The sequence below is a fragment of the Nicotiana sylvestris genome, chromosome 2, assembly GCF_000393655.2.
Source record: "Nicotiana sylvestris chromosome 2, ASM39365v2, whole genome shotgun sequence".
NCBI classification, from domain to species: Eukaryota; Viridiplantae; Streptophyta; class Magnoliopsida; order Solanales; family Solanaceae; genus Nicotiana; species Nicotiana sylvestris.
The window spans coordinates 28,970,089-29,042,177 of NC_091058.1; the positions used below are offsets into that span (position 1 = coordinate 28,970,089).

The 72,089-nt window shown below is 37.7% G+C and overlaps 4 protein-coding genes across 4 annotated transcripts; 1 reads left to right on the forward strand and 3 right to left on the reverse strand.

Moving 5' to 3' along the window:
- Positions 1-12,301: 12,301 nt before the first annotated feature.
- Positions 12,302-19,705, reverse strand: LOC104215272 (secretory carrier-associated membrane protein 2-like). The gene is made up of 13 exons (XM_009765032.2): positions 19,423-19,705; positions 18,228-18,293; positions 17,716-17,826; positions 17,552-17,614; positions 16,295-16,328; positions 15,673-15,795; positions 14,120-14,182; positions 13,941-14,034; positions 13,606-13,651; positions 13,345-13,412; positions 13,004-13,052; positions 12,822-12,887; positions 12,302-12,726 (listed from the first exon to the last, which is right to left on the reverse strand). Exons 1-13 carry the CDS (start codon positions 19,480-19,482, stop codon positions 12,640-12,642), a joined length of 930 nt encoding a protein of 309 aa, XP_009763334.1. The 5' UTR covers positions 19,483-19,705; the 3' UTR covers positions 12,302-12,639.
- Positions 19,706-21,009: 1,304 nt separating this feature from the next.
- On the forward strand, positions 21,010-23,874 carry LOC138884091 (uncharacterized). Its single transcript, XM_070164834.1, has 6 exons — positions 21,010-21,832; positions 21,929-22,078; positions 22,435-22,461; positions 22,826-23,117; positions 23,234-23,319; positions 23,582-23,874. The coding sequence occupies exons 1-6, from the start codon at positions 21,010-21,012 to the stop codon at positions 23,872-23,874; spliced, it is 1,671 nt and encodes a 556-aa protein (XP_070020935.1).
- A 4,470-nt stretch (positions 23,875-28,344) lies between these two features.
- Positions 28,345-36,213, reverse strand: LOC104215273 (uncharacterized). The gene is made up of 16 exons (XM_009765033.2): positions 35,878-36,213; positions 34,105-34,203; positions 33,900-34,007; positions 33,631-33,666; positions 33,212-33,328; positions 32,947-33,030; positions 32,725-32,843; positions 32,216-32,317; positions 31,503-31,619; positions 31,348-31,413; positions 31,007-31,073; positions 30,263-30,316; positions 29,277-29,366; positions 29,078-29,104; positions 28,923-28,949; positions 28,345-28,749 (listed from the first exon to the last, which is right to left on the reverse strand). The coding sequence occupies exons 2-16, from the start codon at positions 34,147-34,149 to the stop codon at positions 28,594-28,596; spliced, it is 1,215 nt and encodes a 404-aa protein (XP_009763335.1). The 5' UTR covers positions 34,150-34,203; positions 35,878-36,213; the 3' UTR covers positions 28,345-28,593.
- Positions 36,214-46,406: 10,193 nt separating this feature from the next.
- Positions 46,407-47,723, reverse strand: LOC138884093 (uncharacterized). Its single transcript, XM_070164837.1, has 2 exons — positions 47,331-47,723; positions 46,407-47,027 (listed from the first exon to the last, which is right to left on the reverse strand). The coding sequence occupies exons 1-2, from the start codon at positions 47,721-47,723 to the stop codon at positions 46,407-46,409; spliced, it is 1,014 nt and encodes a 337-aa protein (XP_070020938.1).
- Positions 47,724-72,089: the final 24,366 nt, after the last annotated feature.

Genomic DNA, 72,089 nt, shown 5'->3' on the forward strand with positions numbered 1-72,089 from the left:
TGTTGTAGGCAAACTTTGCTAAAGGAAAAAACTGATCTCACGAGCCTCCAAAGTCAATGACACAAGCTCGGAGCATATCCTCCAAAATCTGAATAGTCCGCTCGACTGCCCGTCTGTTTGAGGATGAAATGTTGTACTCAACTCAACCTGGGTGCCCAACTCTCACTGAACTGCTCTCCAGAAACGTGAGGTAAACTGCGTACCTTGGTCCGAAATGATAGATACAGGCACACCAGAAAGACGAACAATCTCCCGGGTATAGATCTTAGCTAACCTCTCGGATGAATGGGAGACGCCACAGGAATGAAATGCACTGACTTGGTCAGCCTATCACAATGACCCATACTGCGTCAAACTTCCTTCGAGTCTGTGGGAGTCCAACAACGAAATACATAGTGATTTGCTCCCACTTCCACTCGAGAAGCTCAATCCTCTGAAATAAACCACCATGCCTCTGATGCTCGTACTTAAACTGCTGACAATTCAAACACTGAGCTACATATGTAACGATATCCTTCTTCATTCTCTGCCACCAATAATGCTACCGCAAATCCTGATACATCTTTGCGGCACCCGGATGAATAGAGTACCGGGAGCTATGGGCCTCAATTAAAATCAACTCTCGGAGTCCATCCATATTACGCACACAAACTCGACCCTGCAATCTCAAAACTCCATCATCATCTAAGCTAACCTGTTTGTCACCTTCGTGCTGCACCGTGTCTCTAAGGACACACAAATGGGGATCATCATACTGCCGATCACGGATACGCTCCAATAAAGAAGAATGAGCGATCGTGCAGGCCAATACACGACTAGGCTCAGAAATATCCAACCTCACAAACTGATTGGCCAAAGCCTGAACGTCCAAAGTAAGTGGTCTCTTACCGACCGGAATATAAGCAAGACTGCCCATACTGGCTGACTTTCTACTCAACGCATCAGCTACCACATTGGCCTTTCCCGGATGATACAAGATAGTGATATCATAATCTTTCAACAACTCCAACCACCTCCTCTGTCTCAAATTCAACTCCTTTTTCTTGAACAAATACTGAAGACTCTTGTGGTCCGTGAACACCTCACATGCCATGCCATACAGATAATGCCTCCAAATCTTCAATGCGTGAACAATGGCTGCCAACTCCAAGTCATGAATCGGATAGTTCTTCTCATGAATCTTTAACTGCCGCGAAGCATAGGCAATGACCTTGTCATCCTGCATCAAAACTGCACCAAGCCCAATATGAGATGCATCACAATAAACTGTATAAGGCCCTGAACCTGTGGGCAAAACCAACACCGGTGCCATAGTCAGAGCTGTCTTGAGCTTCTGAAAGCTCGCCTCACACTCGTCTGACCATCTGAATTGGGCATCCTTCTGGGTCAACCTGGTCATCGGGATTGTGATAGATGAGAACCCCTCCATGAACCGACGGTAGTAGCCTGTCAATCCCAAGAAACTCCGAAGCTCTGTAGCTGATGCTGGTCTAGGCCAGTTCTTGGCTGCCTCAATCTTCTTCAAATCAACCTGAATACACTCTGCTGATACAACATGACCCAGAAATGCAACTGAACTCAACCAGAACTCATATTTCGAGAACTTAGCATATAACTGACTATCCCTCAAGGTCTGAAGAACCACTCTAAGATGCTGCTTGTGCTCCTCCAGGCTGTGGGAATATATCAGAATATCATCAATGAAGACTATCAGGAACGAGTCCAAATAAGTCCTGAACACTCGGTTCATCAAATCCATAAAAGCTGATGGGGCATTGGTCAACCCAAATGACATGACCAGGAACTCATAATGCCCGTACCGAGTGCGGAAAGCTATCTTAGTGACATCGGATGCCCTAATCCTCAACTGATGGTAGCAGATCTCAAATCAATCTTTGAAAACACCTTGGCACCCTGAAACTGATCAAACAAATCATCGATCCTCGGCAATGGATACTAATTCTTGATTGTAACCTTGTTCAACTATTGGTAATCAATACACATTCTCATCAATCCGTCCTTCTTCTTAACAAATAACACTGGTGCACCCCAAGGCGAAATACTGGGTCTAATGAAACCCTTCTCAAGCAAGTCTTGCAACTGTTCCTTCAACTCTTTCAACTCTGGTGGGGCCATACGATACGGCGGGATAAAAATGGGCTGAGTACCCAGAGCCAAATCAATGCAAAAGTCAATATCCTTGTCGGGTGGCATACCCGGCAGGTTTGAAGGGAAAACATCATGAAACTCTCGAACAACGGGCACAGAATCAATAGAAGGGACCTTAACACTAGAATCACGAACATATGCCAAATAGGCCAAACACCCCTTCTCGACCACACGTCGAGCCTTCACATACGAGATAACACTGCAGGTAGAATGACCAGGAGTCCTTCTCTACTCTAAACGGGACAAATCCGGTAAGGCTAAGGTCACAGTCTTGGAATGACAGTCCAAGATAGTGTGGTAAGGTGATAACCAATCCATCCCCAATATAACATCGAAATCGACCATGTCTAGAAGTAACAAATCCACACGAGTCTCAAGACCCCCAATCACCACAATACAAAAATGATGGACTCGATCTACCACAATAGAATCACCCACCGGCGTAGACACATAAACAGGAATACTCAATGAATCACTAGGCATGACCAGATACGGTGCAAAATAAGATGACACATGCGAATAGGTAAACCCTAGATCAAATAACACTGAAGCATCTCTATCACAAACTAGAATAGTACTTGTAATGATTGTATCTGAAGCCTCAGCCTCGGGCCTGGCTGGAAGGGAGTAACATCGGGGTTGGGCCCCACCACCTTGAACTACATCTCTAGGACGACCTGCAGCTGGCTGGCCTCCACCTATGATGGCCTGAGCTCCACCTATAGTACCTTTAACTCCATTTCTAGCACCTCTACCCCCACCTCTAGCTGGTTGGGCGGGCTGTGGAACACCTGGTGCCTGTACCATAGCACGAGAACCCTGATGCTGAGAGCTACTCGGTGCTCGAGGGCAAAACCTGGCAATATGACCCGGATCACTACACGTGTAACAAGCCCTCGGCTGCTGAGACTACTGGCCCTAATGACCTGAATGACCACCCCGAAAACTCTAAAGCGGCGATGCACTGATAGGAGCAAGTGGTGCACTGTAGGACTGCTAATTGGGATACTGCATTTGGGGACCATGACTACCTGAAGTACCGTGAGAAACCTGGAGCGCTGACTGAAAGGGCCTAGGAGGATGGCCTCTACCATATGAATCTCGACCTCTAGATGAGGTACCACTGAATCGGCATGAATGACGGGGCCTCTTATCTGACCCATGATCGCCTTCCTATGACAGAACCATCTCAACTCTACGGGCCACATTGGTCGCCTCCTGAAAAGTAATCTCACTCCCAGCCTCTCTAGCCATCTGAAGATGAATCAGATGAATAAGACCGTCAATAAACCTCCTCACGCTCTCTATCTCTCTCTCTCGGTGGGGAGTATGATGAGAGCATAGCGAGCCAAATCGATGAACCTGGTCTTATATTGGGTAACAGTCATGGAACCCTGCTGGAGGCGCTCAAACTGCTTCCGATAGGCCTCTCTCTGAGTAACGGGGAGAAACTTCTCCAGGAATAACACTGTAAACTGCTCCCAAGTCAAGGCTGGCGATCTGGCTGGTCTCGCTAAGCAATAATCCCTCCACCAAGTCTTGGCGGATCTAGACAAGCGAAATGAAGCAAAATCGACCTCATTGGTCTCAATAATGCCCATGTTCCTGAGAACCTCGTAGAAGCTATCTAGATAATCCTGGGGATCCTCAGTAGATGCACCGCTAAAAGTAGAAGTGAAGATCTTTGTGAACCTATCTAGTCTCCACAAAGCATCGGCGGACATAGCCGCTCCATCACTGGTCCGAGATACCACGCACAGCTGTACTGCTCCAACTAGTTGAACCGCTGGTGTCTGAATCTGAGGATCTACCTACTCCGGAGTGCGAGTAGCAGAAGTCTGGGCCTCTCCTCCATCCTGAGAGACGGCTGGTGCTACAGGAAGCAAGCTTGCTTGGGTGACACTCTCCATGAGGCCCACTAGTCGGACCAAGGTGTCCTGAAGAACTGAGGTAGCAATAAACCCCTTTGGCACCTGAGTTGGGCCTACCAGAACTGCTGGAGCTGGAGCCTCCTCATCAAAATCAACCTGAGGCTCCATCACTGGGGCTGCTGCTCGGGGCAGAGATCTGCCCCTACCTCGGCCTCTAGCACAGCCTCAGCCTCGCCCTCTGCCCCTCGTGAGAGCTGCTGCTGGGGGCTCGGGCTGCTGAGCGGAGGATGAGGAAGCGCGTGTTCTCGCCATCTGCTAAAGAATAGAGTAAAAGTTCAATTAGCATTGAGAAACAAAACCGAACGACGAGAAAGAACAAACGTGAAGTTTTTTCTAACTCTGTAGCCTCTGGGGGATTAATAGAGACATCTCTGTACCGATCCCTCAGACTCTACTAAGCTTGTTTGTGAACTATGAGACCCATGCAACCTAGAGCTTTGATACTAACTTGTCACGACCCGGATTTCTCAACCTCAAGGGTCGTGATGGTGCCTACTAATGGGAGCTAGGCAAGCCAAACCTTAACTACTTGCTACGCTTCCATATTGCTTCATTTTAACAAACACAAGGCGATAACATGATAACACAGAACTTTAAATAATTAAGCGGAAGTCAACAATTAAATATCTTAAGTCTATGTCTATTACAACTTTTAAAACCTCAAATAGCCAAAACCTGGTGTCACAGTGTCACAGACTATCTAAGATTTCTACATACAAGGTCTGAAGAAATAACAGTACGTTGTTTCTGAATAAAAGAAAATGAAACAGGAAGTAGAGATAGAGGGAGACGCCAGGGCCTGCGACGCCTGCAGTCTACCTTGGGTCTCTGGGTGGACTGAAGGAAGCACTCCAACTACTGTCCAAAAGCTGCTCCAGGATCTGCACACAGTGCAGAGTGTAGTATCAGCACAACCGACCCCATTGCTGGTAAGTGTCTAGCCTAACCTCGGCGAAGTAGTGACGAGGCTAAGACCAGACTACCAAATAAACCTGTGTAGTTCAAATGTATATACAACGGAAAAGAAATACAGAAAATAACCAGTCAATGTGGGAGGGGAAACATGTTGTGGGGGAGATAACAGTTCCGAATAGAAAGCATCAAGTAAGGAAAGAAACAACATAACTCGAATATCAACAAAGAATCAAAAATCAACAATTTGCACAGCATAAACCTTCGTGCTTTTACTCTCGTCCTCTCCAAAGAGATTTTATAATAAAAGTGTGCATGGCATCACCCTTCGTGTTTTTACTTTCGTCCTCACCAAATCAATCATATAATAAAGATGTGCACGGTACCACCCTTCGTGCTTTTACTCTCTTTCCTCACCATATAATCAATGAAAATCGGTACAGAATGGTACATCGTACGGTATGGCATCACCCTTCATGCTTTACACTCTTTCCTCACAATAGCGAACAATGCACGGCATCACCCTTTGTGCTTTAACACTCTTCCTCACCCAAACAACAATCACAAGCAAAGGGGCAAGGGAATAAACAAAATAGTAATAGAGATCCCGGCAAGGGAACAACATTTAAACAATTAAATTCCGGCAAGGGAATAACATCAATAATCTCAACATCCCGGCAAGGGAGATAATCAACAAAGCAACAATATCCCGGCAAGGGGACAATTTAATAACTCTTTCTCTTTCTTTCACTTTTATTTCATAACTCACTTTACCACTTGAACCAATGCTCCAAAGGGTTCAATCATCTCATATACTTTCACATTTCATAATATAACTTGAATCAATGCTCCTCGATGTTCAAAGGTTACAATTCCTTCCACAAACTTTCCACCACAATTAGAAATCATCACCAAGGCATGAAAGATACAACGAAATCAAGATCTTCTAAATTTAAAGATTCACGATCATGCTAGACACCAACGTATAGATACTAGTCACCATGCATATACGTTGTACTCAACAATTATCACGTAGCAAATAAGACTCAACTCCTAATCCCTCAAGATAAGGTTAGACCAAACACTTACCTCGATGCCACGAACACAATGCAAGGTTCAATTATAGCTTCACCCCTTGATTCCACCGCCAATTCGCTCGTATCTAGTCACAATTTACTTAATTACATCAATAAATGCTAAATGAATCAATTTGAATGCATGAAAATGAGTTTTCCAAAGTTTTACCCAAAAAGTCAAAATCGTCCCCGGGCCCACGTGGTCAAAACTCGAGGTTCGAACCAAAACCCGATTATCCATTCCCCCACGAGCTCAAATATGTAATTTGTTTTAAAATCAGACCTCAAATCGAGGTCCAAATCCCCAATTTTTGAAAAACCTAGGTTCTACCCAAAACTCCCAATTTCCCCCATGAAAATCTTTGATTTTAAGTTGAATCCATGTTGAAAGGTATTAATGATTGAAGAAAACTAGTTAAAAATGACTTACAATTGATTTGGAGAAGAAAGGTTGTTTGAAAAATCGTCTCTTATGTTTTTGGGTTCTAAAAAAATGAAAAATAACTGAAAATCCCGTCTAAATATACTGTCGTCAGATGCCCTGTGCGGACCGCACAAAATCAATCGCGGCCGCACAGGCTTCCTGTGTTCTGCAGTGATAGGTGTTAGTATTTTGGCCATAACTTTGTCTAGATATATCCAAATTGTGTTTTCTTTACCTTTCTGGAAACTAGACACGAAAAGCTACAACGTTTGTTTTTGAATCATCTCAAAATCCCTTGTAGATCAAAAGATATAGACTTCCGAAGTCAGACCAGTGAATTGCTCTTTACCGCGGACCGCACCAAAACTAGTGCGGCCGCAGTCCATATCGTGCGGACCGCACTGCCCTGTTCAAAGGTCCTCCACCTCTCTGAGCCTGCAACAACTCAATTTTTAAGCCTAAGACACCTTGGAACCTACCCGAAACTCACCCGAGCCCTCGGAACTCCAACCCAAGCGCACACAAAACCTCAAAAATATCCTACGGACTTATTCGTGTAATCAAATCATCAAAATAACATAATGAACATCAAATTATATCTCGAGATCAATGAAATTTTCTCAGAACTTCTTTAAACATAAATTTTGCAATTTAAGTCCGAATCACGTCATATGACATCCGTTTTTCACCAAATTCCACAGAAATATCTTAAATCATATATAAGACCTGTACTGGGCACCGTAACCAAAATACGGGCCTGATACCATCATGTTCTAATCAAATTTCATTTCAAATTTCTTTAAACAATTCTAGAAAACAATTTCCTTTGAAAATTCATTCATCGGGCTTGGGACCTCGGAATTCGATTCCCAGCATACGCCTAAGTCCCATATTTTCCTACCGACCCTCCGGGACCGTCAAATCACGGGTACGGGTCTGTTTACCCAAAATGTTGACCGAAGTCAAATTAGCTCATTTTATAATCAAAACTTATCATTTTTCATAGATTATCATATTTAAGCTTTCCGGCGACGCGCCCAGACTGTACACGCAAATCGAGGTGACTTTAAATGAGGTTTTCAAGGCCTCAGAGCACGGAATTTTGTTTTAAAATAAGTGATGACATTTTGGGTCATCACACTAAATCCTCCTGAGATTGCAATCCACATTTACAAATTTTTTCTGTTACTCCTGTCTCTTTTGGATTTTTTTGAACTTCCACTCCATCAATAGATTCTACAAATATTTGCAATCACACTAAGTTTATATGTATTACACTGTTGAATATAAATTTCAATGAAAATAAATTCAAAACTTATATCTAACCTTTCCCAATATCAGTGACATTATCAGTTTCATCATCTAGATGTGCATCTCTAAAATCTCTTTCATACTGAACTTCTGCATGCACATCCATATCATCACGTTCATCGCCACCTGCATCTTTGTTAATTGTAACAGTAGGCTCTGTACCATGACAATGATCATCAACTCCATCTTTAGTAATTGGAACACTAGATTCTCTCTCTATGTTCCTTTCATTAGGTTTCACATAAATCTTCAACAAAGTATCAAGCTTTGATCCTAGACTTTCTTTAAATCCTGAGAAAGAAACTAAGTTAGAAACTTAAGGACAGGTAGTCCTAAACTTTTAATTCCAAGTTAGAAACTTAAGGACACTTGGTCCTGGACTTCAAGTTTCAAGTTCAAAAGTTCAGGACAAATGGTCCTGAACTTAGACTTACAGGTTCAAAAGTTAAGGATACTTGGTCCTAAACTTCATGTTTTAAGTTCAAAAGTTAAGGACATGCAGTCCTAAACTTATAGTTTTAAGTTCAAAGTTAAGGACAGGCAGTCCTTAACTTATAGTTTTAAGTTCAAAAGTTAAGGACAGACAGTCCTTAACTTATAGTTACAAGATCAAAATTAAAGGACAATAGGTCATTAACTTCAAGTATCAAGTTCAAAAGTTAAGGACAGGGAGTCCTTAACTTTGAATTCCAAGTTCAAAAGATAAGGATAATGGTCCTGAACTTCAAGTTTCAAATTCAAAATTTCAGGACTTAGACTTACAAGTTCAAAAGTTAAGGACAGGCAGTCCTTAACTTTGAGTTACAAGTTCAAAAGTTAAGGACACAAGGTCCAGAACTTAGACTAACTGAAATTAATGATATTACCTTGATTTCATTCTCAATCTTTTTTTCTGATACATCTATTTTCTGATTTATCCTAGTAACTTCAGGATGCAGATCCTTTCTAAAACTCTCTGATAATCTCTGAATAAAAAAACATAAAAACAAAAAAGTCTATTAAGCAAAAAATAATCAAATAAAAGACTAATGTTATTCAAAGGCAGAAAACCTACTTTAACAATTTCCTTAAGCGTGGCTTCATCAAATTGTGTGGAATAAGGCATTGAGTTTTGATCTTGAGAAATTGGCTCTTCCACACTAATAGGCTCTGTATCTTCTTCAATAGGAATAAATGGTGACATCTCGATCAACTTATACAACTATTATATAACAAAAAAAAACATAAGTTTTCAGAACTAAAACAAATAAACAAACAAAAAATAGCTAGTAATTAGATTAACTTACATTATCATTATGAAAGTATTTTTTACACAGAGAATCATACTATGGAGATTTCATGTCCAAATAACATAACATCCGAGGAAAACCGTATTCTTGGAAGTTCAGAAATTATTTTTCCTGGAAAATAGGCAATACTTCTATAATCCAAACACAAAAAGCAAAAGGAAAGCCAAGTATAGTGTAGATATCCTTGTCTTTATCTTTACCTTTCTCTTTCTCTTTCTCTTTCTCATTCTCATTGGACTTCAAACAACTCTTCAATAATTTTAATAATGTTTCATAAGAAAGAGAGCCCCAGTTGAAAGAAGAGGAAAGTTCATCATCGTCTACAATTTTCATTATCTGCTCTGACACATTCCTATTCTTCCACTTCCCCATAAAAATAGATTCAACAAAATAAATTGTTGCCAACTTCACAGCATCATCATCGTTGCCTACAAATGATGCAGTTGTACAATGTGGGTGACTAGTAATAAAATTAAACAAATCACCCAACTCAACTCTATCATTTCCGGGGAAATAGACTTTCGAAAGCATATTCTCTTTTTCATGCAAACCTTTGATGTCCAATGAAGAATAACACTTCAAACCAGTAATTATATGAAATGCATCACGTGTAAACTTAATTTCACGGTCAAAAACCTTGAATGTCATCGAATCAGGCTCATTATTTACAATTTCTAAAAGCAATACACAGTGAATAAGTTTACCACAGAACTTAACACTTTGTAATCGGAAAAAATTTCCAAAAATACCATCCCTCAACTTCTTCCACTGCATGTTTGACAAAAAAGTTTTGATTGTTTCCTTATATTGTAAATCTCCTTTCCAATAGATCATAAAATTACGCTAAACATCAAACTAGAACACACGATCTCCTTCCATTATCACACTACAAAGAAGGAAAAAGAACATAAAGATTAGGACTTATAGTTACAACTTGAAAAGTTCAAGGCACTTAGTCCTTAACTTCAAGTTTCAAGTAAAAAAGTTAAGAACAGGCAGTCCTTAACTTAAAGTTTCAAGTTGAAAAGTTAAGGACAATAGGTCATGAACTTCAAATTTCAAGTTCAAAAGTTAAGGGCACTTGGTCCTTAACTTCAAATTTCAAGTTAAAAAGTTAAGGACATGCGTCCTTAACTTATAGTTTTATGTTGAAAAGTTAAGGACACTTGGTTCTGAACTTCAAGTTTCAAGTTCAAAAGTAAAGGAGACACTTAGTCCTGAACTTTGACTTACAAGTTCAAAAGTTAAGGACACTTGACCCTTAACTTAGAGTTACAAGTTAAAAAGGTAAGAACAAGCAGTCCTTAACTTATAGTTTCAAGTTGAAAAGTTAAGGACACTTGGTCCTGAACTTCAACTTTCAAGTTCCAAAGTTAAGGACACTTGGTCCTTAACTTCAAGTTTCAAGTTAAAAAGTTAAGGACACACAGTCCTTAACTTTGAGTTCCAAGTTCAAAAGTTAATGTCGCTTGGTCCTTAACTTTTATGAACACAATTAACTAAAAATTCATAAACACAGTTAGCATATGAATTCGTACGACTGTTTTTATGAAATGTCCTTACATAATCAAATATATTGATTGAACTACAAACACATTTCAATACAATTTTTTTTTTGAATAACAACCTCACAAAAATACGCTACTTATTCGACACTGAATCAACTTATAATCATTATTTTTGAAATTTCACACATACTTGACACAGCATTGATCGCGAACACATATACAAAAACAAAAATGCACAAAAGCAAAAAAAAAATACTAGTTCGATCGTTCGTAGCAAAGAAAATGAAGAAGGAGAAAGATTAAGTGCAGCTGGTTTGCATGCGAGGACGAGGACAATATAGATGAGGAGCACGCGAAACTTGCCCTGAAATTTTCGCTCTCAAATTTTCCCTCTTCTGAATGAATAAAACAAGGGTTTAGGAATATAAGAATTGAAGAAAGGATAAAACTGTCTTTTTGCTATTAGTAGTGGCTATTTTTGCTGAGCATTATAATTAGTGGATAAAAAATAAAGACCACCTTACTTAGTGGCTACCACACGCCATTTTTACCAAAATTTTAATAGCTTATGTTTTTCCCCATTGACACGAAATGTCCCTCCGGCCCAAACATATTACATCTAATAGCCCGAAATATTTATTTAGTACGTATAGTTTTTGTATAGTGACAGTCTATTTGTAGAGTGACAATCTATTGTATATTTTTTGTACAGTGACAGTCTATTTTGTATATACATTGCATAAAATTTGTATATAGAGTATATCGTGCATCTTGCAATATATCCATAACGTATCATTAATGTATCCCGAGCGTTTTTGTGTATCTAATGTGTAATTTTGTATATATAAAGTGTATCGTGCATTTTACAATGTATCATTAATGTATCCTGAACGCTATTATCCAAAATAAAAACTCATGGCATATTTAAAACCCTACTTTCTTTATTAAATTTCGTGTTAAAATAATTAAATAAAACGCAGAGAGTATAAAGTATTTCCCCTTGTTATTCTGGTCTACAATACATGAGGCTTTGAGTCCTTAATCATCAACTCGAAAAAGACAGAAACTTCGTAGGTAGCATCAACCAAATCAATTAATTACAAGTACTTTGTGTATATAAAGCCCTCATTCAAAGTGAAGAACACATAATATTTCCAGCTCTTAAACTTGCTTCTTATTAGCTTTAGCGTGGCACAGAATTAAAAATGAAACATGATGAGGTTAGGACAAAAATTAATCATGGCCAAGTCACATATTTTCTACTGATGGATGAACGATTTAGGCATTACAATTGTTTAATGAGAACCAGCATGAGACATTTGTTAAAGAAGAAAAATAAGAAAATTAGATGGATGATGAAGTTAATCTGGATTAAACCAGCAGTAGCTTAAGGAACATGCGGCAGCTTTAATGAGAACGTAGACGAACGATTTAGGGTTTATAATAATGTATGTCGGTATGTGGAGAAGACCAATTTAGGCTAGCCATTATAATTTGTTTGGGGCTATAAATTGTATGGTTTAATTCATGGCTAGCGAATGATAATTGTTTCCACCGACCGGCTACAAATGAAATTTGCTCATCTATACATGGTCAGAGACTTGCTATAGGCCATGGTCGTGAAAGAACATTTATCGAACACTACACTCTAAATCCAACAGGGACATAAACGAACCAGAAATGCGAACGCCAAAAATAAAAATAGAATTAACACATGCAAAGATTGTGTCCAAAAATACAAGGGGTATGTATTCTATCTTTTTCCTGACAACACTTCGACCAAAGTAGTAGTAAATAAACATACATCACAAGAATGATCACTACAAACACACATGAAACAACCATGTTTGCCTAACTAAAGTACTAAAACATATTAAAACAAGCATATCAGATCAGAGGTTAACCAAAACATATGAACGAAACCAAGCATATCTGTCCAACTGAAGTCGCCAATTTCTATATCTGTTATATCCTATAGCAGAGGCACGCAAATCATTCTTCCCCAAAATCATCCCTTTATTATATTGCTGCTCTCAAGGCCCCTCTAGCAGCTTCTTGTTTCATCTGTGCAGCTTTACCACTTCCTCGGAAATACATGTATACTTGCTGCATTATGACATTACAAGTAAACCAAAAGGTTAGATTCTGTGCTCGAGTAAAAAGATACTCTGGAGCATCGAGAAATAAAAAATGAGTCTGACCTGGATAACCCAAATGCTCAGCACTGATTCGAGACAAAATAGCCCGAAACCGATGAAGTAGAAAATCTAAGAAGGGAAAGACAATGGATACATGTTAATAGGCAGAACTTTTGTAGCTTGATAAAGATGCTATGCATTATGATAGAGACACTATGGATTATGCTCAAATAGTCCTAACTCACCCCAACAAGTACATTTTTGCCAATGAGATCCACTGCAGGCAGGATGCCTCTGTTTCAACAAATAACCAAACATCAGATCATTATAAGTTTTTTTTTTTTTTTTGACAAGGATCAGATCATTACAAGTTATAACAGTTAGCTACTAATGTAGATAAAAAATCCACACAAAAGAAGGCTAATATCCATCTGGGAAGTAAGTTCAAACTGTGAAAGAATAAATTACCCAAACTCACTTATCCTCCCTTATTTTCTCCTATATGGGATTAGGAAGCTAATCAAGTAAATTTAGAGGAAGAAGTTCTACAACTTTCTTAAAGAAGAAAATGCAATATGGAACTTACGTAAGGGATTTTCCTCGGAAGACTACTGGAGGAGCAACAGCAGCAAAGATACAGAATATAATGTGAACCTGTAAACAGAGCAAAGTCTAAGATAGCTGCACAATTGAGTCGGATATCAAAGAGACCTTGGTAACAAGGACTCAGGTACACTTTTGAACTATCCTTGTGAAGTACCCATTCCCATGTCATTCACGTTTGGCGTATAACAAGGCAAAAAAATAGTCTATATAAAAGAGGAAGACAATTGTGTAAGGAACTTACCATGTAAAACAAGAAAAACCACGCAAACTTCATGGCACCCTCAGTTCTGTGACCAAGTAGTATCTCTATTAGTAGGGGAGGAAAAAAGAGCACAAACAGGGAGATAAAAGGCATAGGCAACATTTTGCCTGTGATCCGGGAAATGGACCTATACCCGACCAACCAGTAAGATCTTAAGTTAAGAAAATTTTTATGCCACATTTGACAAAATTTTAGAATATAATACTTCAGCAATAACAAAAACCAACTGATAAAAAATCACTGTTTGCATCCAAAAATGATCTGATCATTTCTGAAGTAACTCAATTCACTTCTCCGAAAGACAGGAAAATTACCTAAAGGCACGATACAGAGGACGATACCACAGGAAATAGGCTCCAGGAACTCCCGATATGAAGTAAATGATAGAAAGGAACCAGATCTTTACATCTAAAGCCAAAAACAAAAGTTAGTAATCCGGCTCCTACGGATAAGTAAAGACACGTAGAGATAGGGAACATGCTGATCAGTGTACCTCCTTCTTTAATCCATGCTGTAGTGGTAGCTACAATGTTCCACACAAGGCATGCAATAAGTCCTGCTCACAATCAGCATATATCTCATCAGCAAGAGATAAATAAGATACTCGCATACAGTATGAAATGAGTAAAAGTAAACAAAAGAATCTTTAAAAAATTATTCCATATAACGTGTAAAGAACTTTTATTAAACGACCAAAACAATTAAATACTAGCAAAAGCCTGTATGAGTTGCAATATTCATGACAAGATACAGCTAAGATGTTGATAGAGAGGGAGCTATGCCATATGGATCCCTTATTGTCTGCCAGTACAATCAATTTTGACATAGCTATCGGTAATTACAGGAAGACTTTCTAAAAAAAAACTAGAAATTAGTGAAAAATTGCCCCCAGTACTACTGGATACTTACACTGTTACTGGATATGTACACATTTCCGAGTCCATGGACAAAAGGAAGAAAAATGTGAAAAGGCTACCAAATCAATTTTTCTTTCTATGCGGACTAAAATAGAGTCTTTTTTTTCTACATTATTGTAGTACCTAATTCATTCCAGTGTTATCAAAGGTGAAAAGCGCAAGAAAGCTCTAAGGTCCGTTGGGGCTTTAAGTGCATGGCGCAAATAAAGCGTGGGCTTTAACAAAGAAAGGCGCAAATGAAGAAAATCTACAAATATGTATGTGTAGTCTAAGACTAATATCTATAAGCATGAATACCATATATATGGACAAAGAAATTGAAGAAAATTTACGATAAAGTGAAATATCAATTGTTTAGTGTTGCCTCTTTAGGATTACGCTCATTGACAATGAAAAGTATGTCGTAAAGCCTTGATGGCAACACTGAAGCGCCCGCTAAGCGAGGTGAAGCGCTCAATATGCTTTGAGCCTCGCTTCAGGGCTTAAGTGTGCTTTAAGCGCGCCTTTGATAACACTGATTCATTCAGGGTCTCTGAAAAATGCATTAGATATGGATGTGACTTTTCTTGGTCCTTATTTTTTTTGAGAAGGAAATTTTCTTGGTCCTCAATTTAACATTATTTTTATATTCGTTTGGTTGATGCAGGATATGCTTCAAGGGTGGATGAAAAACAAAAGATGAGAAAATATCAATCAAAGAGGGAAACAAATAACAAAGGCTTTAGGTCCCAAGAATACTAAACGTGCGAAAATAAAAACATTCAACATGTTGGATTGTTGAATACAATGATTAAAGTCTAAAAGAACTATTTAACCGATTGGCACTATTACTACTTCAGGAGTCGGAACTATTTTTCTGACGATTTTATCAAAACTTTTCTAAATTTCAACTACAAAAAGTTGTGATTTACGGTACTCTTATGTAGTGTTAAATATGTAATTTTAACTTGAGAAATCAAGGAATGAATGTTCAAATTATTAGATGCATTGACACTCGTACACCGAACGCCACCATATTTTGGATGAATGGAGTGCGCTACATAAGAGCAAAAACCTAAATAAATTATGCACCATACACAGTGTACTAAAGTAGAACCACCAAACACACTGTAAGCAATAATTAACATACCCAAGAATGTTGTAAATGCAACATATTGTAGCTTTTGCAGATGAATTGGTATTTCATTTCCAATATCATGATGGATAATTGGGAAGAACGGAGGCCAATTTTTCTTCTCGATAACAATGCCAGCTGCAACTCACATAGGAATTAAACTTGTAAGATACTGCACAAATCACAGGATAGAAGTTCCATCTGAAATACAATATTCTACAGAATTTGAAAATTACCCAAGGAAATCAGAGAAATTGAAAGTTGCATTTGAACAACAGATTACATCAAATGTGAAAGGATGATGGACAACACCATATGAGAAGTATAAGAAGAAAAAAGCAAAAAGAAGTAGCTTAAGATCAAAATCAGAAGGCCCAATCAGGAACATAGAGGAAGAAGTTCCCTCTATCGTTCGTTCTTTCTTCATATGCAGTTAGAAATTTTTTATGGTTTTCTCCCTTCATTTTAGTAGTTTAAATGTCTATAAAAATTTGCATAGAGAAATATCCTAGAAGATCAAAAAGAAAGATAAAGGGTAAAAGACCCCCACAAAAATAATAATAATAATAATAATAATAATAATAATAATAATAATAATAATAATAATAATAATAATAAAGCAAAAGCAAAAAAGCACCTCTTGCTGCAGCATCTTCTCTTTTTTTTAGTTCCTGCACGGCAAAGAAACCAATTAAGTGAAAAACGACTTTGATGCACCAGCAAAGAAGTGCTGAGGTGCAAATAGAGGGAAATGACATTTTCAGCTCAAATAGATCAATATTATTCAATAGTGGTGGCAAACGGGTGGGGGGGGGGGTTCAAAAATGGATAAAATATCCGACCCAACCCATATGTAATACGGATAGAAAATGGGTTAACCTACGGATAATATGGATATCTATATTATCTATGGCTTCTTGAATATTATCGCTTTTGGGAGAATTCCTAGTCTCCCAAACTTGAGAAACCTCCAATTTGAGTCTTTGCAAATGTAAAAGTTAAACTCATTGGTTATCCATTTTTTAAGTGGATAATATGGATCTTATCCATTCTTTACCCAATTTTAAAAGTTCATAATCCAACCCACTTTTTAGTGGATAATATGGATGGATAACTATTTTTTTAATCCATTTGGCCACCACTATTGTTCAGCAAGAAGAGGAGAAAAGAAGAGACATAGGCACCAAGACACATAATAGAAAGCAATTTCATTCCAAATGATAGAGAAAGCAGACGATTGTAATACTAATGACAAGTTCACAGATGAATTAACCCAAAACCTCTGGCTCAAAACAAGTAGAAAGACTGAAAGACTTCTTAATTTGATTATCAGAGTAAGGACTTTGTAAACTGGGAAGAAAGACAAGCACTCTACAGACCCCCTATCCCCCTCCTGTAAATTTCATTAAGAGGGTCGAAGCTATCTTCCACTCTTATCTTCACATATTAGAATAAACACTTCCAACCAGTCTCTCAATCATGCCACTTCAACGAGAGGAGGAAGACAGAGAAAAGCCCCTTGGCTGCAAGCATAAATATACCAAAAACAGTAAACTCAAAATTTCTATGACAGATGCTCTAGGAAAGCTCCCATCTAATTTCGAGAATATACAGCAGACAAGTTTGCACTTAGGCCATGTTCATCAGTGGTATAAGTAAGTGTAATTCTAGTAAAGAGAAATAAACCGGAATAAAGCCGCATAAGGAAATTCAGAAAATACAAAATTTGGAAGGAAAAAGAAAGAAGAGGAAAAAGCAAGATTATTGTTGGATTACCGAGGAAAACTAACAAACCTCACCACCTTATACAGGAAATATACAAATCAAGAAACATACATCACCGGGTAAAAGGGTGTGAAATATTAAACATAAGTTCAAATTTTCATGATGATACCTGTTCCCTCCGCCGTAATTCACTCTCCTTTGCCTGTAATTCTTTTTCTTTCTTTTTCAAGTCCTGTCATTCAAACTAACTTCAATTAAAAAAATACCATAGATATTGATGTCAAATAAGATGAATAAGCATGCACATTCAACAAATCAGAAAGTTCCAACTACCGCAGAACTATCAAGAGGAATATCAATTGATGCATTGCGGTCATAGAAATCAGCTGGTTCTGGAGGAAGGGGTGACAGTCTGGAATTTGTTGCTGAAGGCACACTCCCAGACTGAAATGTTGATAAAAAGAAAAAAATTAGTAATATAATGTATCAGCAGAAAGTGGCAAAACATGCTAACTCCAGAACAATTCCAAGCACTAAGCAGAAAAAATGTAAATCCAGAACAAAGTAAACTACACTTTGATTTAGAAACTAGAATTGATGATTAGAAGAAAATATGTAGTGAACACAGTCACACACGCACAAAGCCACCAAAAATACCACCAAAAGGAAGATTACAGAATATAATCCGATTTAAGCAGAGATAAATGTCTAGTTCAGATATAACAGCCATTTGTAAAAGCAGAAAAGTTGATCTCTTTACCAAAATACAGAAATCTAGTTTTATGGCATTGATGTAAACAGAGTGATATAGGCAGATATGATAGAGAAAAGTATATCCAACTTACTGTGATATTAAATGCACCTCCGCTAAATTTTGATTGCCCTGAAGATTTCCCTCTGCCTCCACCATCCTGCAGCAAATAACAGAAGATAATTGAGACAATTATATCGAAAGAACTACATTATCCGAAAAGTGAACACATAGATGTCATTTTTTGTTCCTTCACGGAGATCAATAGAAAATAATTAAAATTCATGTGACATGTTGCCTAACATGAGTTGCGTCATTATTCACTATACTTATGAAACTATGGACAAAAGATCCCATGTTAAAAACACATCACGGATTAGAGGGGTCTCATGTTCAAATATGATGGAAATGTTTTCTCCAAGACGTGTCCAGCTGTTACAATATAACCAAAAAAAAAAATCACTTGTCACTTCTACTACTCCAATTATTTTCCAATCATTATACTAAATTGCATACATCTGACAGAGCATTATGAGCATTAAGCCATGGAATGGGTCCATAATTCCTTATCCATCGCCACTAGAAACAATAAATAACAATTGCATAATGGAATACATTCAAAGATTAAAACGAAGAACCATTTTTCCTTTAGATATTCATGTCTTAAAATGTTCAGACACGATTAAGAGCCACACTACAGACAAGAGTTCGACTCAGGGAAAGTAAAGATATTTCCCTCATACTTCAGAATACCAAAACTCAACAATTTTCCAACAGTACCCAATCATATTATATAACAAGCCTATCATATATTTCAATATTTCCAAAAGAAAACGTTGACTTACACAAAAATTAATCGCACAAACCAAGATGCTGACAAATTAATCGATCCAACAAACCATAGGAAATATGAAGCTTCAAGAACACCTTTTTCAGTAATTAATAAGCTACAACGGCACTTCTACAATAAAAACGATCAACTCCAAATTATATGAAACCCGAAACACCAAATTCAACTTAAGTCAACTTCAAGCTATACACTTTTCAAGAAACCACTGAACGTACATATCTATCACCCAAAACTTGAACAAGCTACAGCATACCACAAGTTACAACAACACCCCCCCCCCCCAACCACCAAAAAAAGGAAAAAAAAGACCAGTAAAATACCTGCCCTGCAAGTTACAGAAAAATGAAATCTTTACTTGCATAGAAACAAAATAGGAAACCCCACGAAGGGAAAAGAGCAACTTTACAGAATTAAACCGCAAAAGAAAGAAGGAACTTACAGCAAAAGGATTAACTTCTTCTTCTTCATCAAAAGGGTTTCGATCATAACGGCCCGCCATTTCAACAAACTATAAATTTTGCTTCTACACAACAAATTTACAGAGGAGAAGATGAGATCCGAATAGTAGCAAAAATAAAAGAAAAGCTTAGCAGAGAAGGCAAAAAGGGGCAAGTGTCTTGAAAAGACCAAAAACTATTCGAGGAAATCAAGAAGAAGAAGAGAAAATTCTACTCCAATTCTAGAGATAGAAAGAGAAAAGTATAATTGGGGTGGTTTTGGTCAGTTTTTGATTTTAGTACGGACTTATTTGTCAGATAGAAAGAGAAAAGTATAATTGGGGTGGTTTTGGTCAGTTTTTGATTTTAGTACGGACTTATTTGTCTTCTAGTTTTTGTGCAGTCCCCCCTCTTGAAATATTCAAGGTTTTAATATTTGCGAAATTCATAAACGGTTCCTTTAAGTTGTCTCCAACGATCAGTTGATCACTTTCACTTCTCAATTGACCAACTAAACACCTCTACTTACCAGAAGTGTATCTTCTGATCCTTTGTGGCTGATGTAGCATATGTGTGTTGGATAACAAGATTTTGAGCGCGTGAAGTTATTTTTTCAACCTAATTTCCTTTTTCTTTGATTGAAAATACATCTTTTTCTCTTGGTCTCTCTCCTACATTCATAGCCGACACTCACCTCCATTATCGACCACTATCCATGGCAGCCTTAATCTAAATTGCTTAATGTTTTTCAAAATTTTAATGCTTTGTTATTGTTGGGCCACCATATTTTACACCTGAGCCACGCCCAACATTGCGTTAGAAGGACAGGCCCAATTAGGTAGGTTTAATTATTTATTTTTTACTATTTTGCCCCTAGTTATATATATAGTGGGGTTGATTGTATATAATGTAACCTTGTATCATTTTTGATAGATGAATGTAAAAGTTCTGATATTTCTCTCCTTTCCGTTCTTCTAGAACCTTTATCTTTGCTTCGATTTTTATTCGAATTCATAGAAGGAACTTGAAATTTCTCATGGTGTCAGAGCAAGGTTGAATAATGCTCTTCATCTGATGGCGTAATTTCTGTTTTTTAGATTGTTTGGGGATGAATCACGCAACCTATAGTTTTGCGATTTCTCCTATGGTTTTGCGAGTTGTTTTACTTCGTGCGGTTTTGTTTCTGGACGTTTCTACTACAACATTGTGAGATTCTGCTGGTTTCATCTGATTGATTCACATTTCGAGTCGGCTAAAGTAGATTTTTTGGATAGAGCTGGTTTTATTTGGCTGTCATTCGAAAAGGAAAACTTTTGATTTCTTTTGTTCTCTGATTTCTCACTCAGCACATGTGTGAGTTTAGTAGTTTTGTCAAATTGTTGCATGTCTATTTGATTGTCTAATTATTGCAATGGGAGATAATTCATCAATTACAGACTTACTTAATACTGCTCTAGATTCGGGGTCTACTGTGACCACTCTTATTGATCTCTCACATCCATACTATATTTTCCTCTTGTGACGTGCCGGGGATTTCTCTTGTATCCACTCATTTTGATAGTACAGGATATGTGAATTGGAGTAAGGGAATGTTGATGTCTCTTTCTACTAGGAACAAAATAGGTTTCACAGATGGATCATGCCCTAGACCTTCTGTTACTTCACCTCTTTACAAAGCTTGGGATAGATGTAACAATTTAGTTAGAACATGGATTTTGACTGCTTTAACCATGCAAATAAAGAATAGTGTTCTGCACTCTAAGTCGGCAAAAGACATGTGGGATGACTTGAGAGACAAATATGGTCAACCTAATGGGGCTCAGATCTATCAGCTCAAGAAGGATTTGGTTGGGGTGACACAAGGGAATAGTGACATAGCAATATATTACTCTAGACTTAAGAAACTATGGGATGAATTGAGTATTTTTAATTCTTTTATGACCTGCTATTATTGTGATTGTGTGTGTAAATGTGGAGCAAAAGGGCATAATGCTGGTATGATTGAGAGTGATAAAGTGTATCAGTTCCTCATGGGTCTAAATGAATCCTACACCGCATCAAGAGGTAATATTCTCATGATGACACCACTTCCTAGTTTGTCCAAGACATACTCTTTGTTAGTACATGAAGAAAAACATAGAGAAGTACAAGCAAGTGTGTTCTTCATAATTGAGGTTGCTTCTCTCATTGCTGGAAGCAACAACATGCATCAGCAACCTCAAACTCAGAATCAAGGCTTCAATCATAATCAGAATCGTAACATGAATTTCAGAAATAGCAACAATGGTGGAAAATTCAACATTGACTTTAAGGCTGGACAGAAGTATGTGGGAGATGGAAGAAAAAATACTATATTTTGCAACTACTATAAAAAGTCTGGGCACCTAATTGATAGGTGTTACAAGTTGCATGGTTACCCCAACAATAATCAACTTCAGGATAGATTCAATCATAATCAGAAGGCTAAAAGAACTGCTACTATGGTACAAACTTCTTAAAATGATGAAGGAACTGGATCAGAACCTGGACAGTCTACTGTATATGGAGGAGCAATAACCAAGGAGCAGATGAGTCAATTGATGCAGCTCCTGCAGAATGTTGTTGTTGGGTCTCAAGGTTCTTCTCTTCCTGAAGGCATTGGTTCTGCTAACTTGGCAGGTAAAGTTACTGACTTAGATTCTAACAGCTTTGCATAGTCTGTCTCATCTGCCTCATCTGATTCCTTGTCTCAAAAACCCTGGATCATAGATTCAGGGGCTACGGATCACATGACTTCTAACTTGTTTCTTCTTTCTTAAATCAATCCCCTTCATGATCCTTATTTAGTTGCCTTACCTAATGGCTATAGGGTAAATGACCGTTCAGTAAGTTCACTTCCTTTGTCTAAAACACTTTCACTTCCCAATGTGTTGCATGTTCCTTTTTTTTAGTATAACCTAGTATCAGTTCACAAACTATGCAAGCAAATTAAAGGCTTGGTTTGTTTTAGTGAATCTACTTGCTTCTTGCTGCAGGGACCTTCTCCGAAGAGGCCACTGGAAGTTGGTAGTGAAGTAGATGGGCTATATATCTTATAGTCAGAAAAGTTTCTTAGTGATGGTTTTATCCATTTAACTCTCTTTGTTCCTTTGAATAAATGTGTACCTAGTTCCAAATGTAATATTTCCAAGAACTGTGAGAATATCTTTGAGTTTAAGTATGTAAATTCCATTTAGAATGATAAGCATACTTTGTAGCATTATAGATTGGGACATTTACCTTACAATAAGTTGAAGTCTATTTCTTCTAAACTTTCCATTTCTGTACCTTCAACTCAACAATTTCCTTGTCATATTAGACAAACAAGGAACTCATTTCCTTCCAGTTCAACAACTACTACTTGTCATTTTGCTCTTATTCATGTAGACGTTTGGGAGCCTTATAATACTGCTACACATTCTGGGAATAGATATTTCTTAACTTTGGTTGATGATTATTCTAGATCTACTTGGACTTATCTTCTCAGTATAAAATCCAATGCCTTCACAGCTTTAAAATCTTTCATTCTCATAGTTGAAACTCAGTTTAATTACAGAGTTAAGATAGTGAGATCTGATAACGCTCTTGAGTTAGGATTAAGTCATAAATCTTCTTCCTTTTTTCTCTCTAATGGAACTCTTCATCAAACATCTTATGTAGAAACGTCTAGAATGGAATTGTTGAAAAGAAACATAGATACTTACTTGAAACTGCAAGAGCACTTCTTTTTCAATCCAAAGCGCCTTTGAAATATTGGGGGGAGTGTATTCTGACTGCAACCTATTTGATTAACAGATTTCCTAACTCTGTCCTACAAGGAAAAACTCCTCATGAGCTTCTCTTTGGTACACCTCCTTCTTATGATCATCTTACGGCTTTTGGTTGCCTTTGTTACATTTCAATACTCAAAAGGGGTAGGGATAAGTTTTCACCAAGGGAGTCCTTGTGTATTCTTGGGGTACCCTTTTGGGAAGAAAGGTTATAGGGTATTAAATCCTGTCACTTAACAGATTGTGATGTCCAGAGATGTGGTGTTTTATGAGGTTGTTTTCCCTTTTGCTTTATAACAAACATCTCCTTCTTCTGAGTTTCTTGCATCTCCCCTCCCCCCTCTTGATCTTTCTTCTTTTTTTCCTTCTCCAGAATCCTCCTCTTTGCCCATGCCTACAAGTTCTTTTTCCTCTTCATCTCTACCTACAGGTTCTTCTTCTCCTCCTCCTCTTTCTCCATCTTCCTCTAATGTGCCTCAACTCACTCCTACTCATGATCCTACACCTTCTATTGCATCCTCTTCTATTCTTATAGTTCTTCCATTGAGGAAGTCATTCAGAACTCACCAAAGACCTGGGTATCTTCAAGACTTTATGTGTAACTCTACTTATATTTCCTGCCCTTCCTTCTCTTCTGTTTTACTTGATCTGCTCACACCAATATGAAGCATGTTTGTATTTGCGCTTTGTCATGCCAATCTCAATCCTTTATTAACTCTCTTTACACTATGCAAGAGCCTAGATCCCATTCTCAGGTAGCTTTGCATCCAGGATGGCAGGAAGCCATATCCAAGGAATTTGAAGCCTTAGAGGCAAACAATACTTGGAGTTTGGTTCCTTTGCCTGTTGGGAAGCATGTCATTTCCAGCAAATGGATTTATAAAATTAAACATAGGGTTGATGGTTTTATCGAAAGGCTCAAAGCCAGGCTTATCATTAGAGGAGATACCCAAAAGGAGGGTATTGACTACACAGAAATGTTTTCTCCCGTAATCAAAATGACTACTATCAGGTGTCTTTTAGCTATAGCTGTCAAGAATCAGTGGCAACTTTTTCAGCTAGATGTTAATAATGTTTTTTTCATGGGGATTTGATGGAGGTGTATATGAAGGTCCCTCAAGGTATGGTTGTCACTTCTTCTGATTTGGTTTGCGAGTTGAACAAATCTTTGTATGGTCTCAAACGAGATTCCAGACAATGGTATGCAAAACTATCTGATGTCTTACATTCCAAAGGTTTTCAACATTCTAAGAATGATTATTCTCTGTTTTTCAAACACTCATCTGTTGGTTCTGTTTATTTGGGGGTCTATGTAGATGATATTGTGTTAACTGGTAATAATATATAAGGCATCCTTCATCTTAAAAATTTTTTGGATGTTCAATTCAAAATCAAGAATTTAGGTTTTTTACATAACTTTCTTGGTCTGGAGGTCATGTATGTGTCTGATGGTATTTTGGTGAACCAAAGGAAGTTTGCTCTCGAATTGGTTGAGGAATTTGGGTGTACTGATTCCAAGCCAACCTCTAGTCCTCTTCCTTTGGGTCTGAAATTGTTTTCTGATGTAGGTAGCTTGCTTTCTGATCCTTCCCTTTATATGAGGCTAATTGACAAACTCAATTTCTTAACTCATACTAGGCCTGACTTAGCTTATACGGTTCAACATCTTAGTCAATTCATGCAGACTCCCGAGCAACCCCATTTGGATGCTGCTTTACATACTGTGTGCTACATCAAAGGCTTGTCTGGTTTGAGACTTCATTTCTCTTCTCATTCTTCTTTTTCTATGGTTGCATTTTGTGATTCGGATTGGGCTTCTTGCTTTGATTCCAGGAGATCTGTTAGTGGTTTTTTTATTACGTTGGGGTCATGTCCTATCTCTTGGAAGTCGAAAAAGCAGACTATTGTTTCTTTATCATCTGCGGAGGCAGAGTACAGGTCTGTTCGGAGATTGGTGGCTGAATTAACTTGGCTATGTCAATTCTTGGAGGATATGGATGTTACTAATTTGACTCTTATTGATGTCTATTGCGATAATCAGTCTGCCATTCAAATTGCAAAGAATCCTGTCTCTCATGAGTGGACTAAACACATCGAGCTAGACTGGCATTTTGTTCGGGAGAAATTGCAAGATGGCTTGATTTTATTGCATTATATACCCTTCTAGTGCCCAACTTGCGGATATTTTCACTAAGAGCCTTCCTGGACAGGCACATTTGCAGCATTTGTCCAAGTTGGGAGTGGGTTCCTCTAGCCCCACTTCCAACTTGGGGGGGGGGGAGACCGTATCTTACACCTGAGCAAGGAGAAACACTGCGTTAGAAGAACAGGCTCAATTAGGCAGGTTTAATTATTTGCTTTTTATTATTTTGTCCCTGAGTTATATATATAGTGGGACTGATTGTAAATAATGTAACCTTGTATCATTTTTTATAGCTGAATGTAAAAGTTTCGATATTTCTCTCCTCCTCGTTCTTCTAGAACCTTCATCTCTGCTTCGATTTTTGTTCGAATTCATGGAAGGAAGTTGAAATTTCTCAGTTATCAAAATAGACCAACTTTTTGGTGATGACGGGCCATAGTTCTATTCCTAGTATCTTTTTGACCGGAGGATATTACAAAATTAAAAGAAAAACAAAAGATGATTCAGTCTTCAAAGATTGATATCCGTGTGAACTTTTGCCGAACCAAATTCTTAAAAATTAAAAAGAAAAATTAATAGCACCGTTTGGTGAGGCTGCATAATATTAGGCATCCATATGTCAGGTTTTTAAACATAGGAATAATATAAAAACTCAAAATACATTAATAAAGAAATTTTTGAAGTGGTAGGAAATGCTTTTCAAAATTTCCAGCAAAGTTAAAGACAATAAAAAGAAAAGGGCAAATCCACTGAATAATGGGGGATTGACAACAATTCAAACAAACATACTAATGTTTAAGACAAAGCCAGAATGTTATTGTCCATACTTCTTACAATTCATTTGTCTGAAAACAGATTACAAAATTATCGGAATTTTCAACGATAGACATCACTAAACCAAGGGGTACGCAGGATTTTTTATAAGTGGTGTCACTATTTCTAGTAAAAGGGCTGTAACAGTCAAAAAATATTTTGCAGAACCAAGGGAGTTCAAACCCAAGACCTCTCACATAATACTTGAAGCTAACAACCACTAGATTACTAAGATGTTTTGTTGCAAGTGGTGTCACTTTTAATAGTTTTATCTTGTATTTCTGTTTTACTTATTATATTTATATATACAAATAGTAAAAAAATTCGACGAAGCGGTGTTGCCATCATGTAAATACGCCCCTGACTAAACCCAAAGTTGGGTTTCATTTCAGTGACTCCATTCATTCTAAAACTGTCTCAAAAAGACAACGGTATAGAGTAATACTCCTGACAAATAATTAATCCATAATATAATTAGTAAGACGCGAAAATATTATCAAACCATATATAATTTCGTGAGTAAATCACGAGTCAAAAAGCAGAGTTCATTCCTATCATTTTTTGGCAATCTAGAACTTCACATTCAATAGTTGTAATTAATCGTACATCCAACGTTAGAATTACAAATCAATAAATCCTATAGTAGCAAATCCTTCGATACAACAACAATAACAACATACTCAATGTGATCCCACAAGCAAGATCTGGAAGGGTAGGATGTACACATATCTTACTTCTAACTTGTGTGAGGTAGAGAAAAAAAAAATTTGTGCGAGATAGAGAGGCTGTTTGCAATAGATCCTCGGCTCACGAAAAATATTTTCAAAACAGGTTTGAAAAATACAAGAGAAAAAACTAAGATGAAAATACTAATGAAAAGAAAAACAAAAAAATAAAGATACACAAAGTAAAAAAAACAACACTAGTAATAATTTTTCTTTTTAAAAAAGATAATAATAATAATAATAATAATAATAATAATAATAATAATAATAATAATAATAATAATAATGCTCTAAATTAGAACTATGCTCTCCCACATAAATTCAGAGAAGAGATAAATTATTTGGCTTACCTACTAACCAGTGCCGGCTGAAGCATAAGGCAAGTAAAACAAGTGCTTTAGGCTCTAAAATTTCAGGGGCCCCATTTTTCAGTAGTAGTAGGTATATGAATTAAATTTTAAAAATTTGAATATTTTGAAGTAAAAAAAAAAGTATATTTTTTAATAAACTAAGAAAATAAATCTTCAAATTTTGAACAATTAGAAACGTATGAAAATATTTTTGGTTTCCTATTTAGAAGTATAAGAATTTGATATAACTAGGTGACGAGATTTTGGAAATACATTGCCTTAACGACGAAAGATATTGATGGTTTAGACTTATTTTTTGAATTAAAAGTATGCAAGAAAGCTAAAATAAGTAAAAGATAATACTCTAATCAATATACTCAATCATATAAAAAGACTTGATTCTTTTCTAAATGGTTATATTATTTATATATAATAATGTTAACTATAAAGAAGTACAATGGATTAATTTTTTTTTTATAGAAAAAATAACTTAAGGCCACTCATCAAGGTTTGGCTTTAGGCCACCGATTTTGTTAAGCCGCCTCTGCTACTCACCTTCTACTTAATCCGCAATAAACTAGTCATATTTTCGTACAAAAAAAAGAAATAAATCGTTCGACTAGCTGGCTAATCTTCTACCTAATCTCTACTTGCATGCTCTCCTATCCAGGGAAGTAAATCCTTCAATAGTAACCAGTAACAGAAATATTCGATTTCATCGTCAATCTTAGGATGTTAGATTTGGTTTTTTCCAAGTAGGATTACCCTTATAGATGATCTTTGACTATGGCAGCTGTCGTCTCGTTTGTTTTTTCATTACTTTTTTCATTGTCTTTTTTAATTGAGATGAGGCTATTTTACCTCAACGTTGTTGGGAATATAAAATTAACTTCTAACTGCAGATATAAATCTTTTCTGCCCAAAAAAAAAAAAAAAAACTTTTATGCCCTCTCAATTATCAATTTTCAAGTGTAACTTCAATATTGTGATATTTATTTTCCTCTACGTTATCAGATTCACCCATAAGACCAAGGCTCACGATTTGAAAGAAAACTTCCCTAGTCCCTACGAGACAAGAAAATGGAAATTAAAACCAACGGCAATATGAGGTCACCAACCAAGCCTAGTTACAAAAAAATGATGTACATGTAAGAGAATCGAGAGAAAAATGTTAAAGAAGAAAATTAATAAATACATTCAGCACAAAAACTAGGAGAAACTAAACCTATTCAAATAATGAACTAATCATTGATTATGGGGACTAATTTAAGAACAAACTGCAAGGTATGATGAATCTGGTAGGAACAGTTGTGATTGAATGCCCGTTGATTGAACTTCAGATAACCTGTAAACCTCATCTACGCCTAACCTTTGATTTTCTCCTTTGTTCATACCATTGCTTACGTCTCTGCCTTGTTTTAAATGGATCTGACCACTTTTTGTCCTCCTTCACAGCTCGTGCCCACCGGTCCTTGAATATTTGCAGTTCATACGTTGATTGTCTCCGAATCTGTAAAATGGGATGATAGCGGAAAATAAGCTTAGATGGAAGGCAGATTGTAATGCAGACAACAAGAGCAATGGATGCTATAGCTATACCCATGCAAAGCTTAGAAATGTCATCAAATACAAAAGATAACTGAATGGACGAAAATACAAAATTGTACAAAGCAAGACTCTCACCTCAGATCTCACGTCAACAACGTGTCTCTGTAGGTCAAAGGAAATGAGAATGAAAATCAAGGACAAGAATTAGCAAAAACATCAGCAGCAGATATATATATATATATATATTGAGAAAATCAAACTGCCGAAGCACAGAGTAGAATGGCATATACCTTCACAGACTCTTCAGGGTTTGAATCCTGCACAAAGACAAGAGTATGGTTAACGTAGGTAGATTGAAGCAAACAACACGATTATACCGTAGCTTCTATCTGTAGTAGACTGTAAGTACAGCTTATCTGATATACTTGAGAAGATTAATGAGAATCGCAAAAAATGAGCCTTTAGCCTTCAATAATGGAGGAAAAATACCTTTTTCAAAGATTGCCCACCCAAAGTTTGAATACTCTGGTGAACTACATATTCACTATCAACTACTCCCACCTTTTTGGATCGATCTCCCTACAGTATTTAAATTAAAAAAGATATAGGGCTGTTAATGAGCTCATCACTTTAAGAGAAATAATGATGAAACTATTAATAACATCCTACCATATAACCTCAGCACAAATAAAACCCAAGTAGCTTATTGTTAAACTGCAATAATAATACACTAACCCACCTCCATGGTGCTTGAAGGTGATGAACATTAGCAACATCTACATATCAAGCATCCAATCAATCTCTGCCCTAATGGCATCTAAGTCTAGAGGAAGTGGCTATGATGAAGAACAGAAGAAGTCTAAATTTTCAGTTGATATGAGAACACAAAAAGTTTAGCTATGTTAAGCAGTCGGGCTGTTTAGCTTTACTAAAATTTACGCCCCATAAAAGGAATGGCACCGGGACATCTAGTCCCAGCTATTCATCTCAGATAGCCAGCAAACGCTAGCAATTGTTGTTTCCACACTGAAAGAGCTAACATTACAAGCTAATACATAAACATCGAAAAATGTTTTGTAACACCTTAAAAAGGCAACTACCAAATTTAACGAAGAGATAAACTGATGATGTTTTTTTGAGGAGTTTGATGAATTAGGAATGATTCAAAAAAATTAAACTTGAAACAGGTCATAAAGTAATGATATTTTTGTGAGCCAGGAGTTAGATGAATTTGGAATGATTCAAGAACATTAAACTTGAAACTGCAGTTTTAGAGAGGAAAGAGAAATGTATAGCAATTTAAATTCCAGAACTCCTACAGTACACTCTAAAGCAGACAGACATGAAAACTAGTCCACCATCAGCGGAAACAAACATAAAAGCATTCACAGGGACGGATGAGAGGTCCATATTGTAAATTCACAAGTCGAAAAGAAGTAAACCAAAATTTAGCAGCCACAAAAAAGTTAACTCACCTGTGCACAATAACCAAGTTTCATGTCCATTCCCCACCCATGAACGAGATCATTCTGACAGGACAGAGCAACGATTAGAAGCTTAATTAAACAGGATGAATCAGTACGAAACCGGAAAATGAAACTAGTTAGGAGTGTGAACAAGCAGAAGCTTAATTAAACAGGATGAATCAGTACAAGACCGGAAAATGAAACTAGTTAGGAGTATGAACAAGCAGATAGTGCGTCCTGGTGAAATATCAAAAGTGCAAGTGAAAAGTAATCCAAGTACCTAGTTGAGCTTTGCTAATTTAAGTTAAAGCACGTTAACAGTATAAGAGCATTTCAACCCAAAATGAAAATAAAAATTATCATAAGATGAGAAAATACAACAATTTAAAGAAACAGTTTAAGTTCCAATACAAACAAGACATAGTCATCTCATCTCTAAGAGAACACTTCTCCTCACCCCAATAAGTAAAATGTAACATAGAACACAGGCACACACAGTTGAATTCTAATCTTTAGTTGCCAGAATTCTTAGAAGGTACCATTCATTGGGATGATCAAATAAACAAAGTAACAAAAACTCAAGCACTCAATCCAAACAATTATAGAATACTTTGCCTGCCTCTTTCAAATCAATAAATCCAAATATCAAATTTACAGTCCTATACCTGATTATGTTATAATTAAGTGTATATGTTGCTTTAATAATGGTCTAAAAGTGGTCTGACCTCAGCTCAGAGAGAAACCAAGTTCTACCTGTATCAGATGCCAAGCACAAAGCCACGCAGATCTTGAAAAGACCGGAGCCATTCCCTCCACAAATCTATAAAAGGACAGTGGAATAAACCCATTCTGTTAATGACATGGTACAGAAAATTTCTGGAAGAACTCTCATCTACTGAAGGCACTAGAGAAGTTAAATATTCTCAAAATCTTTTTTGTAGAACAAAATTGTAGGAATAGAGAGTATATAACAAAGGGTCAACTTGCCAACCACGGGTCAACTTGATCATCAACAACTGAATGCAAAAGCTCATCCTAACCAACCAATGACCAAAGGCTAATAACAGTCTGATCAATTAATTGCTTTAGCTTACCCGCTGCATGGGGGACCTTCGCTTTCGTCTGAACACTTTGTACTACCTCTAATATCGTAGACCCTTCTGCAAAAAGGATTTGTGCATCAGTATTCACCCAAAAGAGGCGGACCAAAAGGTTGAATTTGCCCGGTTGGATCACCAGACAGACGTACCTGTGGAACCTGTTTGTTCTGCTTCGTATTGTGATTCTATGGTGGATACCAGTAGAATTCGGGTCTAAAGCAGGCTGAGAAATTTCCAGTCCTTCAGATTTCACAATTTCAAGGTACCTAGATAACAAAAGGATGCAATTGAAAGAAACTTATAATTAACAAAGAGACGTATAAAAATTGGTGTTATTATGGTAAATAACAAACATCCTTCTAGGAAAACTCCCTAAAAAGGAAGCATGGTTAACAGAGTACGTTATAGAAAACACCCATTGACTTGATAATGTAAATGCAACAAACTGTAGATACTAAATGAAGCAACTGCAAATAGTTCATCTCCTAGAAGCTTGGAATGACGGGGAAACATGTCACGACTTTTGACGCCGAATGCTTGAAATAAAAGAGAACAGAAAAATATTCAGGATTATAGAAACAAAATCACTACTGATTTATGTTTAAAATGACTGCTTATTTCTTTAAAAAAGGTGTTCATAAAATCATTATTCACAATAATCCACCAGGAGTAAGTGACTTGCATCAAGTGCATATATTGAGTCAAATGATTACATCTGCTTATTTCTATAAAACAAGTTCATAGGATCATTATTCACAATACTCACCAGGAGTGAATGACTTGTATCAAATATATCTATTGGTAGATTAAAAAAAATTAAGATAAACAAAAGTCCAACAGCAAACTTGTTTAATCATCCTACCTTCCAGGATGGAAATTCTCCACGCCCAAATCTTCATCCCAAAGAAAAATGTAATCGTAGATTGAAACAACTGCAGGATGTAAAAATCTCTTTGCAAACCACCTGCATCAAATTAATGCACAACCATGCTGAGATACTATTTAGCATAAACCATACAAGCTACATGCAGAGCTCCTCAGCAAGAAAACTTTGCATAAAAAAGGAGGCCATATTAGGTCCTTAAAGAACAATATGTCATCATTTGTTCAGCAAAGGGTCGCAGGGTTTCATGGATGGTTATTATGATGCAGGCTAATTTCCAGCAACTTTTTTGGATTAGTAAACAATAAGCTTTATATTAATGAACAGCACATCCTAATTTCAAGCAACTAATGGACAAAGTATTACTCTGCTTTCACTGAAATCACACTGCACGTCAGTTGAACGGCACTTCTAAATCACGCCAAAATTGCAAGTCAAGGTGCGTAAAATTTTCTAATCCATGATAAAATATAGAGTGTGTTTCTTACCATTTCGTCTGATTGTGAGCAACAATATGAATGGCATCTTTACTCCATTGGAGGTCCTCCCACCCATCAACATTACCATCATAGTGGAATAGAATGACAGTAAAATTCTCTGAAAGAAACTGAATATCACAAAATTAGGCTACAGATAAAAATAAGGTAGTGAAGTCAGAAATTACTAAAAACAGAACTGTTGTCGTAAGAAACTTAAATTAGATGTTATACCTTTTGGACAAGAGCGTCAACATTGCTCTTCTGATTAATGCCAACTGGAACTGCCAACAAGTTATGGCAGCTAGAATTGCTAGCCTGAAAATGGAGACATAACATTGCCACAAATTAGATGCACGCAGCCTGGAGGAAAGAGTGATAGACAACCCAGCGAGGGGAAGAGATGGTCTAATATCTTGGATAAGCATGGTAACAAATAACATATCAGCATCAAAAGACGGTTGCTCTATTTTTTTAGAGTTAAAGGGTAGAGTAAGACCTTTGCCTTTGACTTCGAACTACTTGTTGACCACAGAGGCTTTAACTCAAGATCTGATCTTGCTTGGATAATACCACGAGGCAAACTGTTCAAACTTCTCATATCCAAACTAGGGTCCTGGTTGAAAGAATAAATGGCATCCAAGTGACATGAGAATTTTATATGGGCAAGCTAGTTCACACAAAAGCCAGAAAGTTCTATTTTAGGTGCTGAACCTAAGCAGATCATGCTGAGGACACTCTACCGCTTATAGCGCCCCGTTGCTTTTTTATGTTCAGCATCGGTCAATTTAGATAGCAAGAAATGCCATTGATGAATTAAAATTTTTGGCTTCGAAAAGCCAATCCTATTGCCTCTACCTTGTGCTGTAAGGTATAGAAAGCTAGAAAATTTTAAGTACGAAACAAAAACATAACTACCTGCGAAGAATAAAATGGATCCAACCTCGACTCTATCTGAAAAGGTAAACAGGGAAGAGAAAATGTTCATCAGCAAAACTGTATCAAGGTTCAGGTAAAGCAGAATTAGAAGGTCAAAATAGAAACTTAAATGCCAAAAATGTATCAGCCAGCTTCTCCGTATTACCTAAAAGGAAACATATCTCTTATTCTTTCACATTCAACAGTTTAAATATCAAAAACAGAAGTAGCAAATGTTAGCAAATCAATACAAGTACAAGCACTCATACCTCTGTTTGTTGATACTGATAATTAGTGGTCCTATATACAATAAACAACATAACTATACAGATGATCCCCATAAATGGTAGCTGTCTCATCTTTACTCCACATGCTCCCTGCGATTTTTTTACAAGTTACATATAATAAACATATGCATTATTTGCCCAGATAATCAGGTCATTAGTAATTCCTAACCACAATGCATTAACATACCCCATCAAGGAACACACTCCTCTTCTTCATCAGAAGCACTGCCATAAATTAAATGCCTGTTGAGGGCGAATATAAAATCGAAAAAGCTCTCATTGTAAGCTGCACCAAAAACACACTTATGAACGACTAATGTTAACAAAGAATCTACTCAAAATATAGACATTGACAATTATATCCTTTCTTCAATCCATAAGCTGATAAACATTGTTTCTAGTACAGGATCTCCAAAGGAACTCCCAATCTAGCAAACAACGTACAGAAGGAAAAGAATGTTGTGCTAGCTATTAGTTTGATCACAACTGGAATACTAGATGATTTCTTAGCCGAGGGTCTATCGGAAACAACCTCTCTGCCCTTCCAGAGTAAGGGGTAAGGTTGCGTATATCCTACCCTCCCCAGACCCCAATTGTGGGATTATATTGGGTTGTTGTTGTTGGAATACTAGATGATATTAAAATCTGCATAAGATGGCCTAGTAGCTCTCCTCACTCAGCCTATTTAACCTGCTATCAAAGCACATAAATCTCTAAACAATCTTTTTTATGGTACCTTTTATGGACAGAAACCAAAAAGGGTCTAGCCACCAACATTCTAAAACCTGAACAGGTCATAAGATGACGAGTAACCCACACAAGTACATAATCAAGACTCAGGATGCGATATATGCCGTGAAATGACAGGTCATTTTGCATTCTAGGGACCCTACTGGTTGCTTGGCATGGCCTAGCGGTGAATGACGTGGGTGAAAACTATGGGAGACCAGCAATTAGGGGAATGAAGTAGGTCAAAACTATGGGACAACCAGCAAAGATAAAAAGGCTAGGTAACTTCTTTCCATCTGTGTAAGCGTGGGTGGATAAATTTACCGGGTGGAAGATAGCATGTGGAATAATCGAGGTGTCGAAATTGGCGCGTACACCACCGTTATCAACAAAAACAAAGTAGTTGCAAGTTCAGACAGTAGCCAACTATTACCAGGCAAATCATTCACTCCCTCCATCCAACCCCACCCACAAACCGACTGAAAAAAGAAAAAGAAAATCTTTTTTAAAAGAGGTTGTGTTGTCAATTGGTAAGATGTCTAACTTGCATATAATAGAGAATATGACACTAAAGTGACACGCAGGAGTTTTGCAAATTTGACAAACTCCACTAGCAGTTGCCACCTTGTTTGATTTTCATGTATGCCACAATTTCTCTGAACAACAATTGTAGTTCACATCAAGACTCCCCTAAAAAGGTCCAACCGACAACTTGAAGTTTCAAACTAACAAATAGGAATTGTTCTACATTTATCTATGATTGAACCAGAAAAAAAAGAAGAAACATCAGTCTTTCTACAAAAAGATTATTATAATTGACAGTATCGTAATTCCAAATAAAAATAGAAGAAAAGACGGTGAAATTCCTAACACTCTACTTTTTTTCTACGTTTTACAAATAAAATCACGACCCCATAACGAATTCAAAGTATTAGTGAAAGAAACTGATGTTTTCAACAGGATCCAAAAAAATAAAAGGAATTCAGAAAAACAGGGGAGAAAATTAAATGAACAGGAAAACGTTACTTGGACAAATTTGTTTTCAAGATTACAACACTGAAACATTAAATGCATACTTAAATAACAATTAATTAAGCATACACTAACATCAATACAACTAAAAAGCTAATAAATCTGATCAGCTCACGCAACACCACCATGGGCTTAATTGTAATTGCACAACAACCTCCATGGCAGCACCAAAAACCAAGAAAAAGATTGAAAAACATACCTCAGGCTCAGGAACTGAAAACCCAACAAAGGGTTTGAACCAAAAAAACAGCTTCAGATTCTTGAAAGTGAAAAAGGAGTAAACTTTAAAGAACCAAGTTCAGTATTTGTCGCAAAACAGAATATTAGGGACAAAAGCTATATGTATGTATAGGTAAGCAGTAGCTATGGAGAGAAGGGAACACAAGGGTGGCCGGTGGCAGTAGGTATGGGGGTATAGGGTGGAGGGGGTGGGGTTAAAGGAGAAAGGAAAGAGTCTTATAGAGAGAGCCGATATTGTCGGAGAGTACCTCGTTTTAAGGAGGGTCTTTCCTTTGCTGTGTTCTACTACTACTGGAATAATGCACCTGTAATCACCTCCTTTTTCCTTTTATTCCTACTTTCTTTTCCTGTTATACTTTATTAGTCTTTAATTAAAATATGCAGAAATTGTTACTGTACATTGTACTATTAAATTACATAAATAATAAAATATTGTTGGTATGTTGTTTGCTAAAGTGATTTGTGCGTATGTGTCCTCGGAATATCGACAACGTATAGAGGTAGTACACATGTACAATTGTAGATCCCATTATGATACTCGAGTATATATAGACCTTTGTTTATTTTTAATTTGGGTACATCATTATGATTCATATACACTTTCTCTTTGTTTTTAAAAATCTTTTTGTTCTTTTAATTGGAGTGAGTTTTCTTTTTCCTTTTTGTTGAAGGAAGTAGTGTCAATGCGGTGTTAGGAGTCACTTGTTTTATAGATTAGTTATATACAAATTATAGAGTTTATCTTTTATATACTAACGAAATTCTTACATTAACAAATAACTTAACAATAATTATATCAAATAATAATCATTCAGTAAAAGTGAAACATGATAATTATTACGCCAAGTTAAAATACGTAAATAGCTTTAGGTTTCAGTAAATATAAATTTCAAACTTTTAATATAGTTATTATTATTATTAGAAAATTAATATATACTTATAGTTAATACGGATATTAGTTATTTCATATTGCTTATGGTACACGATAACACCTAAGTTGAGGTATAAATTATACAAGTATTATTAGTTATGACTTTAGGAAATGCGAAATCTTTCTCTTTTGTTTCATGGAGAGATCAATTGTAATTATTATGTTTAAATTAAGAGCATATCTAACTAAGCTGCTTAATTCATATATGTTTTAGTGGTAAAAAAATAAAAATGACGCTAATCTAGTTGATGCATGACAAAAATCTATTTTAATTGATTACTCATGCCAGATATAGAAATAAATTGATCTCATCGCTAACACATTTTGACCATAACCAAAAGAAAAGGGGGATAAATGATACCATAATTTTATACTGAATTTATGTTTTCTACTAATCCCTCCAACAAAACGACCCTTTAGTTAGCGTTTGCGTTTTGAAAAATTTGATTTCGGTGAAATTTGATTTGAAGATGAAAATATATTTGGGCATAAGTTGTTAAAACATGTTTCACTTTTTTTTAAAAAAAACATGAAACATGACTTATACCCATAAGTTCTAAAAATTATCACAATTATCCAATGGAACCTTTATCAATAACATTCATTATATTATCGCAAACCATAGTCCTGAACATAAATAAATTTGGTACAAAATTATTATTTTTATAATGAACTACATAATACACTATCAGATGACTGAGAAGACAAAGCAGCATTGTTGCAAAATAATAAATGGTGCGCTCTTTTATCAAATACAAAAGTTTGGGGCAATTTTTAAAAAATATAGTAGTGCTATTTTGGGCCAAAATCAGCTCTTGATGTGGTTTTGGGATTTGAATTTTAGGTTTTGGGAATTTGCCAAAATGTAAATAAAATCTATGACCAAACATGTATTTGCCAAAAAAATATAGTATATATATATATATATATATATATATATAATATTGACAAAATCTATGACCAAACGGGTCTACAGTGGTGTTATATAATTTTTTCATAATTTTCCTCTTTGGTTCTATTTGCGTGATAGTGTTACATAGACTAATTTCACCTTAATTTTTTCTTTTTCGGATTATATCTAATCAATTGACATCTATAAGACATATACGTGCGTATTAGGACACAATGGAAATACATACACACGCCCATACATAGCATCTTAGACATTATAATGAAATTAGGGGTGTAAATGGATATTTAAAAATCGATTAAATCGACCGAACCGTACCGTACCGAATCGAACCGATTTTTAGTTTTTTTTTTTAATAAAACCGTAGGTTTTTATATAAATCTATAACCGTACCGATAATTAGGGTAGGTTTTTTATTTTATGAAAATAAACCGAAAAAAATATCGAACCGTACCGAATAAATTTGTATGTGAAAAATATATTTATATATTAAGTTTAAAAATAATAAATTATTAAATTTTCCTTGTGTCTTAGAATTATGAAAACAATTACAAGCCAAAAAGTAATAAAATTAAAATTATAATTTCCAAACCTATTATGCTATCCCATTGAAACTAAATTATTTTCAGCATATTCACTAGCAAGACATAATGTATTTGTAGCGATTATGAGTAGCAAACTACGATATATTGACTATGTTTTCTTTCGTATGATTTAGATTTATCTTTTTGAATATTTAATCTTCTATAGACTTTATTCTTGAGTATCAGTCTCATCTTGGTTAATATCTTTCCACTTGAGTGATTTATATTTTCTATATATTAATTTGTTTAATTTCTTTTACGTTGTTGTAGAGTAGTTGATGGATCTATATTCTAGCCATCTTTCATATTTTCTTAATTCATCACCCTTTAAAATGTAAAAATATCCAGAGAGTTTTGCTAAGTCCTATAAAAGTACGTATGTTATTCCATTCTACTTTTACTAGTGACTTTTACATGACATATAAAAAAAATCGAAAATTAATCGAATCGTACCGATACCGAAGAGAAACCGATATGATTCGGACGGTTTCAAAAAATCTAATTTTGGTTATATTTAATAGAATAACCAAAAAATTGGTATGGTACAAAATTTACAAAATAACCGTCCGAACCGAACCAATGACACCTCTAAATGAAATAATCTAAAAAAATTGTGACAGGGGCAAATTAAATGTTAGTTGTGGTTAGGAAAAGTGTGTTCAGTAATTGTTTGTCTTAGAGGGGGCTGAGATTCAATATTTGTTGAAGTATGCGAAAAGATTATGTTTGTATTAAAATTTTAACATCAATTTAAACTTAATAACTTTAGCAGTATAAGTAATGTAATTATCTAAATACTAATTTGGGAAGTAACATTAGTATGTTTTGCAAATTGGGACCGGTCATGAACTCAAAATATTCCTGCATTATTAATGAGTGTTGATTAGGGCTTTTGAAAATACGCCTTAATGGCCAATGATGGGTGATTTTGCTAGAATAAGCAATAATGAAATCATTCTTTTAGTAAATGATACAAAGAAGGATAGTGACATTGATCCACAAGAAGCTCAGCAAATTCTTAAACTATATAGTGTTAGATGATGGGAAAAAGACTGAAGGAAGGAGACAAATAATTGAGGCAAATTTAGCTCTCGGGCGAGCTAGAACATGGGTGAAGGCTATCAATCTAATTTCATAACTAGTTGGTATGTTCGAATAATAAAAAGCAAGTTCTCTTCAAAATTAGTTAGAAGTCTAGATTAACTTTATTAATTGAACTTAGTTAAATAGAAACTCAACGTTTATCTGCGGACATTTACTTTAAAAAAATTATTTTGCAAAGTATTGTAGCATAATTTTCCTTATATAAACATCCTTAACTAGGGATTTTCTTATTAACTCAATTAAGTACCAAACTTGCCCGGTTAAGGTTTACTCGGAAAAAAGATTCTTTTTTGGTTGAAAAGTGCAGTTGTGAAAAACCTTTTGAAAACACTCACATAATTTTATAAAAAAAATACCTGTATACTTCGAAATTTGTTTTTGTTTGCCAATACCAAATTTTGCCTATTAAATATTTTATAAAATATTTCTGGAAATTTGTGCGAATCGCATTAGTGTTTGTCGGTGTATACTTTCGTGATCTAATGGGGGCCAAACCAACAGATTGCTGCGTTTTTAGGTCATCTATTTAGTATTCGGTAATCTCGCACAGTTAGGGGTGGTTTGGTAGGATGTATAAGAATAATGTGGAATAAGGTATATTAGTAATGTATGTATTAGTAATGCAAGTATTAGTTGTACATATATTATTTCTTATCTATTGTTTGGTGTGGTGTATTAAAATTATAATGCATTGCATAATTTTTAAGAAAAATAGTTGTTTACAAAAATGTCCTCCATATTCTCTCGCTTTAAAGGACTTTAAGGACAATTTTGTCTTTAAACATACTAATGCATGCATTAATAGCCTTGGTATTACTAATGTCATGGTTTTCTATGCATTACTAATGCATAGGATAATACCAAGTATGATGTATAACTAATACAAGTATTAGTTATACACATGTTGAAAAAATATACCAAGCAAGGTATTAATAATGCATAGAGATAATGTTTGCATTATTTTTTCTAATACCTCCTACCAAACGACCCCTTAGTATTAATAATACTATAATCAAGATTAAATTACAGTAAACACCTTATAATATAACTCAAACACATATGAGTCATAACATAATAAAATAAATCTTCTTTATATAGTGTGTGTCACACCCCTTTTTTTTACCAACTTCACTATCCCTCTTAAAAATATTAAAAAAGATTTCGCAAAGCTCAAAAGGATTTTCAATTAGAAAGTGACAAAAATTGTGTTCAAAAGGATTAACTCAGAGTCACCACCTGACATTTGATTTCGGTGTGCCAGGTTACCGTTTTGTAAAAATGATTTTTCCTTTTTAAACACTTTGGACTCCAAAACTAAGTCTATACCAGAGATTTGGGTAAGGGGGTTCATTTGACTTGGGGAGAAGGTGTTAGACACTCCCCTAGTCCCGTAACTAGTACGGTTGCATACTTGATCAAGTTGGCTTCTAAAAATATTCAATTGAGGTAGAAAGCACAAAAAGGGAAAATAAACACACAAGAGGCTCGAGGTCGTCCCCACCTAAATAAAAGAAAAAGAAAAATGAAAATAAAGTAAAAATACTATAAATTCTACTATCGATCTCCAAATACAAATTCTTTGAAGCATACCCCGAAATAAAATATATACAAATCCTTCGGGGCATTCCTCGGATAAATTTAACTAAGGGAACGATCTCTCGCCTCGAAACGAACAAAATCCTAAGGCTTGCCTACCCAAGTGTGGTCGGCCTAAGCATGCTTCTAACGGACAATGTAATAGAAGTAAAATAAGTAAAACTAAAGAGATAAAAATTAACTTTAAGCCCACTTCCTTTTAACCGGCCATCTCCATTCCTATACAACAAATAAAGAAGTTACTGCTAACCGAACAAGTAGGCAGCATAAGCATTCAAACAATGAAAGCACTTAAAGCAAATGAGAATTGCAACAGAGAATTCTAATAAAGCAATACTATTTAACTCAGGAAGACTCTTAATATAATTGACGAGACTTCCTAATCCCTTAACTCTTTGCAAGTTGTTTATTTACAAAAGAGCTTTCAATCATGACTTGAACCACAGAAACATTCCAAGTATCCAAACACAATATTAAAGCTTTTAAAACTACTGTGAAACTAAAACTAAGGACGAAAATCTACAACTAGGTTAACCTCTCCTGCCCCGAACATTTAAAGATCACAAACATATACATAATTCAACTCAGTGAACTAATTTACATAGATTTTAAACACTTAACCAAGAGAGAGTTGTGAACCACATGAATCCATTTGCCATGATGGTGAACTTGAAGTCCTTTGAATGAAATTACAAAATCTAACACCAAATAATCCACAGGTTCGAACTATTTGAGCTTTCTAAGTGACGTAACTTTAATCTGCTTTTACTTCTCGTATTTTCCATACATATATACTTTTTCACTAAATTCAAATCATAGGATAAAGGAAACTTCCATGACCAGAATATGAATTGTGCTAATTTACTAATAACATGAAATAAGTTTCAACAGTAATCGAGTCTAACCTCATTAGAATTGTCATATCTCATCCCAAGGTTTACCATTTTTAGCAGATTTAATCTTCAAATCAAGATATCCGTTCAACTTACCATATTAGATCCTTATAAAAGACTTCTAGTAGTGACTGAGCCATTCAAATTTGCAAACTAGCGCACACTTTCAACCTCATTTTGACTAGAAAAAGTAGCAGAAAAGATTTAAGCGAGAACAAACTAATTAACATGATCATCACCAAAGAAAAACACAATTCACAACAGAAACAAAAGAAAGGAATAGAAGTGAACCTGTTAAGCTGAAATCTTTCTAAATAACAATGGAAAAATTAGCAAATACACACTCCTCGAATCGAAAGAAAATCCGACGAGAAACAACAAGCAAAATCGAACGACGGAACCAGAACTCGAACGACGAACACGACTCCGACCTCGAACAAATTCGAATGGCGAACGAATCTTGGCTCAACCAACCTCCATGTTGAAACCGAAACCAAAAGAAGAAACTAAAATATTTTTTGGGATATTTTCTGATTTTTTAAAATGGAGACAAGTTGAAACAAAAATCTAAACTCAAACTATTTTTTGTATTTTTGTTTTTCTGGAATTTGAACTCAACTGAAAAGGGACCAAAATGAGAAGAAAAGAAGAAACTCCCTCTTAGAACCCAAATTTCTTTCCAAACCCTTTTCTCCAAATTCTCTCCCCCAAATTTCTGTCCAAAAAACCTCAAATATATATAGCACCCCTAGAAGCTTCCTCCTCCTCTCCAAGAAATCTTGTGTGGCCCCAATAAGATCCGAAAATCCCATTTTTAACAAAAATCAGAAATGGAAGTCTTGGATCAAAATTTTAATCCAACGACTCCCATTTTCCAATATTTATCTCAAGGATTCGGATTTTTTGTTTAAACAAAAGAAATAAAGAATAAATCCGCGTGAATCGAATTGAAATGATGAGATTTGATACGATTTGAGTGACGTGGAAGAAGGAGAGGAGAGTAGGGGGGACCAGTGAGTGAACTTGCCGGGTTTGGTGAGTTTTCCGGTGAGTTTGGGTAGCTTAGAGTCGGGCAGAAGCTTGAGGGGTGGGGATGTGCCGTTTGGGTGTTCTTCATTAGGGTTAGGGTTTGATAAAAATGATATTTATATGGGGTGAGGGACTGACTGATGGCCATCGGATTAAAATTTATTGACGGCTGAGATTTAATGGAGAGGCGGGGCAGGTTGGACGGGTATTTGGGGCGGGTCAGTCCGGTTAAAAGTGAAGAGGAATGGGCTGCCCCTATTTTGGGCTCAATCTTGGCCGAAATTGGGCCTCAAATTTGGACTATAACCCTTTAAATCCATCAATTTAATAAACTTAAACCTTTTCTTTATAAAAATGATTTAAAATTAATTCTAACTAATTAAAATAAACTACATCATACTATAAAATGATATATATATATATATATATATATATATATATATATATCATTTTTATATAAATTATTATATTCAAAATAAAAGTGAAAATCATGGTAAAAACAAAAATATATTTCCATAAAAATATTAATAACCTAAACTAAATAGGATAAGATAGAACATGAAACTATTTTTTGTATTTTTTCCAATTTTTGTGCCTTAAAAATAGAATTAAAATTAGTAATAAAGTAAAATCCTATAGAAATAAACCCAAAAAAAATACTAGAACTATTAAAGGTGATTCTAATGCGTGGGTCAAAAATTACATGTCTACAACTGGCCCTCTTTGACGGGAAACACAAAGTGTTTTCAAACAAAGAACAACAAGACATGTTTTTTGACCCGACCCTTATTTAGATTGACAAAAATTAAAGAAAAGAGAATGTGATCGAGCCCTGGAGTATACCGAGGTGGAGAGCCGAGTGAAGTGCCGTCGAGGTTCCGGTCCGCGGTTCTTGCCATTACAAAGAAAATAAAAGGAAAAATTACAACAAAGGTAAAAGAAAAATACAAGATCCTATCTACTTCTTGTCCTGAATCTTCCTTGAATCTCTACTTGATATTCAACATGAGACTGAAAAGTGGACCCTGTTCTTCAGGCGGGCTCCTGATGCTCCTTGAATTTGCGAATTGAAAGTAACTCTGAAATGAATTCCCTTGTTCTCCAGGTGGGTGCCTGATTGCCAAAACTTGAAATGTATTCCCTTGTTCTCCAGGTGGGCGCCTAATATTACAACAAAACAGACAAAACAAAAGAAATTTTCTGCCCCAGTTTGGAATCTGGGCACATCTGTGAGTGTTAATCGAATCATGTTACCTAAAGAGCTCTAAGAATTTAAAAGCTAAATCACATTATCCAGAAGGGTCCTGAGAACTTTTTAAAATTAAATCTCATTATCCAGGAGGGTCTTGAAAACTTCTAAAATTAAATCTCATTATCCAGGGGGGTCCTTAAAACTTGAAAACTAAATTCCATTATCCAAGAGGGTCCTGAGAACTTTTAAAATTAGATCTCATTATCCAGGAGGGTTCTGAAAATTTTAAATTAAATCTCATTATCCATGACGATCTTGAAAACTTTTAAAATTAGATCCCATTATTCAGGAGGGTCCTGAAAATTTTAAATTAAATCCCATTATCCAGGAGGATCCTGATTTTTTTAAAAAAATTAAATCCCATTATCCAGGAGGGTTCTGAAAATTTTAAATTAAATCCCATTATCATGGAGGATCCTGAGAATTTTTAAATTATATCCCATTATCCAGAAGGGTCCTAAAAATTTTAAATTAAATCCCATTATCCAGGAGGGTCCTGAAATTTTTTAAATCCCATTATCCAGGAGGATCCTAAAAAGCCTAGAATGAACTTTCTTGAACCATGCTCTCTTCTTGGAGGATTCTGAACAGAATTTCTTGCCCCTGAACCATGCCTTCTTCATGGGAGGGTCCCTGTGGATTAACAAATTTTCTTGCCCCTGTTTCATACAAATAAAATTTTGTTAGTTTAAAAATATGGTGGTTAGTTTGTGGCATCATTGCTGAGTGTCTGCTTCTGCCACTACCATGCCTCATTCTGATTAGCTGCTTCGGGCCAACAAGGAATTGTTTAACCTTTTGATTGGAACTGGACCAAAAAACCTCTAAATGACCTGAATCTCTCACACTCACTTGTTGCATTGAGCTTTCATTCTGAAAGTTGTTGAATCCTTGTATTTTCTCAAAATTCAAGATTCACTTGATTGCCTGAACCTCAGTTATCACCATACTGCTTATTCTAAATCATGTCAATTGTGATATGCCTGGCCGAACTCCGCTTTGTGCAATTTAGAAGCTGGTAGTAGGCTTTGGAATCCTTTCCTGCTTGTTCAACAAGGTCTAACTCGAAAAAGACTCATAAAGATAGATTCAAAGAGCACAGTGAAATGATTTTTGGCAGAAGGAACAAAGGAAAATTTTGAACACAGATGACTATGTGAAGAATAATGGGAAAAGGAGACTTATCTGAGTGAAGCGGCTAGCTCCAATGATCATGACATGCATTTCGGATTGATAAGCCTAATCCGTCCCACCAATCATATTTTCAGTTCATGTCGTGTCTTCATACCTCAAAAATCGGGATTTCACCGATCCAACTTCTCTGTAAAGCCATGAACCTCATTCGACTTGTAGTGCCACGAAGGGTTTTCACCAACAAGCCTCTCTTATTTGTTCATCTCTCAACTCACCATCGCCTTACGGTGCCCGCGAGGGTTTTCACCAATAAGACTTTCTCATTTTAAATTTTGTCTCAGTTCACCATCGCCTTACGGTGCCTGTGAGGGTTTTCACCAATAAGACTCTCTCATTTTATTCATTTTTCCTTTGTGCCCATGAACAAAGTGTTACCCATGATGTAAATCATACCTCTATCTCGCTTGACCTGACATCCTCAAAAATTGATCGAAAGGTTTTTCTTTGGACCGTAATGTAGGCTTTTGGACGGGGTTAGAAATAAAGGGTGGCATGAAGGCTCAAAATAATTTAAGATGAAGAGGGTCAAAATTACAACTTTTGGATTCAGATCTTTTCAAAACCAAAATTTCTGCCCAGTTACTCTAGGTCTGGGGAATTTTTTATTTTTCTTTTGATGAGACCGAACCGTAAGGCTGCCTACGTATCCTTAAAAGAAATCAGGTCGAACGTAGTTCAAAAGAAAGTTGTTTGTTTTTGTTCCTTTTCTTTTCTTTTCTTTTCTTTTTTTTGCTTCTTTTTTCTTTTTTCTCCTTTTTTTCTTCTTCTTTTTTTCTTTTTTTTCCTTCTTTTTCATTTTTCTTATTTTCACTCATTCATCATCATTTTTTTCTTTCTCTACTTCTGCTACTGATTCCAAAAGAGGGGTATGAAAGAAAATAGATAAGGCTCAAAAGGGATAGCAAAGGATGAAAGCGTTCAGGTAGTGGAACAAAATCGTCATTTCAACTTTGAACATGCCAAGTACAAAATACAATTGAAGGTCAGCAAAGAAATCATATATAGTACCTCTTAACTGCATCAGAATTGATAGCCATATCTACACATTTGCCTTCTATGTCTGTCAAATACAAAGCTCCGTTGGGCAACACTCTTGTCACTATGAACGACCCCGGCCAGTTTGGGGCGATTTTGCCTTTAGCTTCCACCTGATGAGGAAGGACGCGTTTCAATACCATCTGGCCCACTTCAAATTTCTGAGGACGCACCTTCTTGTTGTATGCTCTTGCCAGTCTCTTTTGATAGAATTGGCCATGACATACTGCAGCCAATCTTTTCTCATCAATCAAACTCAACTGCTCTAGCCGGGTTTTGACCCACTCATCATCATCAATTTCAGCTTCTGCAACGATCCGAAGGGATGAAATCTCAACTTCTGCAGGTATAACTGCCTTAGTTCCATATACCAACAAATAAGGAGTTGCACCTACTGAAGTGCGAACAGTAGTGCGATAACCCAGTAAGGCAAAAGGCAGCTTTTGATGCCATTGTCTAGAACCTTGAACCATCTTACGAAGCATCTTCTTTATGTTCTTGTTGGCAGCCTCAACAGCTCCATTTGCCTTGGGGCGATATGGAGTGGAGTTTCGATGTATAATCTTGAACTGTTGGCATACCTGTTTCATCAAATGACTGTTGAGGTTGGCAGCACTGTCTGTGATGATCACCTTGGGAATTCCAAACCAACAAATGATATTTGAATGAACAAAATCCACCACTGCATTCTTAGTTACGGACTTGAAAGTTACAGCTTCGACCCACTTGGTAAACTAATCAATGGCCACCAGAATAAACCTATGCCCGTTCGATGCTGCCAGCTCAATTGGTCCAATGACATCTATGCCCCAAGCAACAAAGGGCCAAGGTACAGACATTGTGTGTAACTCAGATGGGGGAGAATGAATCAAATCACCGTGTACCTGGCATTGATGACACTTGCGAACAAAACTGATACAATCACATTCCATGGCGAGCCAATAATAACCTGCTCGAAGTATCTTCTTTGCCAACACGTACCCATTCATATGCGGCCCACAAACTCCAGAATGCACCTCGGCCATGATAGTTGAAGATTCTTTAGCATCTATGCACCTCAACAGTCCCAAATCTGGAGTCCTCTTGTACAAGATTCCCCCACTCAGGAAAAATCCACTAGCCAGATGCCGGATGTTTCTCTTTTGATCACCTATGGCATGTGCCGGATATACCCCTGACTTGATGTATTCCTTGATATCATGGAACCAAGGTTCGTCATCTATTTCCTCTTCCACCACATTACAATAAGCATGTTGATCACAAACTTGGATATGCATGGGGTCGTCTTAAGCCTTGTCCGGATGATGTAACATTGATACTAGAGTAGCCAAGGCATCAACAATTTCATTATGAACTCTGGGAATATGTCTGAATTCTACTAACCTGAATCATTGACAAAGGTCATGCAGACACTGTCGGTAAGGTATAAGCTTCAAGTCCCGAGTCTCCCATTCTCCTTGAATCTGATTAACCAACAAACTGAATCTCCTAGAACCAGTATTTCTTGGACTCCCATGTCTACAACTAACCTCAAACCCAGAATGCATGCTTTGTACTCGGTCATGTTGTTGGTGCAATAAAATCTAAGCTGGGCTGTTACAGGGTAGTGTTGCCCTGTTTCAGAGATAAGTACAACCCCTATTCCGACACCTTTTCATGTTAGCAGCTCCATCAAAGAAGAGTATCCAACCTGGATTTTCATCACGGTCAACCTCGTCAACACACATGACTCTTTATCAGGAAAATAAGTCTTCAGTGGCTCATATTCATCATCCACCGGATTCTCGGCCAAGTGGTCGACCAAGGCTTGGGCTTTCATCGCGGTCCGAGTCACATAGATGATGTCAAACTCTATAAGTAAAATCTGCCATTTTGCAAGTTTTCCCGTGGGCATAGGCTTTTGAAAGATATACTTTAGAGGATCCATACGAGAAATGAGGTAAGTAGTGTAGGATGACAGATAATGCTTTAACTTTTGTGCCACCCAAGTCAGGGCGCAACATGTTCTCTCAAGCAGAGTGTACTTAACCTCATAGGGAGTGAACTTCTTACTGAGATAATAGATTGCTGGCTCCTTCTTTCCCATGGTCAGACTGCTTCTTTGACTTTATGATCACGTCGTCTACATAAACCTCAATCTTCTTGTGTATCATATCTGAAATATGGTGGTCATCGCCCTCATATAGGTTGCCCCAGCATTCTTCAGACCAAATGGCATTACCCGGTAGCAATATGTTCCACATGGCGTGATGAACGCTGTCTTTTCTACATCTTCCTCATCCATTAAGATCTGGTGATATCCCGTGTAACAATCCACAAAAGACCCAATCTCATGCTTGGCACAATTATCGATCAGAATGTGAATGTTCGGCAATGGAAAATCATCCTTTGGGCTTGCTTTGTTAAGATCACGGTAATCAAAACATACCCTGGTCTTACCATCTTTCTTTGGTACTGGCACAATATTGGCTAACCAAGTGGGATATCGAGTGACCCGAATGACCTTTGCGGTAAGCTGCTTTGTGATTTCTTATTTGATCTTCACACTTATATCAGTCTTGAACTTTCTTAGCTTTTGCTTGACAAGAGGGAATGCTGGATCAGTTGGCAATTTATGAACTACCAGATCAGTGCTCAGGCCCGACATATCGTCATATGGCCATGCAAAGACATCTTTGTACTCAAACAATGTTTTGATTATTTCCTTCTTAACTTGTGGTTCTAAATGTACACTTATCTTGGTTTTCCTAACATTATCTTGGTCCCCTAAATTGATTGCTTCAGTTTCACTCAGATTAGGCTTTGATTTTTCTTCAAATTGTTTTAGCTCTTTACTGATTTCCTCAAATGCTGCTTCTTCATCGTATTCTATTTCATCCTCATATTCTACTTCTTGGATTGTTATTTCAGAATTAGATTGGCTTTTAAGACTCGGCTGAATATTCTTCATGCATGTCATGTCATTGAAACCAGTATAAAAAGAACTGTACAAAAGAAAGAAAACAAAATAAAACACTATTAGGAATAACAGAAAACGGGAAATTGCATTTCATTGAAAATAAAAGGATAGAAGGGTTTGAACATCAAAACAAGCAAAAACTAAAAATCTGGATTACAACCCTGGAATAACCCAGATAATAGAAAGGAAAACAAAGCAGACTACCAAAACTCCTTCCTGGTGGGGAGAGAAGTAGCTTCCCAATTGCTAAGCTTCATATTTGGCCCAACGAGCTCCACATTTGCTTTACTAGAACCTTCACCAACTTCTACCATATTGACCTAACTGAACAGACTTTGGAACCTCTTGATCAGCTCTTCATCAACATCAACCACAGGTTTTGGGATTGAGAAGGTTGGAGGTTTTTCGGCCCCTGGCTTGACAAAAGACTTAGATATGTGTGGGACAGGCTTGGAGAGTGACCATACCTTCTATTTCAGATTTTAACCCTTTTCACATCCTTCTCTATAGGCATGAATCCCAAACCAAATGTACCCAGATTCCCACTGGGGCGCACTGGATCCACATTACCCTTCAGAGATGAGCCCAAACCCTTGCCCGACACAAAACCATTCTTCAACATTTCATTCGCTACCATGACAGACGCGGAGGATAGCTTAGGACTCGGAATGCATTTTACTTTAGGAATCTTCTCAACAGACACTGTTTCGAATGTTTGATAGACCCAAGGTCCCTTATCATCTTCAGCTTCGATAAACAGAACAATTGTCTTATTACAAGTGTTGCTACCCAATTTTTTCCTGTATATTTTATATATGCAAAATACTTTCAAAATATCCTATGTATGCATACATAGGTATATCCAAACGTTTTAGTATTTTTCCTAATTTTAAAAGATTTTTTAAATCAATTTATTGCCCTATTTTAGCAGTACAAAAACTAATAATTATTTTCAAAATCATCATTTTGGTGAATAATTTATTTTATTCTTATATTTATACCAAAACATAGTTAAGGTAATGTTTACGTATTTTTACAAATTTATTTAGTATTTTTAAAGCTAAATTGCATATAATTGCAATTTTAGCCTATCTTAAGATTTAATTACGTTTATAATTACAAAATTAATTCTAGTATTTTTAATTTAATATTTATACATTATTAATTAATCTAGTACTTTCAATTTGTTTTCAAACATCATTTTACTATTTTTTATTAAATAAAAGGGAGAAAATGGCTATTTAAATACTAGCCCTATTTTATTTCAATTTTAGCCTAAAATTAGCCCCAATTAACCCCAATTTCAAATTCGAACGGGCCAGCCCAATTCCTAAAATAACCCGCCCCTAACCCGCTTATCCAACGCGCCCGATTTCCCCTTTTGATTCTGGCCGTTGATCATTTTGATCAACGACTAGTATTTCCCCTTTCCCCTTTTAATTCCCAACCCCCCTAACCCTATCCCATTTCTCACCAACCGCTGCATCTGAATCCTCTCATCTCTCAAACTCTCTCGAACCTTCCCCTAACCCTAGCAGCCTCTCATCATCCTCACCTCAAAACCCACCGAAATCCATGGATTCTCAGGCCATGAAAACCTTATACTCACCTCCCTATACTCTTATACACTTGGTCCTTGAAGATTCGAGGTCTGACCTCAAAAGTTTTTGTCCAGATCTCCGCTGATTCAAGGTTCTACGTCCATCTCCGGCTTTGCTCCGGCGTATCTTGGTCTTATGAGCCTGTTTCTGACTTCTCCGACTCAGATCGGAGACCTTTTCAAAGCTTTTCTCATTCTAGGGGTCTTCTGAAACTAACCCTTCGAGGTTTTCTCTGATTTTTTCTTAGATCTATTCTATATATGTGCTCTACTTGAGTTTTTAAATGTTTTCCCCTATTTTTCTTTCAAAAATTACTTTTTCTAATTTAGGGTTTCTGAAAAAGATTAAAATGTTTATCCGACTCTTCTTTTCCTTTCTTTGTGTATTTTTGTCTCGCATATGCTTCTACTACTTTCTTATGCTATACATGTTCTTCTGTGCTTTGTTTTTCTACTGTGTTTTGTACCATGCTCGCATGTTTATCTTGTTGTATCTTCCTATATAATCTTTTGCTTTGCTTTTCCGGTACTTTTTTTTGTGTTCTTCTACTGTATGTATTTCCTATTGAGTTCTTAAGTTTTGTTTGCCTTCTACTAAACTTTGTCTGAGTTCTTCTAAAAGACCTCTTTAAACATGTTTCTTCTACGGTTTTCTTAAGTGTTATACCATCTCTTTTCTCTTCTGAACCTTGGCTAAGTTCCTTCTGAAAAGTACTTTCTTCTGCTATATCTCCTATTGTGTTCCTAAGTGTTATTGCTTTTTCTTCTACTAAACCATTTTTAAGTCCCTTCTAAAAGGTTTTCTTAAACACGTTTCTTTTACTGTCGTGACTATTCTCTCATTATGCTCCTACACTCTGTCTGCTTTGAATGTTATTTGTATTTGCTTGTCTTCTCATGAGATTCTGAAAAGAAATCTCTAAGCCTGTTGCCTCCTCATCTCTGTATTCGACTCGAGCTGGAAACCCTAGAATTTGGGGGTTTTATCCGAGTTTGGTCATATGATCAAACTAGGGTTCTATTTGAGAACCCTTGACTCTTTTAGACTTATTTCTGGGGTCTATGAACTAAGTGTGAACTTCTTCTATTTGCACACAATTCTGATTCTCCTACACTAGACTCTTCTATTGAATAACATGACAAATTTCTTCATATTTAACGTGTCTGTGTACTTTTATATATGAGGAATCTTTCTTCAAAATGGTTTTCCAACTTGTGATTGATTCAGAATTCCTTTTAATAAGTTTAATTGATTGGTACTGATTTTCCTAAAGACAAAATCCTTCCCATATTTCTGACCTGGTTCATTCATACGAAATCCTCAATTTCTGATTTATTAGCTGTTAACTGATTTTCTTTCCTTATTTGCACAAACCATGTACTATCAAGACTTTGTCCTTAAATAAACCTCTATGTATTTACCCCTCTTGTGCTGCTATGAAAAAGTTTTGATTGACCCCTTTCCTTAATTATTTTGCCTGTTTGAAATCAGAATCCCTTAATTAAAGGGAGACCTTGTGTTATTGATTTCCAAACCATTTTCTTACCTATTTCTACTTGCTTTCTGCACTATAAAAGGGCACGACCCTTCTGCACTTTGGGACACCTTCAATTCAATACTTTTACACTTCCGACTTCACAATTCTCTTCTAAACTCATAGCATTCTGATTGCTCGTTTACACTTTGGCTTCACAAGACTACTGCTTTTTCTTTGTTTGTTTTCTCTGAAACTAGTATGTCCTAATTTTAGTTTCAGCATCCCCAATGTGTTTACTTAAAGTTTTTATATCCATGGTTACTTTACTGCTTATGTAGAGTTCAATATTTAACTTAACATGCCTATGTTCTACTGCCTGTTTCTACTGTGAATCTTTGCTCCCTACCCTATTACCCCTATGTGTTTGTAAGTGGTGACTTAGGGCATGGAAACATGAGTTGTTGCCCATGACCTAAGTTCTGAATTCGTGAGGTCCTAACCTCTAACAGGCTAGAGGGTGTGCCAGCCTATCCCGTTGCTGAGTATGCCCATCAGTCTGCTTTTTTTGTGTTTTTGCAAATTCCCTACTCCCTTATACCCCTCTAGGCACTGATTTCAAGTTATTCCCCTCCTCCCTTCCCCTTTTTTCCCCAGAATTTCACTCCTGCACTCGCACTCTTTCTTAGCTTCTAAGTTCTGCCCCCCTCTTGCGAGCCTTGCCTTGGGACCTTGAGTTCCCTTTGAACTTGGACACTTGAGGGCTGGCCCTTTCACACTGCACTATATCCTAATCTGGTTACACATTTGGGTGTGAGCACTGCCTGGAGTCCCTATGAGGCTCTGAGGGAACTCTGACACATCCAAGTGAGAGAAAGGCTTTGGTTCATGATCTCTTGAAGTTGGTTCATCTCATACTTCAGACATGGAGTCTGAATTAGGCTCCTCTTGGTTGTACTTTAATTGTTGATGTAATTTTGCTTTTCTTATTCATTCGGGGCTGTAATAACTTGTAATAAACAATTGGGGACGGCTAGTGAAAAGGGGAGGGAATAAATGTATGCAAAGGGTAGATAACTTGCCTATAGGTTTACTAATTTCTACATTCACATAGATTTCCTGCCTATAGGTTTACTAATTTCTGCATTCACATAGATATCCTACCTATAGGTTTATTAATTTCTGCATTTACATCCTGTCTACAGTTTACTTATGAATTTCTGCATATCATGTAGATATCTTGCCTATAAGAGTTTCTTTCTGAATCTATGCACTCACATATAGAAATCATGCCTATAGAATTCCGCATTCGCATATAGACACCGGGACTATAAGGATTTCTACATTCTCATCTTTAGATAACATGTCTATAAGATTTCTGCATAGATACCATGGCTATAGGATGCACATGCATGAATATAATATGCATATAGGTCTTTTTTGATTCTTGCATACTCCTCTCTCATTAGGCAAATATAATTATAGGCCTTAATAATCAGTGTAAGTAGATATCACATTCTTAATAAAATACAACACCTAGACAACATGTCTCTGCACTTCTCTATAATAGTGTTTTAAGTTAACAAACACTTAGAAAGCATGCCTATAGGAGTTCTAATCAAAATCTGAATTGCCTCACTCGTTTTAAGTTTAATCTGTCAGTAGTAGTGCGTTATTAATCGTAGAACTTGTTTTATTCTGTTAAAATTGGCGACCTTTCTGTAATCAGTTTACCTCTTTGTTTCTGAAACCAGTAGATATCATGCCTATAGGTTTCGCCTAATACTTAGGCAAGCATTAGGGTAAAAGTTTTAACTGTACCAGTCTTTATTAATTACAACCAGCAGACAGGTCTAATTCAGACTTCTTATCTGAAAATATGTGATAAATCAGCCTGCTTTAACTTCTTAAGTTTTAATCAGACCCTAATCAGTATGTGCAAGACATGCTAAACCATATGATTTTATTTGGTTTAAGGAGGTCTATTTAAGCCGTACCTGTTTATGTGCTTTCCCAATGCTTGCTATATATATGTTTTGATTGTCGCCTTAGAATTTTGTCCTTTTAAAATCATAAAAACCTCATACCCCTTCCCTTTTAGGATTAGTAGTTCCAAATACCTCCAGGACTGATAGGATTGAGGCGGGTAATAACATGCAATAAGTAAACAAGACCATTCCGCGTTTAATACCTTAACGGGGTGGGAAATGGTAGATATGGATATAATGACCACGCGACAATGTCACGTGTAGCTCCTCATCGAGGAGTGATTACCGGACATTACGTGGGGTGATCCATATTATTTATAAACCTAGGACTCCCTTTCCTTTGTTTTGTTTTCGTTTCTTTGAAATTTCGAACTGTTTCTCTCAGCCTTCTTTCAATTCTTCCCAACATTGTTTATTTGTAACCATTATGTGAAAACCCCCCTCTTACTTGAAGTTTTATTTGCCTACGTGTTGTTTGCGCTTAAAGTCAAAATAATTGTCTGGCGGGAACCACACTAGTGGATCCTGAGAACACCTTCCCCTTGGGATAATTTCAAGCCCTTACCCAATCTCTTGTTACTCAAAATAAACCCTTTTTAGTTTCCTAATGCACTTTAATCATTAGGTGGCGACTCTCCAATTCAAACCTAATTCCCGAAGGGGAACGAGTTGTCCTCCCAAATGTCCTAAACCCGATTTCGCAAGAAAAGGGGTGCGACAGCATGGCCACTCTGCTAGGGATATACTTTTAGGCTTTTACCATTTCAAGCTATTACTGTGACTTTACATTTCTTATGTGCCTTATTTGTTTGATATCTTTAAGCATTTAATTCCCCCTTCTACTACAAAAACTAACTTGCCTCTTGTTTCTTTCCTTTGTTTTTTTCACTTCTTTCCTTTACTGCACTGCTTTATTACTGTTTTAAATTATTGTAATTATCACTTTATGAACGTGCAAATACGTGACAACTTGTTTTAATTATTGCATAAGCATGCTTTCAACATCATACTCCACTCGTGCCAAACAAATACCATAGCAACGCTTATAATGAGTGGTTACGCTCTTCCGATATTATCACCCTTTAAATTCGGCAAAGGCGTATTTGTCGTAAAACCAGTTGATCAACGGTGTAGTCACCCGTTCCGTGCCTTTCCCTCTTGAGTTGTCCGTTCAAGGGTACCAATCTAAAACCCCCATATAAACCTTACTCTGTTTAATTGTGCATGCATCATGATCAAACCTAGACGAGTTAGTTATGTTGTCCGCATAATGACTCTTTAAGATAGCCTTATCCAAAGTCCACTGGGTTTCCCAAAAACCCAAACGACACTATCACGTTTTGTGCATTTATTTGGAGAACTAAATGCTTTTATGCCAATTATTGGTATTTAATAGTCTAATCTGGTGGGGGTAAGGGCCTAACCCTTTTGTCTTGCAGAAACATGAGGCACGAAGTCCCCAGATTCGGCATGGTCACAAACATCCACCCAAGGCTGCTAAGTTGGTGGGAGGATCTTCATTCCAGTGATCAGACTCTTGTCTGGAAATACCTAGGAAATCTACCTTCCCTCCTAGAGGTCCAACCCAACAATAAAATCGTAGAAGCTGCTACTCTGTTCTGGCATTATGACAGGTCTGTGTTTCGCTTCGGAGAGATTGAGATGACACCCCTGCTAGAGGAAATAGGAGGATTGGCTGGTATACCATGGGAGACCCCGGGTTTGTTAGTGCCGGAAAATCGCAAGGGTAGAGGTTTTCTCTAAATGATGGGCCTAAAGAAGAATCCAGACTTGACATGTTTGAAGGAGTCCTACATTCCCTTTGATTATTTGTACGAGAGGTATGGTCACAGCAAATCCTACCGTACATATCCGAATGAGTTTGCCCTTACATCGTTGGGGCATATTCACCGAAGGGTCTTTGTCTTTATGTTCTACTTCTTGGGAATGATAGTGTTTCCGATGAAGAAAGCAAGGATCCACACCAGGCTAGCCATGGTCACCAAAACTTTGATGGAGGGAATTGGTGGACAACCATTTAGCATAGTGCCCATGATCATCGCAGAGATATACCGAGCCTTGGAAAAGTGTCAACAAGGAGCCCCACACTTCGAGGGCTGCAACTTGCTACTCAAACTCTGGCTCATGGAGCATCTCCAAAGGGGTGAATATTGGCAAGAGATTCAGCGTAGATACTGGGACGATCATATAGCCTTCCATCAACCAAGGCGAATGAACTACATTCCCAACATGTTTGCTCAGCCAGAAGATGCCAAGGGATGGGTGGAGCTGTTTGAAAATCTGACTGAGGATCAAATACAATGGATGTTCGAGTGGTTCCCTACTGAAGAGTTCATCGCCCGATCCAGGGATGCACCATTTCTGATGCTGATCGGTTTGAGAGGAACCTACCCTTATGTCCCTCTCCGGGTTATGAGACAGGCTGGTAGGAAACAGGTTATACCAAGGGTCGACAAGATGAGTCATTTCCGGGCCGACTTCCAAGCTGATGACAGTCCTTGTAAGTGCCAAGCTCAGCATATGTGGCATTGCAAGATCATCATGGGGAGAGATACTATTGATCCAGACAGATACCATGCTGGCTGCACCCCATACTATTCAGGATGGCTGGAGGACAATCACAATGATCTGGGCCAACCTGGGTTTGTTCGAGGTCACATAATCATCGATGAAAGGGCTGAAGCATAGGTCAAATACAACCAACTACGCAAAAGGATTCGGGAATGTGAAAGCGAGCACCATGAGATTCAAGAAGCCCACCAAAAACTGATTGAAGAATGGAAAGACATGGCTGTCCGTGCCAACAAGCGATTAGGATACCTGGAACGAGGTTTAGTGGAGCTGGAAAGGAAGTTTCTTAAGAGGATCGAGGACTGCCAGAATGCTGAGTGAAACGAAGGTGGACACTTGGCCAGAGCCTACCTGTTGCTGGGACTTCGCGAGCTGGTGAAGCTGTTCAATGGAGCCAAAGATGCCGAGTCTGGGGAAGGTCCTTCTGGGACCAAATAGATAGGAATTTACCTTTTCGTTTTATGAATGTAATAAGGTCAATAGCCATTAGTGACATTTTTATCTTCTGTTATTTAGTGTCGTTTTGGGATTCGTCTTATTTTTTTCAATAAAATGAGGCATTTAGCATTATAAGTTCTCCAAATCAACTTGTCGCTAGGCCTACCTCGGGCACAATGAGGCTCTCAAATTAGGACACGACTTACATTCTTGCACTACGTCTTTAAATATCGCAATGTTTCTTTTCATAATCCTCATTGACTTGTTACCTTTTGTTTTTATTTTTTATTTTTTCCCCTCCCCAAGGTTAGTTCGTGTACTCTGGCATCATCATCATATTCCACAAGATCCAAGGGCCCTCCACCCACTCCTCCTCCTAGCCCCATCAAAAACAAGAACAAAGGAAAGATGGAAGATTTGAACAACACCAGAAAGGAAAACTCAACTGAACGGGTAGAGGTCACTCATGGTACTCTGGTTCCTAAGGAAAGTGCATCCCAGTTGAACAAAAGCTGCTGAAATTCCAAGAAGAACTTGATCAGGTCCGGAACTTGGTGAGCCTATCATTTTCCCTCACCACCTCAGATGTCAATTTTCCTAACACTTAGAACCCTACACCTCCACAAAACATCCCAAAACCACAAAACCGTCCTGCTCCTCACCACCACTGCAACACCTGTCATACTTCCAACAATACTCCACTGCTCATCCCAGAACCGGTGAACTTCATAAATGACCATTTCCACACTCATAACACCCCCATCTACGTGGAAACCATGCTGTACTCCGCCCAACCCATTTCAAGCACACCCGAGTCTGATGATAAAGACTCACTCATCAGGAGTCTAGCTGAAGAGCTTAAGAAGTTAACTAGCCGAATTCAGGGCGTCGAAGGAAGCAAAGGAATTGAGGGGCAAAACTATGAAGACCTGTGCATACAACCCGATGTTGAACTACCCGAGGGGTACAAACCTCCAAAGTTCGAGATGTTTGATGGTACATGAGATTCGAGGGTTCATTTGAGAACATACTGCGACAAGCTGGTCGGAATAGGAAAAGACGAAAGGATCCGCATGAAACTCTTCATGAGGAGTCTGAAGGGAGATGCTCTGTCTTGGTATATTAGCCAAGATATAAAGAAGTGGTCGAACTAGGTAAGCATGACGTCTGATTTCATGGACAGGTTTAAGTTCAACACAGAAAATGCGCCAGATGTGTTCTACATCTAGAACCTAAAAAAGAAACCCACGGAGACATTCCGCGAGTATGCCACTCGTTGGAGGTCAGAAGCTGCTAAGGTAAGACTGGCTCTAGAAGAAGAACAAATGAACAGGTTTTTTTTCCGAGCTCAAGACCCACAGTACTATGAAAGGTTGATGCTGATTGAAAACCAAAAATTTTCCGACATCATCCAGCTAGGTGAGAGGATTGAGAAAGACATCAAAAGTGGTATGGTCACAAACTTTGAAGCTTTGCAGGCTACCAACAAGGCTCTACAGTCTAGTGGCACGACCAAGAAAAGGGACGTGAGCGTCGTGATGGTTACACAGAGAACCAAGTCCCCTATCAAATACCAAACCTACCTGATGCTTCCCCTCCCATATCAACCTACCCCAAATTACCAAACACCCTCGCCCTCTTACCAAACTCCACCACCTACTTACCAATCACCTCCACCTCCCACATATCAGCCTACTTCACCCAGATATTCCCAACCTGCACATGTCTACCAAGCCTACAATACTCAACCCCCTCACTATCAATCACCTCCCACTCGCCAAAACTTTCCTAGAACTCGACCAAATTTCCACCGCAGACCTCCTAAACAATATACCGCCATTGCTGAACCAATTGACCAGTTGTACGAAAGGCTCAAAGCTACTGGTTATTTCACCCCTATCCCCGCTATAACTCCTGAAAACCATTCCCAATGGGTCAATCCTAATAAATCATGTGCATACCATTCCGGCATGAAAGGGCATACCATTGACGAATGCCGCTCTCTGAAAGATAAAATCCAAGCACTAATTGAATTATTGTGGCAAAGGAGCCCGCTTTGAATGTTCGCAATAACCCTCTACCAGACCACACAGGTGGAGGCGTTCACATGATTGAAATAGAGGATGACTGGGACCCCAAGGGGTCAATAGGCTTGATCACAGAAGGCGACAATCCAAAGAAACCAACAGTCACCCTTAATCCTATTGTAGTCCAGATTTAGCTTTCTGGGGACGCTGAGGTGAACATGTCCATACCACTTGAGTTTGAAACACCATCATCTGCAAAGACGCCAGCACCGATCGAGGTCGAGTTTAGGTCCCCGACAAATGTACCTGAACCATTTGAAGTTGTGGTCTTGCCTTCCAAAATACAGGCTCCGTTCGGAGTAAAGGTGCCCATTCCAGTAGCAATGTCGGCTATAACGCCATTCTATACAAATGCTATACCTTGGGACTACATAGCCGAGGCAAGAAGGAAAGGGAAAGCCAAATCCGGAGAAGCAGTCGCGGCACAGGGTATGACAAGAACCGGCAGAGTATACACCCCGGAACATTTGGCTGAATCAAGAAAGCAGGCCTCTGGATGGACAACCATCACTGAAGTTGGGCCCGATGATCTCTGGAGAAAAATACAAGCAAAGGAGTACTCAGTCATCGATCAGTTGAACAAAACACCAGCACAGATCTCTATCCTAGCTTTGCTGCAAAGCTCCAATGTACATAGGAATGCCTTGCTGAAGGTGCTGAGTGAGGCATATGTACCGAGCAACATCTCTGGAGGAGAAATGGCAAACATGGTAGGGAAGGTATTAGAGAGTCACAAGATCACTTTTCATGAAGATGAGTTGCCACCAGAAGGGTTGAGTCACAACAAAGCGCTGCATATCATTGTGCAATGCGAGGATTATTTCATCACCAGAATCCTGATTGACGGTGGGTCCAGCCTCAACATTTGTCCATTGGTGACACTCAGGACATTGGGAAAGGGGTTGCATGAGATCAGAACGGGGCCATCAATGTCAAAGCTTTCGACGGTTCCCAAAGGTCCACTATTGGGGAAATTAGCTTGTGTTTGCAGATGGGGCCTACTTGGTTTGATGTCGAATTTCAAGTAATAGACGTGTCAGCATCTTACAACTTGCTTTTGGGACGGCCTTGGATTTATGCTGATGGAGTTGTAGCATTGACCCTACATCAGGCAGTGAAGTTTGAGTGGAATCACCAAGAGGTGATCATTCTCGGTGACAGTAGCAATCCTATATACAGTCGCCAAACCATCCCAGCGATTGGAGGTAGAAGAAAGATAGGCGAAGAGACCTATCACCACATCGAGCGAGTCAACGCCGTTGATAAGGACAAATGGTGGGACAACAAAATTGAAAGCATATTGAACTGGAGTAGATATGAACCTAGCAAGGGACTTGGCAAGAACCTCCAAGGAATCGTCAGACCTATCAAACTGAAGAAGCATGACACCACTTTCGGTTTGGGATACAAGTATAGTTGGGAAGAGTTCAACAACTGGTCGCCACCATGGCGCGGCCCTTACTACCCACTGGAGCAGCCAATACCACATTTGGAATAGACTTTCTAGTCACCCGATTATATATATGGGTCGGAAGAAGAGGAAGTACTGGCCGCAATGAGGAATTTATTCGTGGAAGACGACGACATGGATTGTTGTGTCATTTTCAAGGAGGAAGGGGAGGAAGGCCCTTCTATACAAGTCGTAAGCCGAGAAGCATACCTCAACAATTGGACCATTAGAACCACCAGAGCTCAGAAAGCCTCGGGGTAGCAAGGCTGAACAAAGCATCATGCACTATCTTTCATTTTTTGCTAGTTGATTTTCCTTTCGCATTTTTGAATTTTCGCAATAAGATCTTCAATATTCAAAACAATTCTGGAATTTAGCAAAACATTTCAATTTTCCCTATAAATATTACTCTTATTATTTTTCTCTCATTACCTTACTCATACAACATTACTATTACTTATATTGATGAACCAATGACTGTGACATGCAACGAGATGACGCAACAAACGGACATAGATTCAGAGAAAGATAACATACCAGAAGAGATTGTTAAAGAGGTTGAAAATTTTGAGAACAGACCTAAGTCCAACCTGGATGAGACCGAGGTTGTTAACCTGGGAGATGTAGAGAACGTCAAAGAAACGAGAATTAGTGTCCACTTATCGCCATTAGAAAAGAAGGATTACACAAAATTTCTAAGGGAATACGAAGACATATTTTCTTGGTCGTATGATGACATGACTGGTATGAGTACATCTATTATGGCTCACAAACTGCCAACCGATCCGACATGTCCACCGGTAAAGCAAAAGCTCAGAAAGTTCAAGCCTAACATAAGTTTGAAAATCAAGAAAGAAGTCACTAAGCAAGTCAAAGCTAAGGTTCTCAGGGTAGTAGAATATCCGACATGGTTAGCCAACATCGTGCCAGTACCAAAGAAGGATGGGAAAGTCAGAGTCTGTGTCGACTACCGGGATCTCAACCGGGTCAGTCCAAAAGACGACTTTCCCTTACCAAACCTACACATCCTGATTGACAATTGCGCCAAGCACGAGTTACAGCCATTCGTGGATTGCTTTGCTGGGTATCATCAGATCTGGATGGATTAAGAAGATGCTGAGAAAACGGCTTTCATTACACCATAGGGAATACACTGTTATAAGATGATGCCGTTCTGGTTAAAGAATGCAGGGGCCACCTACATGAGGGCCATGACTACTATTTTCCATGATATGATACACAATGAGATTGAGGTGTATGTAGATGATGTCATCATAAAGTCCAAGAAAGCCACTGATCACATGGAAGACTTGAGGAAGTTCTTCAAAAGACTGAGACGGTACAACCTGAAACTGAATCCCGCGAAATGTGCATTTGGGGTTCCTGCCGGAAAACTACTTGGGTTCATAGCGAGTCGCCGAAGGATAGAACTGGATCCATCAAAGGTCAAATCTATTCAAGAACTGCCACCGCCAAAGAACAAGAAGGACGTAATGAGCTTCTTGGGGAGACTCAACTACATCAGCCGGTTCATAGCTCAATCTACTGTCATCTATGAGCCAATCTTTAAGATGTTGAAGAAGGACGCCACTACCAAATGGACTGATGACTTCCATAGGGCCTTCGACAGAATCAAGGTGTACCTGTCCACACCGCCAGTTTTGGTCCCGCTCGAGTCGGGTAGACCCCTATTACTCTACCTTGAAGTGCTAGATGGAGCGTTCAATTGTGTTCTCGGGCAATATAATGAAACAGGGAGGAAGGAACAGGCCATCTACTATCTTAGCAAAAAATTCACCCCGTACGAGGCCTAGTATTCTCTGCTAGAACGCACCTGTTGTGCTCTGACTTGGGTAGCTCAGAAGTTAAGGCACTATTTTTGTGCCTATACTACGTATCTCATATCAAAGATGGATCCGTTATAGTACATCTTTTAGAAGCCCATGCCCACTGGCAAGCTAGCCAAGTGGCAAATCCTGCTGAGTGAATTCGACATTATCTACGTGACTCAGAAAGCGATCAAGGGACAAGCTTTGGCAGATCATCTTGCCGAGAATCCCGTGGATGGAGAATACAAATCCTTAAAGACGTATTTTCCTGATGAAGAGATATCATTCATAGGAGAAGACATTGCAGAATCCTATGACGGTTGGAGAATTTTTTCGATGGAGCAACAAATTTCAAAGGAGTTGGCATAGGAGTAGTCCTAGTGTCAAAAACTGGTCAACATTATCCGATGTCTGCCAAACTCAGATTCCCTTGCACCAACAACATGGCTGAGTCCGAGGCCTGTATCTTGGGAATCAAGATGGCCATTGAATCGGGGATTCAGGCTTGCTTATACATCAGGTCCGAGAAGAATGTGCGACCAAGAGCTCCAAGATACTCCCTTATCTGCATCATGTACAGGAGTTGAGAAAGAGGTTCACAAAGAGAGAGTTCCAGTATGTTCCCAGAATCCAATATGTGTTTGCCGATGCATTGGCTACCATATCATCCATGATACAACATCCAGATAAGAATTTCATTGACCCTATTCCAGTAAAGATCTACGATCAGCCAGCTTACTGTGCTCACGTCGAGGAAGAAGTGGATGGAAAACTTTGTTTTCATGATATCAAGGAGTATTTGGCGAAAGGAGCATACTCAGAGTTTGCAAACCCTATTCAAAAGTGTACAATTTGAAGATTATCCAACAATTTCTTCCACAACGGAGGACTCCTGATTTGGGATTACTAAGGTGTGTTGACACAAAGGAAGCATCTAAATTACTAGAAGAAATCAATGCTGGGACCTGCGAGCCACATATGAATGGTTTTTGTCTTAGTCAAGAAGATACTTCGAGCTGATTATTTTTGGATGACTATGGAAACGAACTGCAACCAGTATGTCCGGAAGTGCCACCACTGTCAGATACATGCAGATATGATAAAGGTGCCTCCAAACGAGCTTAATGCAACAAGCTCACCATGGTCGTTCGCCGCTTGGGGAATGGATGTTATCGGACCAATCGAACCTGCCACATCAAATGGGCATACGTTCATCCTAGTGGCAATTGATTATTTTACCAAATAGGTTGAAGCAGCATCATACAAGGCAGTGACTAAGAAAGTCGTAGTAGACTTCGTCCGCGACCATATCGTTTGTCGGTTCGGAATTCCAGAGTCAATCATTATTGATAATGGCTCCAACCTCAACAGTGATTTGATGAAATCCATGTGTGAAACCTTCAAGATCAAACACAAGAATTCTACAGCTTACAGACCTTAGATGGACGGAGCCATAGAGGCTGTCAACAAGAATATCAAGAAGATACTAAGGAAAATGATAGAGAAGCATAAGCAGTGGCACGAGAAGCTCTCATTTGCTTTATTGGGATACCGCACAACAGTCCGCACATCGACAAGAGCAACCCCCTATATGTTAGTCTACGGTACAGAGGCAGTCATTCCCGCCGAGGTGGAAATTCCCTCATTAAGAATCATACAGGAAGCAAAGCTAGACGATGCAAAATGGGTGAAGAATCGTTACGAGCACCTAGCTCTTATAGATGGAAAGAGAATAAATGTAGTTTGCCATGGTCAACTTTATCAGAATAGGATGTCCAGAGCATTCAACAAAATAGTCAAGCCAAGACAGTTCACACCGATCTAGCTGGTGTTAAAGAAAATCTTTCCACATCAAGATGAAGCCAAAGGGAAATTCTCTCCCAACTGGCAGGGTCCGTACATGGTTTACCAGGTTCTGATCGGAGGAGCCCTCATACTTGCAGAAATGGACGGAGAAGTTTGGCCAAAATCGATCAATTCAGACGCAGTCAAGCGATACTATGTGTAATCTTTATGCTTTACTTATATGATGTAATTTGAACTATGAATAACTTGATTCCCCTTTAAGAGGGTATACGTAGGCAGCCTTATGGGTTCGGTCACAATTCAATAAAATTTTCATTTTCCCCGCTATTGGAAACTGGGGCAGAATTTTAAGGAGGACCCTCAAAATTCCGAAGTGATTTCAGCCATTCGCCACGAGCAGCCGTCAAAAGCAGTAACCCAGTAAACTGGGGCAGAATTTTGAGGAGGACCCTCAAAATTCCGTAACAAGAAAGGATGTAATGTTTTGGACCACGTCGCATGTCGTTGGTTCATCTAAACGAAATTATCCTTAATTATGCATTTATATTTTTTCTAAAATCATGCATGTGTATTTCTGAAATCGCTCTGTTTAGCAACGCTACCCCAATAATACAGGCAGTATCACCAGATCAAAGCCGAGCAGGTCAAGCAAAGTCAATGGGGATATGGACTAACCTTTCCCCTTTACAAAACTCACGATTTTCTTTGAATGCAGGCACCTGAGTTGGAAAATCATCGAATATACTATACACTCATACTGATTAGGAATTCACAACTGCTATCCGAACAACAGTGTCCCCAGCAGGCACAATATCCCCAGCAATCACGATACCGCAATCCACTATCACCTAAGAAAACTCTATTGCCATTTGCCATTTTTACTTCCTGCATAAGGCTACCATCCTTCCTTCTGAGGTTAAGCTCTATCTCCATCTGCATTCTTTAAATTGCATAAGGCTACCATTCTGCCTTCCAAGGTTAAGGTCTACCTCCATCAGCATTTTCTGCATTGCATAAGGCTACCATTTTGCCTTCCGAAGTTAAGCTCTACCTCCATCTGCATTCTCTGCATTGCATAAGGCTACCATTCTACCTTCCGAGACTAAGCACCGTTTCCAATTACATTTCTTGTATTGCATAAGGCTATTATTCTGCCTTCTGGGACTAAGCACTATCTCCATCTGCATTGCATAAGGCTACTATTCTGCCTTCCGAGACTAAGTTCTGTCTCCATCTACACTTGCATGGCTGAAATATCGCCACTTCATTTACACCTTGTATCGGCTGAAAGATCACCACTTCATTTACACCTTGCATCGGCGGAAAGATCGCCACTTCATATTACATCGGTTGAAAGATCGCCACTCATTGCATTTCATTGGCTGAAAGATCGCCACCATACTGCATCTCATGGGCTGAAAGATCTCCAAATTATTCGAGGGCATCATTGTTCAGAGGCACCATTTGCATAGCCCGAGAACACTATGCCATGGTCCGAGGATCCCTTTTAATCTTTTGCATATCATTATTCAAATGCATCATGGTTCGGAGGCATCATCCTCATAGCCCGAGAGCATCATGTCATGGCCCACGAATCCTTTATTATACGCTTTATGGCCCAGGACATCATGGTCCAAGGACGTCATCCTAACTGTCCAAAGACAGCATTCATGGTCCAACGGGAACTTGCATCATGTTTAAATTTACGCACAATATACGCTTGTATTGCTTAATTGCAGGTAAACCGGCTAGCAACGACCGTCTCAACAGGAGTGATCCAGCTCCCGTTCCCGCAGCCTAGTAGACTTTGACCATCTGTCTCAACCTAAATATCTCGTACGTTTTTTTGAAAAAATCTCCATCGGCATATTCCACCGACGGATCCTGAACTACATATGGCCTGATTCCTGTAAGACGAGGGATATGTAGGCAGCTCAGGAACCAGAGCACGGTCAGATTCTTCAAACCGTTTCGTTCGGTCAAATTGGCCATCATATCTTTACCCGTCAACTCTTTCATCCTTCCCGGGTAAAAAGGGGCAACTGTTGATACCCAATTTTTCCCTGTATATTTTATATATGCAAAATACTTTCAAAATATCCTATGTAGGCATACATAGGTATATCCAAACGTTTTAGTATTTTTCTTAATTTTAAAAGATTTTTTAAATCAATTTATTGCCCTATTTTAGCAGTACAAAAACTAATAATTATTCCCAAAATTATCATTTTGGTGAATAATTTGTTTTATTCTCATATTTATACCAAAACATAGTTAAAGTAATTTTTACCCATTTTTACAAATTTATTTAGTATTTTTAAAGCTAAATTGCATATAATTACAATTTTAGCCTATCTTAAGATTTAATTATGTTTATAATTACAAAATTGATTCTAGTATTTTTAATTTAATATTTATACATTATTAATTAATTTAGTACTTTCAATTTGTTTTCAGAAATCATTTTACTATTTTTTATAAAATAAAAGTGAGAAAATGGCTATTTAAATACTAGCCCTATTTTATTTCAATTTTAGCCTAAAATCAGCCCCAATTAACCCCAATTTCAAATTCAAACGGGCCAACCCAATTTCAAAAATAACCCGCCCCAAACCCGCTTATCCAACCCGCCCGATTTCCCCTTTTGATCCAGGCCGTTGATCATTTTTATCAACAGCCAGAATTTTCCCTTTCCTTTTTTAATTCCCAAACACCCCTAACCCTATCTCATTTCTCACCAACCGCCACATCTGAATCCTCTCATCTCTCAAACTCTCTCGAACCTTCCCCTAACCCTAGCAGCCTCTCATCATCCTCACCTCAAAACCCACCGGAATCCATGGCTTCTCAGGCTATGGAAACCTTATACTCACCTCCCTTTGCTCTTATACACTTGGTCCTTGAAGATTTGAGGTCTGACCTCGAAGGTTTTCGTCCAGATCTCCACCGATTCAAGGTTCTACGGCCATCTCCGGCTTTGCTCCGGTGTATCCTGGTCTTATAAGCCTGTTTCTGACTTCTCCGACTCAGATCAGAGACCTTTTCAAAGCCTTTCTCATTCAAGGGTTCTTCTGAAACCCTAACCCTTCGAGGTTTTCTCTGATTGTTTCTTAGATCTATTCTATATCTGTGCTCTACTTGAGTTTTTAAACGTTTTCCCCAATTTTTCTTTCAAAAATTACTTCTTTCTGATTTAGGGTTTCTGAAAAAAGTTAAAATGTTTCTCCGACTCTTCTTTACCTTTCTTTGTGTATATTTGTCATGCATGTGCTTCTACTGCTTTCTTATGCTATACATGTTCTTCTGTGCTTTGTTTTTCTACTGTGTTTTGTACCATGCTCGCATGTTTATCTTGCTGTATCTTCCTATATGATCTTTTGCTATGCTTTTCTGGTAATTTTTTTTTGTGTTCTTCTACTGTATGTATTTCCTACTAAGTTCTTAAGTTTTGTTTGCCTTCTACTGAACTTCGTCTAAGTGCTTCTAAAAGATCTCTTTAAACATGTTTCTTCTACGGTTTTCTTAAGTGTTATACCATCTCTTTTCTCTTCTGAACCTTGGCTAAGTTCCTTCTGAAAAGTACTTTCTTTTGCTATATCTCCTATTGTGTTCCTAAGTGTTATTGCTTTTTCTTCTACTGAACCCTGTTTAAGTCCCTTCTAAAAGGTTTTCTTAAACACGTTTCTTTTACTGTCGTGACTATTCTCTCATTATGCTCCTACACTCTGTCTGCTTTGAATGTTATTTGTATTTGCTTGTCTTCTTATGAGATTCTGAAAAGAAATCTCTGAGCCTATTGCCTCCTCATCTCTATATTTGACTCGAGTCGGAAACCCTAGAATTTGGGGGTTTCCTCCGAGTTTGGTCATATGATCAAACTAGGGTTCTGTTTGAGGACCCTTGACTCTTTCAGACTTATTTCTGGGGTCTATGAACTAAGTGTGAACTTCTTCTGTTTGCACACAATTCTGATTCTCCTACACTAGACTCTTCTATTGAATAACATGACAAATTTCTTCATGTTTAACGTGTCTATGTGGTTTTATATACGAGGAATCTTTCTTCAAAATGGTTTTCCAACTTGTGATTGATTTAGAATTCCTTTTAATAAGTTTAATTGATTGGTACTGATTTTCCTTAAGTTGAAGTCCTTCCCATCTTTCTGACCTGGTTCATTCATACAAAATCCTCAACTTCTGATTTACTAGTTGTTAACTGATTTCCTTTCCTTATTTGCACAAACCATGTACTATCAAGACTTTGTCCTTAAATAAACCTCTATGTATTTACCCCTCTTGTGCTGCTCTGAAAAAGTTTTGATTGACCCATTTCCTTAATTATTTTACCCGTTTGAAATCAGAATCCCTTAATTAAAGGGAGACATTGTGTTATTGATTTCCAAACTATTTTATTACCTATTTCTACTTGCTTTCTGCACTATAAAAGGCCACGACCCTTCTGCACATTGGGACACCTTCAATTTAATACTTTTACATTTCCGACTTCACGATTCTCTTCTAAACTCATATCATTCTTATTGCTCGTTTACACTTTGGCTTCACAAGACTACTGCTTTCTCTTTGTTTGTTTTCTCTGAAACTGGTATGTCCTAATTTTAGTTTCAGCATCTCCAATGTGTTTACTTAAAGTTTTTATATCCATGGTTACTTTACTACTTATGTAGAGTTCAATATTTAACTTAACATGCCTATGTTCTACTGCACGTTTCTACTGTGAATCTTTGATCCCTACCCCATTACCCCTATGTGTTTGTAAGTGGTGACTTAGGGCATGACAACATGAGTTGTTGCCCATGACCTAAGTTCTGAATCCGTGAGGTCCTAACCTCTAATTGGCTGGAGGGTGTGCCAGCCTATCCCATTGCTGAATATGCCCATCAGTCTGCTTTTCTTGTGTTCTTGCAAATTCCTTACTCCCTTATACCCCTCTAGGCACTGATTTCAAGTTATTCCCCTATTCCCTTTCCCTTTTTTTTCCAGAATTTCACTCATGCACTCGCACTCTTTCTTAACTTCTAAGTTCTGCCCCCTCTTGTGAGCCTTGCCTTGGGACCTTGAGTTCCCTCTGAACTTGGACACTTGAGGGTTGACCCTTCCACACTGCACTATATCCTAATCTAGTTACACATTTGGGTGTGAGCATTGCCTGGAGTCCCTATGAGGCTCTTACGGAACTCTGGCACGTCCAAATGAGAGAAAGGCTTTGGTTCATGTTCTCTTGAAGTTGGTTCATCTCATACTTCAGACGTGGACTCTGAATTAGGCTCCCCTTGGTTGTACTTTAATTGCTGATGTAATTTTGCTTTTCTTATTCATTCGGGGAACTTGTAATAAAAGATTGAGGACAGCTAGTGAAAAGGGGAGGGAATAAATGTATGCAAAGGGTAGATAAATTGCCTATAGGTTTACTAATTTCTGCATTCACATAGATATCCTGCCTATAGGTTTACTAATTTCTGCATTCACATAAAACTGGCGACCTTTCTGTAATAAGTTTACCTATTTGTTTCTGAAACTAGTAGATATCATGCCTATAGGTTTCACCTAACACTTAGGCAAGCATTAGGGTAAAAGTTTTAACTGTACCAGTTTTTATTAATTACAACCAGCAGGCAGGTCTAATTCAGACTTCTTATCTGAAAATATGTGATAAATCAGCCTGCTTTAACTTCTTAAGTTTTAATCAGACCCTAATCAGTATGTGCAAGACATGCTAAACCATATGCTTTTCTTTGGTTTAAGGAGGTCTATTTGAGCCGTACCTGTTTATGTGCTTTCCCAATGCTTGCTATATATATGTTTTGATTGTCACCTTAGAATTCTGTCATTTTAAAACCGTAAAAACCTCATACCTCTTCCCTTTTAGGATTAGTAGTCCCAAATACCTCCGGGACTGATAGGATTGGGGTTGGTAATGACATGCAATAAGTAAACGAGACCATTCCATGTTTAATACCTTAACGGGGTGGGAAAGGGTAGATATGGATATGATGACCACGCGACAATGTCACGTGTAGCCCCTCATCGAGGAGTGATTACCGGACATTGCGTGGGGTGATCCATATTATTTATAAACCTAGGACTCCCTTTCCTTTGTTTTTTTTCGTTTCTTTGTTTCTTTGAAATTTCAAACTGTTTCTCTCAGCCTTCTTTTGATTCTTCCCAACTTTATTTATTTGTAACCATTATGTGAAAACCCCCTCTTACTTGAAGTTTTATTTGCCTACGTGTTATTTGCGCTTAAAGTCACAATAATTGTCTGGCCGGGAACCACACTAGTGGATCCTGAGGGGTGCCTAACACCTTCCCCTTGGGATAATTTCAAGCCCTTACCCAATCTCTGGTTACTCATAACAAACCCTTTTTAGTTTCCTAATGCTCTTTAATCATTAGGTGGTGACTCTCCAATTCAAACCCAATTCCCGAAGGGGAACGAGTTGTCCTCCTAAATGTCCTAAACCCGATTTCGGGAGAAAAAGGGGGCACAACAATAAGCTGACAGGTCCTTATCACCTTGCACAACTATTTCTTGCTTGTCCCATTCGAACTTCACCATTTGGTGTAGAGAAGATGGGACTGCCTTAGCAGCATGTATCCATGGTCTGCCCAACAATACATTGTAGGAGACAGCCACATCTAACACTTGGAATTTCATGGCGAACTCAACTGGCCCTATCGACAATTCGAGCATTATATCTCCAGCAGAATCTTTACCTCCCCCATCAAAGCCTCGAACACACACACACTGTTCATGTGGATTCTTTCGGTGCCAATCTTCAATTTTGTAGAGTAGACTGGGGACAAACATTCGCACTAGAGCCATTGTCAACCAAAACCCTTGAGACAATAGAATCTTCGCATTTCATCGTGAGATAAAGAACTCGGTTGTGTTCTGTACCCTCCATAGGAAGTTCATTATCTAAGAAAGTGATCCTGTTTACTTCGAAGATCTTGCTAGCTTTCTTTTCCAAGTGATTCACTATGATCTTATCAGGAACATGTGCCTCGTTCAAAATCTTCATCAAGACCCTGTGATGTTCATCTGAATGTATCAACAAAGACAAAAGAGAAAACTGAGCTGGTGTTTTCCTTAACTGCTCCACAATGGAATAATCCTGCACTTTCATCTTTTTTAGGAACTCCTCATCATCTTCCTCGATGATCGATTTCTTTACTGGCATTTGGCTATCCTTGAATGGCTCGGCTTTCCTTAATTCTTCTAGGGTGAAACATCTCCTAAAACGAGTCAATTCTCCAGTTTCATTAAATTCTTCCTCTATTTCTTTTCCTTTGTATGTCACTATCACTTGTTTGTAATTCCACAGAACAGCCTTGGCGTCAACCACTGGCAGTTGGGTCACTGGTTTAATGATGATAGGGGTGATAGGAGCCCTCTTCA

What these genes read in the sequence shown, in the direction of transcription:
- LOC104215273 (XM_009765033.2), bottom strand. Translation starts at nt 34,149, where the DNA reads ATGGCAGTGCTTCTGATGAAGAAGAGGAGTGTGTTCCTTGATGGG. An exon ending in GTGCTTGGCATCTGATACAG is followed by an intron (nt 30,317 to 31,006) that starts GTAGAACTTGGT and finishes CTGTCCTGTCAG; the next exon opens with AATGATCTCGTTCATGGGTG. An exon ending in TTGTTGACGTGAGATCTGAG is followed by an intron (nt 28,750 to 28,922) that starts GTGAGAGTCTTG and finishes CCCATTTTACAG; the next exon opens with ATTCGGAGACAATCAACGTA.
- LOC138884091 (XM_070164834.1), top strand. Translation starts at nt 21,010, where the DNA reads ATGTTGATGTCTCTTTCTACTAGGAACAAAATAGGTTTCACAGATGGA. An exon ending in CTCCGAAGAGGCCACTGGAA is followed by an intron (nt 22,462 to 22,825) that starts GTTGGTAGTGAA and finishes TTATTCATGTAG; the next exon opens with ACGTTTGGGAGCCTTATAAT. An exon ending in TGATCATCTTACGGCTTTTG is followed by an intron (nt 23,320 to 23,581) that starts GTTGCCTTTGTT and finishes TTCCTTCTCCAG; the next exon opens with AATCCTCCTCTTTGCCCATG.
- LOC104215272 (XM_009765032.2), bottom strand. Translation starts at nt 19,482, where the DNA reads ATGGCGGGCCGTTATGATCGAAACCCTTTTGATGAAGAAGAAGAAGTT. An exon ending in GAGGTGCATTTAATATCACA is followed by an intron (nt 17,827 to 18,227) that starts GTAAGTTGGATA and finishes TCAACATTTCAG; the next exon opens with TCTGGGAGTGTGCCTTCAGC. An exon ending in TTCCGAGGAAAATCCCTTAC is followed by an intron (nt 13,053 to 13,344) that starts GTAAGTTCCATA and finishes TTGTTGAAACAG; the next exon opens with AGGCATCCTGCCTGCAGTGG.
- LOC138884093 (XM_070164837.1), bottom strand. Translation starts at nt 47,723, where the DNA reads ATGCATATCCAAGTTTGTGATCAACATGCTTATTGTAATGTGGTGGAA. An exon ending in GCAAGTGTCATCAATGCCAG is followed by an intron (nt 47,028 to 47,330) that starts GTACACGGTGAT and finishes TTGATGAAACAG; the next exon opens with GTATGCCAACAGTTCAAGAT.